The 63,556-nt window shown below is 44.3% G+C and overlaps 3 protein-coding genes across 5 annotated transcripts; 2 read left to right on the plus strand and 1 right to left on the minus strand.

Annotated features, from left to right (window-relative positions):
• Positions 1–3,253: 3,253 nt before the first annotated feature.
• Positions 3,254–31,415, minus strand: e4f1 (E4F transcription factor 1; the record flags this gene model as incomplete). The annotated part of the gene is made up of 16 exons (XM_079520928.1): positions 31,231–31,415; positions 28,555–28,763; positions 27,961–28,051; positions 26,326–26,463; positions 24,678–24,901; positions 23,642–23,762; positions 20,963–21,115; positions 18,646–18,777; positions 17,835–17,941; positions 16,902–17,204; positions 16,430–16,568; positions 15,339–15,556; positions 13,283–13,481; positions 10,119–10,306; positions 7,208–7,270; positions 3,254–3,697 (listed from the first exon to the last, which is right to left on the minus strand). The coding sequence occupies exons 1-16, from the start codon at positions 31,319–31,321 to the stop codon at positions 3,254–3,256; spliced, it is 2,820 nt and encodes a 939-aa protein (XP_079377054.1). The 5' UTR covers positions 31,322–31,415.
• Positions 31,416–33,480: 2,065 nt separating this feature from the next.
• LOC306936082 (uncharacterized protein) lies at positions 33,481–39,660 on the plus strand. The gene is made up of 4 exons (XM_079519517.1): positions 33,481–33,854; positions 35,622–36,035; positions 37,241–37,516; positions 37,900–39,660. The coding sequence occupies exons 1-4, from the start codon at positions 33,681–33,683 to the stop codon at positions 38,131–38,133; spliced, it is 1,098 nt and encodes a 365-aa protein (XP_079375643.1). The 5' UTR covers positions 33,481–33,680; the 3' UTR covers positions 38,134–39,660.
• A 1,520-nt stretch (positions 39,661–41,180) lies between these two features.
• Positions 41,181–59,551, plus strand: narfl (nuclear prelamin A recognition factor-like). Of its 3 annotated transcripts, none has more exons than XM_079519514.1 (12): positions 41,181–41,252; positions 41,926–42,018; positions 43,144–43,287; positions 45,416–45,551; positions 46,899–47,033; positions 47,751–47,869; positions 48,610–48,739; positions 49,846–49,918; positions 51,413–51,521; positions 51,572–51,600; positions 53,215–53,372; positions 55,805–59,551. In XM_079519514.1, the coding sequence occupies exons 1-12, from the start codon at positions 41,187–41,189 to the stop codon at positions 56,044–56,046; spliced, it is 1,434 nt and encodes a 477-aa protein (XP_079375640.1). In that variant the 5' UTR covers positions 41,181–41,186; the 3' UTR covers positions 56,047–59,551. The 3 variants fall into 3 exon arrangements, with proteins under 3 accessions (XP_079375640.1, XP_079375641.1, XP_079375639.1); XM_079519515.1 differs by lacking the exon at positions 51,572–51,600 and adding an exon at positions 51,831–51,859; XM_079519513.1 differs by lacking the exon at positions 51,572–51,600 and having other exon boundaries at positions 51,413–51,550.
• The last annotated feature ends 4,005 nt before the right edge of the window (positions 59,552–63,556 follow it).

Consider the following 63,556-nt stretch of genomic DNA (forward strand, 5'->3'; position numbering starts at 1 on the left):
GTTTTTCCACTTTTTACACACATTTCACACACAAGACCAGTGAAATCATTAGAAAATAGTATTTATTTGATGCAAAGGGTCATCAGGGTGAATTATAGACCACTGCATGAAGTGTATACTTCAACCTGTCAGGGTGAATTATAGACCACTGCATGAAGTGTATACTTCAACCTGTCAGGGTGAATTATAGACCACTGCATGAAGTGTACTTCAACCGAGAACCCCTGGAATAGACCACTGTATTAAGACAAGTGTACTTGTTGTGTTGGCCTACTTGTCACATGCTGCCTGGGAGACCCATGTTGGCTCAGAAGGACCACAAATCACCCAGGCAATATCTCACACACACACACACACACGCACACACACACACGCACGCACACGCACGTTTTTTTTTAGGTCGTTCTATAAAACGCATCATTATGTACACACTTTGGCCTTTTAAATTAAAATGCTGGATCACAAAACTTTGTAGAGAATCTACAGCTCATCTTCACACAGTAGTCATGTTCCTTCCATAAAGTCTCCACCACGGTGCACAACATTCCAGATAATCAAAGTCATTCCTCGTCTCGTGGAGGACGGGGCTGGGCAACATCCCGTCCATATGACACCGACGTCTTCATTTCCACTAGAGATAGCGTCGGAGTTTGTGGGTAAGTTGTGATATCAAAAAGGGAAACTTCAATATACTGTATCTGTATTGGGAAAGTATCGGATCGAACCCTTATTTGGTAATATCGGTATCGGTGAATATGCCAGTCTAACCACCGATCCGACACAGGGGTAAGGGGGTTGACACTATGCCAGTCTAAACACCGATCCGACACAGGGGTAAGGGGGTTGACACTATGCCAGTCTAAACACCGATCCGACACAGGGGTAAGGGGTTGACACTATGCCAGTCTAACCATCGATCCGACACAGGGGTAAGGGGGTTGACACTATGCCAGTCTAAACACCGATCCGACACAGGGGTAAGGGGTTGACACTATGCCAGTCTAACCATCGATCCGACACAGGGGTAAGGGGGTTGACACTATGCCAGTCTAAACACCGATCCGACACAGGGGTAAGGGGTTGACACTATGCCAGTCTAACCATCGATCCGACACAGGGGTAAGGGGGTTGACACTATGCCAGTCTAACCACCGATCCGACACAGGGGTAAGGGGGTTGACACTATGCCAGTCTAACCACCGATCCGACACAGGGGTAAGGGGGTTGACACTATGCCAGTCTAACCACCGATCCGACACAGGGGTAAGGGGGTTGACACTATGCCAGTCTAACCATCGATCCGACACAGGGGTAAGGGGGTTGACACTATGCCAGTCTAACCACCGATCCGACACAGCGGTAAGGGGGTTGACACTATGCCAGTCTAACCACCGATCCGACACAGGGGTAAGGGGTTGACACTATGCCAGTCTAACCACCGATCCGACACAGGGGTAAGGGGGTTGACACTATGCCAGTCTAACCACCGATCCGACACAGGGGTAAGGGGGTTGACACTATGCCAGTCTAACCACCGATCCGACACAGGGGTAAGGGGGTTGACACTATGCCAGTCTAACCACCGATCCGACACAGGGGTAAGGGGGTTGACACTATGCCAATCTAACCACCGATCCGACACAGGGGTAAGGGGGTTGACACTATGCCAGTCTAACCACCGATCCGACACAGGGGTAAGGGCCACTATGGCAGGTAAATAAAATGTTGATGAGTTTGCTTTGGAGTTGCCCAAACTGCAAGTGCACATTTGAATGAGGAGTCTGCTACAAACACAACACGAGATATATAGCTAGATAGCTATAAACACTGTTCCCGGTCGGTGGACTTCAAAATAAGATATTTTTTCTTTTTGTATCAATATAAATATTATTCTCTGGTATCGGTATCGGCTAACACAAAAATTGTGGTATCGGGATCGGATACGAAAAAGGACATCCCTATTAATGACGTTTAGAACATTTAGAACACTTTCCTGGGGGTCTTTGTGTGTGTAATATGTGGTGTTAGATATTTTAGATTTTTAGCAGTGAGCCCGGGCCCTTTTTGAAACTAGCTCCTCGACACTCGCCCTACACGCTTCCACTCGGTTTGAGCATAGATATATAAATAACCGAGATGCAATGCAAGTGGATGGGAGGGGGATTCCGGTGCCGTCTCTATTATTTATATATCTATGCTCAAACCTAGTGGAAGTGTGTAGGGCGAGTGGCGAGGAGCTAGTTTCAAAAAGGGGGCAACAGTGTGTCTGATGTCATGCACACTGGGCTCACTTACTTCCTGGACTACATATTGTTGTCTCAGTAAGACAGCCCCTCGCCCTATCCGAAAGGAGGAGCAGTGCACCAAAGCATTATGGGAATTGTAGTCCAGGAAGGAAGTGAGCCCAGTGTCCATGACATCAGAGACACTGGGCTCACTGCTAAAATCTAAAAAAATGTATCTAAAACCACATAAAGACCCCCAGGAAAGTGTCTTAAATCTTCTAAACGTCATTAACATTTTTTTTTTTTTTTGCAAAAAAGGGTGAAGTGTCCCTTTAACCCATTTTGGGTATAGGAACCCCCCAAAACACACCAAAAAGTGTAGAACATGGTAGACAAGTCGGTAAGAGGTCTCATGTAGCCTGGTGGGCACCATTCCATTTCGGGTTCATGAACCTGGTCAGGAGCGGATGATATCGCTATACGTCATGTTGTAGTAGTGTTTTGTATAGTCAGCAATCTTCCCGGAACTTCCTTTTTCCCTCAAAACCGATTTTTCTCAATAAAAGCTACAGGCTTATATGAGAGCTTTTATTGTTATTCTTCCGGTTTGAGGGGAAAAGGAAGTTCCATTTAAAACACATTGTGTGCCCTTTCAACATTTTCAAAATAGTGACGCTGGGCACCCAATGTTATTTTTGACATTTTATTTATTTTTTTATAAAAATCAAAAAAAAAAGAAAAAAATGTTTTTTTTTTTTGTTTTTTTTTCAAAGACGTCCACAGACGTCCTGGGCACCACATAGCGGTAATTCCCAGGACGTCTGTGGACGTCTTGGGCACACAAATTGTTAATCGTTCCTGGCCTGATGACTACTACAAAACAATACTACAACATGACGGAAAACGATATCATCCGCTCCCGACCGGATCACACAGCACTTTTGGAACAGAGACCGAGGCTGTCCTCCGCGAGGTGGAAAGCCTGGTGAGGCGAGGTTAAGGTCTCATGTGGTCCAACATGGCCTCCTTCATACGACCACAGTCTGAATATCAACCTCGTCGTCCGCAGAGGTCAGCGTCACATACTCCTCCTCCTCCTCCCCTCCCTCCTGCACCTCCTCCGCCCCCTCGACCACCCCCTCCCCCTCCTCCTCCTCCACCACCGTGGCTGTAACCACGGTAACCATCCCCTCCTCCACGGTCTCCAGGGTGGCGGTACCGCCACCGCGGGCGGTGGCGAGCAGCGTGCCGTCGCTGATGGCCGAGGCCAGCGTCATGGCCACCTGCTGCGTCAGGCTCTCGGGCGTGGCGATGGTGATGGTGTCGCCGCAGTCCGAGATGGAGGCCGACGACGCGCCCCCCGCCGCCTCGTCCAGCGACATGTTGCGCACGATGATCTGGGGGTGGGCCGAGACGCCGGCGCGCGACTGGCTGACCATCTGCTGCACCACCTTGATGATGTGGTCGCCCATCTGGGAGAGACGACAACGACAACAACGAGAGGTAAGTGTTGATTAACCCATTTTGACCCGAGACCAGATTCTAAAAATGTCTTCTACATCCAGACAGTTTTCTGAAAAAGCTATGTTTCTATGTCAGTTCGATTTTTCAAAAATAGCAGAACTACAAGCTCGCGCTATGAGCTTGTAGATCTGCTATTTTTCAATAGCTAAAGCATAACATAATGTTTAAAACACCAAAAGGGGTTCCCGCCCAAAATGACCATGACCATTTTAGACCAGAGGACGATTCTACAAAATGTCTTCTAAATCCTGACAGTTTTCTGAAAAACCTCATGTTTCTGTATCAGTGGTGCTCAGACTAATTTCATGTCAAGGACCCCCAGAATTATCTGTATTTGTCCGCCGACCCCATCTGAAAATATGTTGTTCCCAGTGACCCCCCCAGAAGCAATGATTTGAGTTGAAAACGTTCGCTCTGAAAGAATATATATTCAAAGACTTGCGCCCACATTTTCACGATTTTTCAAAAATAGCAGACCTACAAGCTCGTAGCGCAGCACTCGGTGGCGCGCTACGAGCTTGTAGATCTGCTATTTTTTCAACAGCTAAAGTGTAACATAATGCTTAAAACACCAAAAGGGGTTCTCGCCCAAAATGGGTTAAAACTATGCTGCACCACCTTCGTGATGTGGCCGCCCGTCTAGAGACACACAAAGGAGGAATTCTGAAGCCGCGTTCATTTCGTCGACTAAAACTATGACGAAAAACGTCCGTCGACTACCTTTCTTCACCGACGAAATCTAAATGGAAACTAAATGAAAACTTAAGCCATGATGACTAAAACTAAGACTAAATACATTGACAATTTCGTCAACAAATAAAAAACTAGATTAAAATGTTAGGAAGGGACTAGTGGACAAGAGATCCAGTATAAGTAAAAGACAAGTAATTTTACACTTGGTTAGCGTGCTGAAAATAGCAGATCTACAAGCAAGAAGTGTAAAAATCAGGCAACAAAGCCCGCCAAAATACATTTTAGTCTAAAACTTCAACTAGACTATTCAACCATTCAAGAAAACTATTCAAGAGACAAGGGGTCCTCAGAGTTACCACTGGGATTCAATTTGTTTTATTTAAAAAAAAAAAAAAATCAGCACACAAACCTGTTTCAAATCCTGGTATAAGGGGAACGTTACATAAATAGTCCTTTTTTTTTTTAAAGTATCGTCATTGGGGGTTGTGTCATCTACGTCAGGATGGAGGGAGGGAGTGCAGAATAAATGGACTTTAGGATTAAATTAAAAGGTCAACCATAGTTAGCGTGGTTTTAACCCCTTTTGGTGTTAGCATTATGTTATGCTTTAGCTATTGAAAAATAGCAGATCTACAAGCTCATAGCGTGCCACCGTGTGGCGCGCTACGAGCTTGTAGGTCTGCTGTTTTTGAAAAATCGAAGAACCACTGACATAGAAACATAGCTTTTTCAGAAAACTGTCAGGATGTAGAAGACATTTTTAGAATCTGATCTCAGGTCAAAATGGTTTCAAAGTGAAGAGTAAAAACTTCCAGTGCTGCTGCTGCCTATCATCACCACCATCATCCCTCATTTCCTGGACTTGGACCAGAACCAACTGTTGCATAACGTTCAGACTAAAACTAAGACTAAAAATGTTCGTCGACTACCTTTTTTCACTGACGAAAACTAAATGGAAACTACGTGAAAACTAACCTATGATGACTAAAACTAAGACTAAATATATTGACAATTTCGTCAACAAATAAAAAACTAGACTAAAACGTTAGGAAGGGACTAGTGGACAAGAGATCCACTATAAATAAAAGACAAGTCATTTTACACTCGGTTTTATGCTGAAAATAGCCGATCTACAAGCTCACAACGCGTTGCAGCGACTTTGTAGATCGGCTATTTTCAGCAAGTGTAAAATCAGTCATTGCGACGACATCGAGGCCCGACAAAACACATTTCAGTCGACTAAATCAACTGTAGATTTAAGTCGACTAAAATCGCATGATATTTAGTCGACTAAAACTAGACTGACATTAAAAACATTCCAGGTGACTAAAATGTGACTAAAACTAAATGAAGTTTCATTCCAAAGACTAGGACTAAAACAGAAATGTGCTGCCAAAAACGACACGGGTTCAGACACATCGATATGTCCGAACGTCTCATGGGGGTTCGCAACCCACTGCTAATGTCCTTACCGACCGCAAGCTCTCGACCCCCAACTGTCTACGCGGTGGATTTATGTTCTTATCTCATGCCTTGCCGTTGTTCGTGCAAGCGTGAGTGCGTGTGTGGTGTGTGCGCTTGTGTTACCAATACTGTATACTTGCTATATAGTAGAATATGATGAATAGATTGTTGAGGACCATTTTTGCCGGTTCGAACGAGAAAGAGGTTTTGTCTTAACCCATTTTGGGGCGGGAACCCCTTGTTTTAAGCATTACGTTATACTTTAGCTATTGAAAAATAGCAGATCTACAAGCTCATAGCAGACCTACAATAGCGCGCCTCCGAGTGGCGCGCTATTGTAGGTCTGCTATGAAAAATCGTGAAAATGTGGCGCAAATCTTTGAATATATATTCTTTCAGAGCGAACAACACATTTTCAGATTGGGGTCGGAGGCCAAATACATATAATTTTTGGGAGTCCTCAACATGAAATATAGGTTTTTCAAGAACCTATATTTCCGGACGGACCGGCGGAAGTTGTTGATATGTGTGTAGCAGCTAACAATAGCCACACCACTTTAGAGTCGATCGACAACAACGGGAGACAAGAATAAATCTATCGAGACTAGCGACTGGACCGCGGAGCGCCGTCTAACACAGGATCTTTTTTCAGAAAAAGACGGGATGATTTAGATCGCGATTTATGAACGTTTTAAGATTTTCGTTTTCATCAGCTGAACAGGGGAGGGAGTTTTTTGATGACGTCTCACTCTTGCGCGTCACCGAGGAGAGCCCAGCAGGCGCGCCTGGGCTATACAGCCAGGCGATCCGTTCTCGTATCAATAAACTTCGTCTTTTGGACAATACTTCGTCCTGAGCGTTACTAATAGAAAGGACAAAGTACTTCGTCCTGGGCGATGGGAGTGTTAAGATTAGACATTTAGAGGTTAGGCGTTTCCAATTTCATAACATAGTTTCCAATTTTATGACGTAGTCGTGCGGTGGTGTCACAAACCGCAAAATAGGCAATCTACGAGCAACGCGCGACACGTTGTGAGCTCGTAGATTGGCTATTTTTCGGCTTCAGGCTTACGGTTAGAAGTTGATCATGAAATGGGCATTCTTAAAATCGCTGTCCTAAAATGTTGATGTTCTCACAAGTATAGTAATAGACGCGTGCATGCGTGCGTGCGTGCGTGTGTGTGTGAGAGTGTGTGCGCGTGCGTGCACTGACCTGATTCTGACTGTCTTGGATGAGTGTAACCTCTCCTCCCTCCACAGCCTCATGTGTGTGTGTGTGTGTGTGTGCGCCGTGCACTGACCTGATTGTGAGTGTCTTGGATGAGTGTAACTTCCCCTGCCTCCACAGCCTCCTGTGTCGTAGTCTGGAGGAGACAGAAAGAGTCATTGCGAACGCCAGTGAGACAAAACAACGCACGCACGCACGTAGAATGTGTGCGTGCGCCCCCTGTGCCCCCCCACAAAATGACCAGAACTACTTAATATTTCACCAAAACCAGAGCAGAACTCCCACCACGGGACTCGGGCAATCAATGAATACAGTTGCAACCACTATATTAATGGCAAGTATTTCATACAGCTTAAAGGTCTCCACACACCGGGCGCGAATCGGATTTTTAGCGGTTTTCCGAAAAACGCGTCCAGTGTGCAACCACCTTAAAGGACCACTTGACCACTTTTCAACCTATCTTCATATAATAGGTCCTCACTAAAAATCATGATAAAATGGCACAATTTCTTTCTACTCAGTCTGTGTCTCATAGGAGGGCTGTGGGCAGTTCAGAAACCCGTCCACCAGTGACATCATCGTTAGGCAATTATTTTTTTAAACAATATTCTTTTACAAAAATGTTTAGATTTGTATTATCGTGAGAACGATGGCTTCCATTTTCACATTGCAACTTTTCAGGACTAGAAAGCCTGCAGTTTCTATTAGCTTGGATTCCCCATCGATGATGTCACTGGTGGACGGGTTTCTGAACTGCCCACAGCCCTCCTAAGAGACACAGACTGAGTAGAAGAAAATGGTGGTGTTTTATCATGAACATTAGTGAGGACCAATTATATGAAGAGATGTTGAAAAGTGGTCCTTTAAGTTAAAAAAATCTGAACTATCCCTTTAAGGGCGAGAAGCGACCGCAGCAAACTGCTGGGAAACAGGGTTTAAAAAATAGTCTAATATCATAATACGGATATAATGATAACTAGGGATGGAGCCCGAAAATCGGGTCCATTACAAACCCGATTCGGCATTTATCGAGACCCGAGTATCAATACGCTTTTGGCTTGTCGAGCCTGTTATCGGGTATAAGGGGGCTGGGCCGCGACGGGTGGTTGCGTGGTGCGTCATCGTTTTGCCGTGGAACTATGGTGGAACGGGTGAAAAAGTTTGGTAACATTAAAAAAAAAGACGAGGGGAGCTAAATGCAATAATGTAGCCTACCACAGTTTCGACAATGCATAGACATCTGTCCATTTTGGGCGGGAACCCCTTTTGGTGTTAGCATTATGTTATGCTTTAGCTATTGAAAAATAGCAGATCTACAAGCTCATAGCGCGGCACCGAGTGCCGCGCTATGAGCTTGTAGGTCTGCTATTTTTGAAAAATCGAAGAATGACTGACATAGAAACATAGCTTTTTCAGAAAACTGTCAGGATTTAGAAGACATTTTTAGAATCTGATCTCAGGTCAAAATGGGTTAAACCCAAATGCGATACCTTTGCATGCCGTCAGCTGCTAGCCTGGCGCGGCCAGACTCACATAGCGAGGATTCACTGACGCTTCCTCCACGCATATGATATATATTTGCGGGGAGGAAGCGTAGTTATAATATCTCCCGCGGATCGATTGAATAGTCTCACATAATACGTGACGTATTCCAATGTGCATCAGTGCATGCAACCTCAATATATCGTTGCTGAAAAAGCAGAGCTACAAGCTCACAACGCAGTGCAACCAGACGCGGTATGAGCTTGTAGACTGGCTATTTTTGGTGCGTGACACCGCCGTACGATGATGTATACATTACGCATTTAAAGTGACGGTACACAATTAAAGGGTTATTTCTCCCTAAACCTTTTTTTTTTACAAAAGTAAGTTGATAATTATGTATATTGACCAAAAAATATACTAAAAAAGAAATAACGATATAGGGGAGCTGGGGCTGGGGCTGCTGCTGGGGGGGGTCTAACGTCAGCTCACGTAGACCAGGAAGAGTGCAGTGTCAACAATGCATGGAGTGTTGCTGTCACATCATCTAGAACAGATGTGAACAAAAAACAAAAAACAATTGCGCGATTGAATAGGAGTTCTAGCGTTCCAGCTTTTTTAATAGTTTTTTTGGTCAATATACATAATTATCAACTTACTTTTGTAAAAAAAGGTTTAGGGAGAAATTCCCCTGTTAGAAAGGTACTGTATAAGGCCCTAGTAAAATGTAGTGCAAAGGGATGTCTTGGTTGGTTAAAATAAAGCGATTAATAAAATATGTGTGTGTGTGTGTGTGTGTGTACACCTTATAACTGTTTATTGGCATACAAACTATCACAACTGGCCAATAAAAATAAGGTTCTGTTCAGAATGAATTGTCTGCCGTCTTTCCACAAAGTAATAGCAAATGCTCGATAGTGGGCTCGATAAGGACCCGGCTCGATAAGCCTGCTCGATAAGGTGATCGTTATCAATAAAACCTTAACGAGCTTCATCCCTAATGATAACCCATTTCGACCCGAGGACGATTCTATGTCTTCTAAATCCTGACAGTTTTCTGAAAAACCTATGTTTCTATGTCAGTGGTGCTCAAACTATTTCATGTCAAGGACCCCCAGAATTATCTGTATTTGGCCGTCCGAGCCCCATCTGAAAATATGTTGTTCCAGGGACCCCAAACATTTGAGTTAAAAATGTTCGCTCTGAAAGAATATATATATATTCAAAGATCTGCGCCCACATTTTCACAATTTTTCAAAAATAACAGACCTACAAGCTCATAGCGCGGCACTCGGTGCCGCGCTATGAGCTTGTAGGTCTGCTATTTTTCAACGGCTAAAGTTTAAAATAATGGTTAAAACACCAAAAGGGGTTCCCGCCCAGAATGGGTTAATACTAGGCATGTCCCGATCAGGTTTTTTTTGTCACTACCGATCCGATTCCCGATCATTTTGAAAATGCCGTGATCGGCTGAAACCCCCTGTGCTAGGCTAGGCTCTCACCCCGATGATGTACTCCTGCGTGTCGGCCACCATGGAGGAGAACTCCACCAGCACCGTCTGGGGGTCCTCGGAGATGATGGTGGCCGTGGCCAGACTGTCCACCGACGTCTGCTCCTCCGTCACCTCCGTCAGCTCCACCACCGCCACGTCAGGCGGCTGTGGAGAGCCGTTGTCCTTATGGCAGCCCCCTAAGGACAGCAGCTTGTATATTGAAGTTTAGACTGCATACTTAGTTTAGACTATAGTCATTGGTTAGACATGGGTTAAGGTTCTTTTTTTACCCCTCTATCACACAGAACTATGTTTTTTGTGTCCATATCACTACGCCCAAAAAATTGTTCCATGTGATAGAGGGGTCAAAGTTGAACGAAAGTCGCGCTAATATTTTAGAAATAGGTCAACAATACAAATTACGTTCGTTTTGTGGATTCATTTACTTTTACTGCGTGGCCCCAGTGCCCCCCACAAAATGACCGGAACTACTTAATATTGACCAAAACCAGAGCAGAACTCCCACCATGGGACTCGGGCAATCAATTAATACAGTTGCAACCACTATATTAATGGCAAGTATCTATTATACAATTGAAAAGGTGTACCCAAAAAGCTGTACGCAACCCAGGAAAAAAAGGCACCAGCTACTACGTCACTGACACACTGCAACACACACTGCAACAACCCACTAAACACACTAACACGTCACAGACTTACCCTCCGCGTCGATCCACGGCTATCTCCTCATGTCGCGCCGCACGCCCACACTCAACACCACCCGCGTAAAAATTGTCATTGCACTGCCACTAAAGCCGGCTCCCGTCCAATCTCGCAAACAATATCAATATCAATAATAAACACAAACACGCCACAAGCACCGACACCCCCGCCTAATTTGTTGCCACGTCTATGAAAACAAGCACAGAAAAAATGCCATTCAACACGCTACTTACACACACTACCACTCGCTTACAATACGCGGACCTGGCAACACTACATTCCCTCTCCCATTTGCTCAAAGCCCACCACGTGACCCACACACACATACCAAAAGTAGAAGACGAAGACCAACTACACACCGCACACACTGATTCTAACTTGGACAGTTAAAATAATGCAAACACGACCGCGTCAACACCTGGCGTGGTACAAGCGGGACGAACCGAGGCGCATATATGGATAAGAACAACACCAACACTACACGCGCGCGCTGCAACAACAAACAGCTACGTACAGTGTGTGTGTGTGTGTGTGTGTGTGCGTGCGTGCGTGCGCGGGGGGGGATTTTGGATCGCCTCGCGATGCAGCGCAAATGGCACTACACTACACAGGGCTCGACAGTGCGACTAGGTACTCGCATTTGCGACTTAAAATATCACCGTGCGAGTTGTAACATTCACTTTGTAGCACCGGTGCGACTACAGAATCCGATCTTTAAAGCTAAAAGTTGCGCAGTTTACATCCAAAAGAATGTGTCACTCTCTCGGTTCTGCACCGCTGCTGGAGAAGTATAGCAATGTCGAAGGCAGCGCAACTAATCCCCCCCCCCCCCCCCCCACACACCCCAGAGAGGGAGGAGAGAGAAGAGAGCGAGAGAGAGAGAGAGCACACACGTCTTCACCCCAGAGAGAGAGAGAGAGCACACACGTCTTCACCCCAGCGAGGGAGGGAGACAGAGAGAAAGGGAGAGAGATAGAGAAAGAGAGAGCTTTCCAGTCCTTACATTTTTTCTCAAATTGACCAGCAGAAAAGTGAGCAAACTATAATCCACATTGTTAGACAAAGTAGTGTGCCCTGAAACTTTCTTGGAAATGTGCATGTTGCCTGCAGTGGCAGCCAGCCGCGATGTAAGATGAGCCTGTGCATTTCACGGTTTTCACCCTATATAACTTGAACGCATAGGCAATCAAGTCAAGACCATTAATTAATGACAGCTGTGTAGGGGTGACGATTGCGTGATGCTTCTATGTACAGGATTCTATAGGTCACCACTTTTGGTGTGACACACACACGGCTTCTGTTTACAATGCGTTGTCAACACGTGCTGAGTTGACAAAGATTGACAGATTTAGGAGAAGACTGAAGACTGAAGTTTATCCTTTAGTAATTAGGCTGTGGAAGTATTCACACTAGGCTACTTTTGGATTTATTGGGATTGGCAATTTGGGGAAAGGAGGAGGAGGAGGTGATCAAGCTCCACAAGACCACATTATTGGTAGGCTCAAGGCTGCATTTATTTTCCTTTTTTTTCCTCTCGAGGGTGCATGGGATGATGTCAGCCCCTCCAGCAGGCTAGGGAGCCCCGCTCAGGTTAGCGGAAAATGACCGCGGGGTGCGGGTTGCCAGGTTTTTTTATAAGTAAAATATATATATAAAAAAAAAGCTAAGCGTCGAGCCCTGACACTACACTAATAACAACAATAATATCAACGGTACAGAGAACAGTACAGTACACATGACTACAGTACAGTACAGAAAGAAAGCTCACATCAGAATATTAATCCATGTAATAATAATAATAAAAAATAAGAACACAACACTAATAACAACTATAATATCAACAGTACAGTTGATCAGAATATTAATCGATGTAATAATAATAATCATAATAAGAAAAAATAAGAACACAACACTAATAACAACAGTACAGAGAACAGTACAGTACAGTACACATGAGTACAGTACAGTACAAAGACTTACAGTACAGCACAGTACAGTATACTGTTCCTGCGCCTTGCCATGCTCGCTTTCATACACAAAACCAAACAAGGTCACTCAGCCAGCTTGGCAACTTTGCGCTTTCCAAGCAAATGCATAAATTAAAACATCATGGGTTGCCATTGCCTTCTTCCCATTTGCGTATCGCATGGCGCTAGGATGAGCGGGCCGAAGGCCCGCGAAATTCTAGTTTCATACAACTTAAGTTCAAAATATCTGAACTATCCCTTTAACCCATTCTGAACGGGAACCCCTTTTGGTGTTATACTTTAGCTGTTGAAAAATAGCAGATCTACAAGCAAATATAGAACTTTTGGGGTCTTTGACATGAAAACGACATAGAAACATAGGGTTTTTCTGAAAACTGATTTAGAAGGCATTTGTAGAATCGTCCTCAGGTCTAAATGGGTTAATAATGTGAAAGTAAATAATACAACTAAAATCCGACTGACCTTTGGCACGTAGATGGCGGTTGAGGGTGCCGTGCTCGGCGAAGCCGCGCTGACACTTGGGACACTTGAAGGGCTTCTCCCCGGTGTGGTGGCGGATGTGGCGCACCAGGGAGCCCTTCTCCCGGAAGCCTCGGCTACAGAACGGACACACGTAGGGCTTGTCCTGGCCGTGGGTCCTCTGGTGCACCTGCAGGGCGTTCTGGAGGAGGAGGGGGTAGAGAGGGTTAGGGCCGATTCATACTCCTATTTTAGAGCCGAATAAAAGTCGGTTCGGCTCTGTAGAGCCTACAATGTGACGTAATTTGAGGTTCGGCGGGGCGGGTACCGTCCTAAAGTCGGCTCTTCGGTGCTACTGAAAATTTCTGACGAGCCGAAATCATTTCGGCACTACAGCGCCGGAACAGCGGTAAAATAGGAGTATGAATCGACCCTTAGGGTCCTCTGGTGCACCTGGGCAGGGCAGTGTTGTTTTCGTCGACTAAAACCAAGGCGAAAAATGTTCGCCGACTACCTTTTTTCACTGACGAAAGCTAAATGGAAACTAAATGAAACCTAAGCTACGGTGACTAAAACTAAGACTAAATAAACTGACAATTTCGTTAACAAATAAAAACTAGACTAACATGTTAGGAAGGGACTAGTGAACAAGAGATCCAGTATAAGTCATTTTACAATTAGTTGCATGCTGAAAATAGACGATCTACAAGCTCACAACTCACAACTCAGCAAGTGAAAAAAAAAGTCATTACAACGACATCAAAGCCCGCCAAAATGCATTTTAGTCGACTAAATCAAGTGTAGATTTAGTCGACTAAAACGAAAATAGAAATTTACTGCCAAAAACAACACAGCTGCAGGGCGTTCTGGAGGAGGAGGGAGGAGGCACTCAGTGCCGCGCTACGAGCTTGTAGATCTGCTATTTTTCCAACAGCTAAAGTACAACATAATTGTTGCGAAGGCTTTCACTTAGAGTTCCATATATGGGATAACCCATAGTCCCATATATGGAGACAACAGCGTAATCCAGCGCTGACATCAGATTAATTTAGAAACTCCAAAGATGGATATACACAGTGGTGACATCATCGTAACACTAGACTTGCACAGCATAAAAGGCGGCTCCCATGGCTTCTAAACCTGAGATTCCAGGCAACGCACGCGGTATCTCCAACAGGTCAACATATACGAATCAAGGTATCTGGCTTTACAACCCATATACCTTGAATGGCTACCTTGAATGGGTACGAGTCTTCTAGATGAGACAGAATAACTGGCTAATGGCTAAGCAACTCGTAGAGCATTGAAGTAGAGGTTTCCACATCCCGGTTAAGTTCGTATCGAACACCACTGTAGTGGGTCCTAACGAAATAATCAGCACTGGTTCGAGCTATTTTACAATAATACTTCTACAAATGCCTTCTAAATCCTGACAGTTTTCTGAAAAACCCATGTTTCCATGTCAGTCGTTCTCAAACTATTTCATGTCAAGGACCCCCAGAATTATATGTATTTGGCCTCCGACCCCCCATCTGATAATATGTTGTTCCAGGGATCCTCCCAGAAGCAAAGACTTGAGTTAAAAACGTTCGCTCTGAAAGAATGTATATTCAAATATTTGTGCCGCATTTTCACGATTTTTCAAAAAATAGCAGACCTACAAGACCTACAAATAGCAGATCTACAAGCTCGTAGCGCGGCACCGAGTGCCGCGCTACGAGCTTGTAGATCTGCTATTTTTCAATGGCTAAAATATAACAATGCTTAAAAACACCAAAAGGGGTTCCCGCCCAAAAATGGGTTAAAACACCAAAAAGGGGTTCCCGCCCCGAGAATGGGGTTAAGCCGATACATGTTGTGATGTGCTGGTTGGTACCTTGCATGGCTTCCGCCGCAATCGGTGTATGAATGTGTGTGTGAATGTAATGCACAATCTATGTAAAGCGCCTTGGATAAAGGCGCTATATAAATGCACCATTTTATAAATGCACCATTTGTGACAGAGGTTCTCTCTCCTGATTGGATCAATCGTGGTATATCCCCCCAAACCTACTCTCACCTTGGTCTTGTAGGCCTTGTTGCAGTGGGCACAGTGGTAGGGCCGGTCGTCGGAGTGCGCCCGCATGTGCTCGCGCACGTGGCCGATGGTCTTGTACAGCTTGCCACACTCGCCGCACTTGTACCGCCTCTCGCTCACGTGGATCTCCATGTGCTTCTTCAGGAGGTAGCCCGTCACAAACTCCTTGTGGCACAGCGTGCACTTGAAGGGCTTGTAGCCTGGATGGAGAGTCAAAGTCAATTGTCAGATTTGTTCTCCGCATTTGACCCATCTCTTCGAGCGGTGAGCCGCAGCCAATGAGCGGTGAGCTGCAGCCGTGCCACGCTCGGGAATCATTTGATTAGTAGATTTGACCCCCCAATCCAACCCTTTGATGCTGAGTGTCAAGCAGGGAGGCATTGGGTCCCATTTTTACAGTCTTTGGTATGACCCGGCCGGGGATCGAACCCCGACCTCCCAGTTTCAGGGCAGACACTCTAACCACAAGGCCACTGAGCTGGTATAGAGATCACGACAACTTACACACGTGACGGACAGACGGCGGGGGATTCAATCGTTGTGCTACTGAATTGGGTTTGGTCGTGTATACAGCGGCATGTCATTTAGCATGTTTTTTGCGACAAGTTGTGAGCTTTGTAGATCAGCTACTTTGGGGTTTCTTTTAAGCCATTCTGGGCGGGAACCCCCTTTTGGTGTTTAAAGCATTACGTTATGATTTAGCTGTTGAAAAATAGCAGATCTACAAGCTCATAGCACGGCACCGAGTGCCGCGCTACGAGCTTGTAGGTCTGCTATTTTTGAAAAATCATAAAAATGTAGTGCAGATCTTTGAATATATATTCTTTCAGAGCCAACGTTTTAAACTCAAATCTTTGCTTCAGGAAGGTCCCTGGAACAACATATTTTCAGATGGGGGTCGGCGGCCAATTACATATAATTTTCGGGGTTCCTTGACATGAAAAAGGTTGAGCTCCACTGATATAGAAACATGAGGTTTTTCAGAAAACCGTCAGGATTTAGAAGACATTTTTAGAATCTGATCTCAAGGTCGAAATGGGTTAATAATTCATCCTCCAGAGATATGACCTCACCCAGGTGGCCTTTGACGTGGAAGCGCAGGTAGTTGAGGGCCTTGAAGGAGCGGTTGCAGTGAGGACATTTATGGAGGCGAGAGTGGAGCGTGTTGGGAGACAGAGGCTGCTCTTCTTGTCCGTCAGAGCCTGTGTCCTCCTGGGGAGACAATGAGGACGTTACTTTTTACTTTGAAATGTTTTATAGTTTGAGTTATTTAATTTAAACGCCAAATGCATTCTCAATGGCGAAAACACAAACTTTGGCACCACGTATTAAAAAAATAAAAAAAAATATATATATATATATATTTTTTTGTTTTCAAAGACGTCCACAGACGTCTTGGGCCACTTGGTGGCGCGCTATGAGCTTGTAGATCTGCTATTTTTCAATAGCTAAATTATAACATAACGTATGTAACCACCAAAAGGGGTTCCCGCTCAAAATGGGTTAAGAGAAGAAGTGGACGGACTCTCTCTCTCTCTCTCTCACCTCGGCCTCCATCTCCACGCACTCCTCCGTCACCTGGATGTCCGTCACGCGGCCCTCCTCCGCGTCGGGGCACTCGAACACCACCTTGCGGATCTCCTCCGCGGCCTGGGTGCTCTCCTCGTCCTCCTCTTCTTCGTCCTCCTGCTGCTGCCGCTGCACCACCACTAGGGGCGCTGTGGGCTCCTCCTCCTCCTCCTCGGTCTTCAGGGCGATGCCGGAGTTGATGATGGCCTGGCAGATGAGGCTGTCGCCCGCGGCCGCGGCCGCCGCCAGGGCCTCCGCCTGGGACTGCTCTACCACCACCTGGTGGCCACAGTGGGGGGGAGATACGGGTTAGAACATTATCCCGTTTTTAGACCCGAGGACGATTCTACAAAATGTCTTAACCTATGTTTCTGTGTCAGTGGTGCTCAAACATTTTCATGTCGAGGACCCCCACCAATATAGGTAATTGACCGCCGACCCCCATCTGAAAATATGTTGATCCAGGGACCTCCACCCAGAAGCAAAGATTTGAGTTAAAAAACGTTCACTCTGAAAGAATACAGTATATTCAAAGATTTGCGCCACATTTTCACGATTTTTAAAAAAAATAGCAGATCTACAAGCTCGTAGCGCGGCAACGAGCTTGTAGATCTGCTATTTTTCAATAGCTAAAGTATGACATAATACTTTGGCGGCGGCCAAATACATATATTTGTGTGGGTCCTTGACATGAAAATGTTTGAGAACGACTGACATAGAAACATAGCTTTTTCAGGATGTCAGGATGTAGAAGACATTTTTAGAATCTGATCTCAGGTCAAAATGGGATAATTACTATTATTAATAAAAAGAAAAAAGAAAGAAAGAAAGAAAGACTAGTTGACTAGGCAACTAGTAAAAATCCCTAGAAGTGAAAGCCCTTATGGTTGATTGATGATTGATCCACACCTGTTGCTCCTGCAGCGTCCCGTCCACCTCCACGGTGAAGTGAACCTGATGGATGACCTCCTGACCCCCGGCGGCCGCCTCCTCCACCACCACACTGATCACTCCGCCTTCATAGTAAGAGAAACCTATGAAAATCTGGGAACTAAATCATTACTAAGAAAGGTGTCTAATAACAAAAATATTGAAATTCAAAATGTCATCATTCTTTAACCCATTTTGACCTGGGAACGATTCTATAAATGTCTTCTAAATCCTGACAGTTTTCAACAAAAAAAAAGCTATGTTTCTTCGTTCTTCGAAGTCGTTCTTCGATTTTTCAAAAATAGCAAACCTACAAGCTTGTAGATCTGCTATTTTTCAATAGCTAAAGCATAATATAATGCTTACACCAAAAGGGGTTCCCGCCCAAAATAGGTTAAGTAGCATGTGACATATGAAACTAGGCGGTTTTCAATGATTCTGAATCCATTCCAAGAATTAGTTTTGCACAACAAAAAACACTCCTTGGGAAGAAAAACAGCCATAGTCGTCATCACAAATGTGATGAGGTCAGCACATTTGGATTTGGGCCAAGTGGATATGGCCGAATTTAGCCCACGGAGTGTTTTTTGTGCAAAACTAATGCTTGGAATGAATTCCAGAATCATTGAAAACCCCCTAGTTTCATTATGTCACATGATCAGGGTATGGTCACATATTATGCTAATAACCTCAAATTTCCCACGGGAGTTGAATTTCAATCTTTTAGCACATTTAGCACACCTTTAGAAACACATTAGTGAAGACATTTCTTCCCAGATTGGTCAAATACCTGATAAAATGCCCTTACTATCAGCATGCTCCTCCACCACCTCCACCTGATGCTGCTGCTGCTGCTGCCGATGCTCCACCAGCGCCTCCTGGTGCTCGGTCAGAGGAGTTGCTGCTGCTGCTGTGCCCACTCCTGCACGGACAATACAATAGGCCTCGTCAACAACAACAACTCCTCTTGGAGGGTTGGGGTGTTCCACCGGGGCAGTGTGAAAATAACCACTTCAGGACGCTCTACTCCTAACTAATGCTCATTATATAAGATGGTACCATTTCTAGTGTCTGTGTCTCGGAGGGTAAACTGGAAGGATCGCCTTAAAACCCATTCTGGGCAGAAACCCTTTTGGGTGTTTTAAGCACGATGTTATGCTTTAGTTATTGAAAAATAGCAGATCTACAAGCTCATAGTGCGGCACTCGGTGCCGCGCTATGAGCTTGTAGATCTGCTATTTTTTTTAAATCGTGAAAATGTGGCGCAAATCTTTGAATATATATTACATTACATTACATTACAGTCATTTAGCAGACGCTTTTATCCAAAGCGACTTACAATAAGTGTATTCAACATAGGTAGGGAACAAAAACTACTAATCACCAGAAGTCTTTAGTGCATTTTCTGCAAAAACAAGCAACCAAGAGTATACCTAGTGCTAAGGTAAAAGTGCAATATATCAGCTACCTATTTCCTTAAACAGATGAGACAAAATAGCTAAATCAAATGAGCATGAGCTAAAACAATTAAGTGTATCGACTAAACAAGATCCAATAAACAATACAACAATAGAAAACAAGCGTTCGTACAACTAGTTAACAACAAGTAGGTCAGGCAGAGAGGAAGGGTAGTGTTTCCTGAAGAGGTGGGTTTTCAACCTGCGGCGAAATATGGGCAGTGACTCTGCTGTCCTAACATCAGTGGGAAGTTCATTCCACCACTGTGGGGCCAGAACAGAAAAGAGTCGTGACCGTGTGGATCGGCCAGAAGGACCCTTGAGTGACGAGCCAATCAGTCGCCCCGAGGTGGCAGACCGAAGTGGTCGGGCAGGGGTGTAGGCATCGACCATAGCCCGGAGGTAGGAAGGAGCTGTTCCTTTCACTGCCCTATAGGCTAACACCAGGGTTTTGAACTGGATGCGAGCCGCTACGGGGAGCCAGTGTAGAGAACGGAGAAGGATGGTTGTGTGGGAGAACTTGGGGCGGTTGAACACCAGACGAGCCGCAGCTTTCTGAACAAGCTCCAGAGGTCTGATGGCAGATGCCGGAGCACCAGCAAGGAGGGAGTTGCAGTAGTCCAGGCGGGAGATGACGAGAGCCTGGATGAGCACCTGGGCTGCCTTCTCCGTGAGGAAGGGGCGAATCCTCCTGATGTTGTAGAGGAGGAATCTGCAGGACCTTGTCACTGATGCGATGTTTGCCGAGAACGTCAGTTGATCGTCCAGGGTCACACCCAGATTTTTCGCAGTCCGAGTTGAGGTCACCACAGCATTATCAATGGTGATGGCCATGTCTCGGTGCGGACAGCCCTTCCCCGGGAGGAACATCAGCTCGGTCTTGTCCAGGTTGAGCTTCAGGTGGTTTGTCGACATCCACGCCGAGATGTCAGCCAGACAAGCAGCAATGCGTGCCTCCACTTGGGTATCAGAGGGGGGGAAAGAGAGGATCAGCTGGGTGTCATCGGCATAGCAGTGGTAGGAAAAGCCATGGGAGTGGATGACAGCACCCAGAGATGTAGTGTAGAGAGAGAAAAGAAGAGGACCCAGAACCGAGCCTTGGGGAACCCCAGTTGTGAGCCTGTGTGGTTCTGACACAGACCCTCTCAGCATCACCTGGTAGGAGCGACCCGTCAGGTAGGATGCAAACAGGGAGAGTGCAGAGCCTGAGACACCCATCCCCTCGAGGGTGGAGAGGAGGATCTGATGGTTCACCGTGTCGAACGCTGCAGACAGGTCCAGGAGTATCAGGACGGAGGAGAGAGAGTTCGCTCTAGCGGCATGGAGCGACTCCGTCACTGCCAGCAGGGCAGTCTCTGTCGAGTGACCCACTTTGAACCCAGACTGGTTGGAGTCCAGGAGGTTGTTCTGGTGGATTCTTTCAGAGCGAACATTTTTAACTCAAATCTTTGTTTCTGGGGGGTCCCTGGAACAACATATTTTGAGATGGGGGTCGGCGGCCAAATACAGATAATTCTGGGGGTCCTTGACATGGAAAAAGGTTGAACACTGCTGACATAGATACATAGGTTTTTCTGAAAACTGAATTTAGAAGACATTTTGTAGAATCGTCCTCAGGTCTAAATGTAGTTAAAACCCAACATGGCTGACCTTTCTGCAGCCCGTCCCTGCTGACCAGGATCTCCTTGTACTGGTTGAAGCGGATCTTCTCCGTGCAGGGCGTGATGGACTTCAGGTGTCTGGTCAGAGCTCCCGACTCCCTGAAGGAGAGGCCACACAGGGTGCAGCGGTACGGTCGCTCATCTGTGGAGAGGATTTGATTCGATTTTTTTTTATTTTTATACGTGGTGCCAAAGTTTGTGTTTTCGCCATTGAGAATGCATTGGGCGTTTAAATGAAATAACTCAGAAACTATAAAACATTTCAAAGTAAAAAGTTCCAGCATGTGTCTCCACAGTCAGCTGAATTATAAAAAATGCGAATGGATTTTCTAGGTGAAAGTGATTTTTGGGCAGTTTTGCATGGGCTCTCAAAGTGTTTAAGGATCCCCATTAGCTGGTGCCATAGCAACCAGCTAGTCTTCCTGGGGTCCACATATAAGAATAAACATTCCAGTACACATACAATTACAAATACACATTTGTTAAAAAAGTCAGTATTCAACTCACATTAGTTCGAATTGCTAAGATTACAAGTGAGAGCGGGAAAAAAAAAACAAGAAAAGAAACAACACACAACACTTCACTGTATCAAATGGAATTTTAGATGCTTTTTAAACGTTAATTTACTGTAAATGCAACAGAGGTTTCGAGGCAGGTTATTCCAAAGTGACAATGATCTATAAATAAATGATCTCTTTAGAAAATTATAAATTATATTTTATTAGGAAGAGGGGGGGAGGACACACACACACACACACACACACACACACACACACACACACACACACACACACACACACACACACACACACACACACACACACACACACACACACACACACACACACACACACACACACACACACACACACACACACACACACACACACACACACACACACACACACACACACACACACACACACACACACACACACACACAACTAATTGTAAAATGACTTATACTGGATCTCTTGTCCACTAGTCCCTTCCTAACATTTTAGTCTAGTTTTTATTTGTCGACGAAATTGTCAGTATATTTAGTCTTAGTCGTCATAGCTTAGTTTTCATCTAGTTCCCATTTAGTTTTCATCAGTGGTAAAAAGGAAGACGACGAACATTTCTCGTCTTAGTTTTAGTCGACGAAAACAACACTGGTTACTAGAGCCCCACCCAAATATCAGTAAAGGGCTTTTTCAAACGCGAAGCGAGGAACGCACACGTTGTTGCCTGGATCAACGAGAGGTCTGCTACAAGTCGTCTCAAGAGGGGGCGCGACAACGCATGCTTAAAAAAAAAGAGAAGCTAAACCGAATCCAGGTCTGGTGGTGAGTCGCGGGCGGCGTGTGCACGTAACGAGCACGCGCGCAACAAATTCACGGGGACCGCGCTCACGTAAATACGCTTGCATTGTCGCACCGCGTTATATCGCTTCATGTTTGAAAGGGCCCTTAAAGGGACACTTCACCCTTTTTGCCAAAAAATATATGTTAATGACGTTTAGAAGCTTTAGAACACTTTCCTGGTGGTCTTAATGTGTGTAATATGTGGTTTTAGATATTTTAGATTTTAGCAGTGAGCCCAGTGTCTCTGATGTCATGGACACTGGACTCACTTACTTCCTGGACTACAATTCCCATAATACTTTGGTGCACTGCTCCTTGTGGATAGGGGGAGGGCTGTTTTACTGAGACAACATGTAGTCCAGGAAGTAAGTGAGCACAGTGTCCATGACATCAGAGACACTGGGCTCACTTCTACAATCTAAAATATCTAAAACCACATATTATACACACAAAAACCCCCAGGAAAGTGTTCTAAAGCTCCTAAACGTCATTAACATATATTTTTTTGCAAAAAGGGTGAAGTGTCCCTTTAACCCATTTTGGGGCGGGAACCCCTTTTGGTGTTTTAAGCATTATGTTATACTTTAGCTATTGAAAAATAGCAGATCTACAAGCTCATAGTGCGGCACCGAGTGCCGCACTATGAACTTGTAGGTCTGCTATTTTTGAAAAATCGTGAAAATGTGCCTCAAATCTTTGAATATACAGAGTGAACATTTTAACTCAAATCTTTGCTTCTGGGGAGGTCTTTGGAACAACATATTTTCAGATGGGGGGGCGGAGACATATTACATATCATTTTTTGGGGTCCTTGACATGAAATATCGAGCACCACTACTGATACAGAAACATAAGGTTTTTCAGAAAACTGTCAGGATTTAGAAGATTTTTTTTTTTTTGACGTGAGGCTTAAATTAAGGCAGACGTATCGGCCATTATTTGACTCTTTTTTACGACATCGGTATCTGCAATTATACACCCAATGTTTAAATGCTATGTCCCAGGGGGGTCCCTAGTAGGGCATTCACTTCTAGCATTTTTTAGAAGTTGACTAGTTGCCTAGTTTACTAGTCGACTAGTTGTTTAACTACCTATTATGTAAAAAATATATATATATATATATATGTTTAATTTAAAAACTGTGTACATTGGTGACTATAACTATAATCTACCTGATCTTGAGGCCTAGAAAATCGGGGGAAAAAATAATAATAACTTTTTTTTGTTTTCTTATCAACTAGTCTAGTCGACTAGTTGCTTAATGCCCTAGTCCGTGGGACATAGCATTTTCAGACGGGGGGTCCGTGGAACAAATACCGTACCTGTGTGACGACGGCTGTGTCGAATCAGGGAGCCTTTGGTCCGGAAGGAGGTCTTACACAGCTCACAGGAGTACTTCTTCTGTTCACTGTGGGTGTGCATGTGGGTTCTCAGGATGTTCGTCTGCGAGGAGAGACAATTAGTACTTGTTAAAACGTTTCGTTTAGTGCACGTTATATAGAGAATACTTAAGTACATATTAGATGAAGAACAGACATTAGTTACAGTGCAGGAATGGAAGGATTTTTCTAGGAATGGAAGGAAGCCGGAACACTTATTCAGAGTCCTCTCCATATTAAACTTAAACAAACTAATAAAACAATTAAAACACATTACATTTCAAGACTTTGTTTTTGGGTTCCCTTGCAAGGCTAATCATGTTAAGTACATAACCGTTATGTGTGATGGACATTGGACATGCACAGACCAAAAGTCAACAAATGTTTTCTGACAACAAGCTTAATGACATTCACATGTCATTAAGTCATGCGAATCCCTTGACTCCTTCAAAACCGCTCTCAAAGGGCACCTACGGACGGCTGCAATTCAAAACTGGCCCCCGTAAAATCTGAATCCCCCCCCACCGCCCCCCTCCCCTTTTTCCCCTAACTGTATATGTTTCTTTTCCCTTTTTACCTCCTTTATGATGAATTCCTGTTCTGTTCTTTGACTATATAGAAGTGTCTATTTGTACGTCTAAATGTTTTGATGAATTGAACATGGTGGACCCTCTTGTAAACAAGTGTAATGCTTAATTGGGTCATCCACTCACAGCCTTTGTATTGAGTTTGTGCTTGAAATGTACTGTACTTCTGCAAACTGTTAATAAATATTTCAATCAATCAATCAAACAACATAAACATCCCAAACAACAATGGTTCTCAAACGTATTAAGTTCAAGGACCCCCATAACTCTCTGAGAGTGTACAAGTGGAACCAAATGGACCCGTACTTTCTCAGCGTTCCATTTTGGAACCCCCCTCAAGGGCCACCTTGAGAAAACCACTCCGGGAAAAAAACACCATGTTGAAAACTCACAGTTTTGAAAGTCTTTTTGCACAATTGGCACATGTAGCGTCCATCTTTGATTTGGTAGGCGGTGTCTTTGGGCAGGCCAGCGGGTGTCTCTGCGGGTTCCTCCTCCTCCTCCTCCTCCTCCTCCTCCTCCTCCTCTAGAGGTGGTGAGACCACCGGGACCCTCGCCCCCGAGGCTGCTCTCTTCCTGCCCCCTCGGGCCTGACCCGGCACGACCCCAGCCTCGTCTGAGGAAGACAGCATGACATCATACTTCAATGACCTATCAATATGGCAATGTAGAAATACTCCTGTTACAAGTCTGTTATTCAACTTTTACTTGTAACAACAGCTTTTTAACTTAATCAATTTGTACTTTGTTGAGTGGGGTTCTTAACCCATTTTGGGCGGGAACCCCTTTTGGTGTTAGCATTATGTTATGCTTTAGCTATTGAAAAATAGCAGATCTACAAGCTCATAACGCGCCACTGAGTGACGCGCTACGAGCTTGTAGGTCTGCTATTTTTGAAAAATCGAACGACTGACATAGAAACATAGCTTTTTCAGAAAACTGTCAGGATGTAGAAGACATTTTTAGAATCTGATCTCAGGTCAAAATGGGTTAACATGGTCCCCCTACCCTTTTTCCCTCTACACCAAGGGCTCCATTTTCGTCACCGCTAAACCCCTTATCCCTAAACTTCTTTGCCTTTCTTTTTTTTTTACTATTTTGAAAAACACTAGCCAATCTACATTGATACGTTGTGAGCTTGTAGACTGGCCATTTTAACTTTAAAAAATGTTTTGCAAAATAGTAAAAAAGAAAAAAGGCAAAGAAGTTTAGGGATAAGGGGTTTAGCGGTGGCGAAAATGGAGCCCCAAATCTCTTCGCTGAAAGTAGCTGATCTACAGGCTTATAACGCACTACGTTGGGACGCGTTGTAAGCTTGCAGATGGGCTGTTTTCGGCCATACGTGCACCTACTAGACGCCGGATTGTCACCTATTAGGAGGACAATGGGGATACTATACGGTACAAAGGGAAATTCACTTGACAAGTTGGCACAACGACCAGCCACACCCCCTGGCCTTTGCGCATCGACGAGTCAGCCCCTTCTAAGAGTCGTCAAGCCGTACTGGACGGAATACGTTATCATGTGTTGTTTTTGGCGGCACATTTTGATTTTAGTCATACAAGTCTCTTGAATAGCTTTCGTTTAGTTTTAGTCACATTTTAGTCACCTGGAATGTCTAGTTTAAGTCGACCAAAATGTCATACGATTTTAGTCGACTAAATCTACAGTTGATACAATGTATTGGGGCAGGCCTTGATGCCGTCATAATGACCGATTTTACACTTTTACGCAAAACTATTTTCAGCATGCAACCAAGTGTAAAATGACTTTACTGGATCTCTTGTCCACTAGTCCCTTCCTAACATTTTAAGTCTAGTTTTTATTTGTTGACGAAATTGTCTATAGTATATTTAGTCTTAGTTTTCAGTCACCATAGCTTAGTTTTCATTTAGTTTCCATTTAGTTTTCCTCAGTGAAAAAAAGGTAGTCGACGAACATTTCCCTTACACAGACATGTCTCCAGATCTATCATCGCAGCCATGACGGGGGTGGGGGATTTGTACGACCACTGGCTTTTGGGGAAATGGTTTCACTTACTGGAATGAAGCGGGCCCGTCTCCGTGGGTTGGTCGGAGGCCTCTTGCTTCCCCTGCGACGAGGGGACAACCTTCACCACCTTGGCTGCTCTCTTCCTGCACCCTCGGCCCAGCCCCAGCACGTCCCCAGCAGCCACGTCTGAGGGACGACAGCACGACATCATGACACATCAATGACCTCCCTTACCAGTGGAGGAAGAAGTACTCTGTTAACCCATTCAGGCCTGACGTCGAAATAAAAAAAACGTTTGCTCTGAAAGAATATATATTCAAAGATTTGTGCCGCATTTTTACGATTTTCCAAAAATAGCAGACCTACAAGTTCATAGCGCGCCACTCGGTGGCGCGCTATGAGCTTGTAGATCTGCTATTTTTCAATAGCTAAAGTATAACATAATGCTTAGTTAAAACACCAAAAGGGGTTCCCGCTCAAAATGGGTTAAAAGCTATAATATGACACAGATGCGTCCTCAGGTCTAAATGGGTTAACACTTAGGCCGCTAGCATTTATTGAAAAAGTAGGATCTAATTTTTTTAATTTGAGCTCTTATTTTGAAAAGCCACCATTTCCGCTCCACAAACAGTAGTCCTAAGTTAGGAGTTTTCACACAGCTGGGCGGGCCTTGTTTACAATGTGAATCCAGGCCGGAGCTCCGGAGAGCTCTAGATCGTCAGCTCTGTGCCGTCAAAGAAACGCTGTTTTGACCAAAAATGCCATCTGGGACAAGGAATAGGAGATACAGGCGATTGAAAGAAATGGATGGAATGGATTCTTATGGCGACGACGATCTAAGATCGGCGATCCAGTGCTATGCTAACAACACAGCTAGCTAACCGGCTAACGTGAGTAGCATTTTGGCTCGAGCAATCGAACGCGCTATAAAAGCTCAATTGCCGAAGGCCGTCGGCAATGGCGTTAAGCGTCAGTATCAAAATTAGGCTTCAATTGACTTTAATCGTCGGCAATGGCGCGGAGGGTGTTAAAGTAAGTAAAAAGTCTGGCATTCAAAATGTACTTGAGTAAAAGTACAAAGGTATTCTATTGGTATCAAAATGTACTAAAAGTACCAAAAAGTAGTACTCATTATGGGGAATGTCCCGTTTAAACAAGTTTTCAAATTCAATTCTAAAATGGTTAGTCCCAATACTTGATTCTGATTGGCTGGTTACCATCACGTGACCGGTGTAAATTTCACCGATAACCCACACCTTCAATCACTTCGTTATCATTCGCAGCTGATTCCGCATCTCTGTAGCTGTACTGGGGAAGGGGAGCGCTTGATTGCCTTACAAACCCATCATGCCGTGCGGGCGTCTAAGCACCGCCCGGCTCATATGACTGTGAATGTGTGGCTCCAGGCAGCCCCGTAAAGACTAAAGACATCAAGCGCTATTCTCCCGTCACATAGCCTACTTGCGGAGCACAACAAGGAAGTGATGTGGCTCGCTCTGGTGGCGCAAAGCGTAGCTACTTTTGTGAATTCAATAGTTTTATTAGGTTAATATTGCTATATGTTTGTAACCGTTTTAGAAAAGCAATAAGCCACTCGAGGCCCCAGCTTACCGGGTATTTTACAATGGCTGGGGGGTAGAAGACCCTCAGGACGCGTCGCATACAGGAATGAAGTAGACTCACCGTTAGTGGCAGGTTTCTTTGACTCGCCCGGCTGCGACGCCGCCTCCTCTTTCTTCACGGAGGAGGCAGAGTTTCCATCGGCCGCAGAAGTCTGTTAAAAAGGTGCAAACATTGGCAGGTCACTCACACCGTTGGATGCTGGACCCCATATCCCAAAGGAGACTGTGTCTCCAGAGTGGAACCACTGCTGAACATCAGATCATTGGCTTAGGAATGTGACAAAAACTAAATATACTATAAAGGTCATTTTGGGGGTGACGTATCCCTTTAAATTGCTTTATATTCTCATAGTACTCTTTTGCTAGAGTCTTTGTTCAGCAACAGTCCCTCCAGCTCAGATTAAACAGTACTCACAAACTCAATGCTGATACTTGTGTTGTTTTTCAGCTACTACAACAAGACAGTGGCAAAACCTTTGTGTGTTTGATTTCCGTGTGCATGCGTGCGTGCGTCTCAAAGAATACGTTTGATTATGTTCTTTGTCCTTTTTCATTGTACGCATCTTTTTGTTCAGCGACTGTGGAGAATGTTTTTGAGATGTGTGCGTGGCGTGCTTCTTCCCCTTGGACTTCTTTCTCAAAAGAATATGTTTACCTGGGTGCCATGATGGTCCTCCTGGACGGCGGCGAGGGTGGCATCGTGTGGTTCGGTGGCCCCCTGCGATGGCCCAGGGCCCCCGGGCCCCCCACTGGCCACCACTGGTCTGGGTGGTCTGCTGCTGGTGCAGCCCAGCTTGTGCTGGATGAAGCTGTCCAGGGTGAAGAACTCCGCCTGGCAGCGGCCGCACTTATGCACGTCCTCATCTGGAAAACACAACGAACAGCGTTCGTTAAATAACATAATTAGCACTTATGCACGTCCTCATCTGGAAAACACAACGAACAACGTTCGTTAAATAACATAATTAGCACTTATGCACGTCCTCATCTGGAAAACACAACGGACAACGTTCGTTAAATAACATAATTAGCACTTATGCACGTCCTCATCTGGAAAACAACGACAATGTTCGTTAACCCATTTTAGACCTGAGGTCGATTCTACAAATGTCTTCTAAATTATGACAGTTTTCTGAAAAACCCTACGTTTCTATAATGTCAGTCATTCTCAGTCATTTCATGTCAAGGAGCACCGGAATTATCAGGTATTTGGCCGCCGAGCCCCATCTGAAAACATGTTGTTCCAACCCAGGCACCCCCCAGAAGCAAAGACTTGAGTTAAAAACGTTCGCTCTGAAAGAATATAATATTCGAAGATTTGCACTACATGTTCACGATTTTTCAAAAATAGCAGACCTACAAGCTCGTAGCGCGGCACTCGGTGCCGTGCTATGAGCTTGTAGATCTGCTATTTTTCAATAGCTAAAGTATAACATAATGCTTAAAACACCAAAAGGGGTTCCCGCCCAAAATGGGTTAAATAACATTGACATTGACACTAAAGGTCTCAGAGGCACGTGCCAATCGGGCAAGTGCCTCGATTGGCACGAAAAGTAAATCGGCCATTATAAAAATGATAGGTACATTTTGTATTACCGTTAAATGGGACACTTTTATTATTTTAAGCGTTATTCATAGTCTGGATTTTCGGTGGCGAGGTGACCACCGAACTACAACATGACGTCCTGAGTCACAGACCTGGTGGAAAGGCCTATTGAATTCATACTCCAGGTTTTTTTAGGTGATACGCTGACCACCACGACATCACAAAGCAAAGCGTTGTGAACTTTGTGAGCTTGCAGATCTGCCATTTTCAAAAGATTGATTTAGGAAAAAATCACACTTGTGTGAAGTGAGCGGTGCCTTTCACAATCATGACGACGTCTGATGATGTCAACAACATGACATCACGGACATTCTGTGCACAGACAGACAGACACACACACACACACGTTCGAGCTGGAACCCTTTGAGCTGGAACTATAAAGCATTGGTTCTCAAAGTGGACCCCTAGGGGTACATGAGGGAGTTATAGGGGGTCCCTAGCTAAATTAGAGATAGTTAGGAACCAAATGGACCCTTGAACAGAATGGATGGTCTGTAACGCAGACTCAAGAGTGTACGAATGGAACCAAATGTACTCTTATGAGTCTGCAACTCAAGAGTGTATTGATTGATTGAAATATTTATTAACAGTTTGCAGAATTACAGTACATTTCAAGCACAAACTCAATACAAAGGCTGTTAACTGTGAGTGGACGACCCAATTAAGCATTGCACTTGTTTACAAGAGGGTCCACCATGTTCAATTCATCAAAACATTTAGAGACGTACAAATAGACACTTCTATATAGACAAAGAACAGAACAGGGGGGGGGGGGGCAGTTTCGAATTGCAGCCATCCGTAGGTGCCCTTTGAGAGCGGTTTTGAAGGAGTCAAGGGATTTGCATGTCTTAATGACTGTTGGTAGGGCGTTCCACATTTTGGTGGCATAGGAGCGAAAATAATTTAGTCCCTTGTTTGTGCCGAATCTGGGTTGTACATGGTTCGTTGCACTCCCTCTGGTGTTGTGGGTGTGGACTTCGTTAACATTAAGGAAGTATCTAGACAGGTACATGGGTATCTTGGTGGTGTATCGAATCTTGTGGACCAGACCCATTGCAAGATGCTGTACTCTGTCGTCGACCCTAAGCCATTCCAGCCTGTCGAAGTGGGCAGGGGTGAGGTGGGTTCGGGGGGCGAGGCCAAGTAGGAGCCTGACCAGTTTGTTTTGGGAAGTGTACAAATGGAACCAAACTTTTGTTCCATTTGTACACTCCGAGTTAAGTTAACAGTGACTTCACTATATGAATTGGGGGCCCCGAGAAATAGAAATGCCATTAAATGGGGGTCCGTGGGCCTAATGCATGTCAAACTGGGGGTCCTAATTGACATGCAAATGGTTGAGAATCACTGCTAGAGCCTTAAAAAGAACCTTCCCTTATGGGGGTCCCTGGGTGCCATATCTTTTCCTAAATAAGTGTCTATTTGAGGCCCCTTGACATGAAAAGGTTTTGAGAAAACCTGCTATAATAAAAATGACTACAAATTAGGCTGCAAATTAAAAGTCACTAAAACTACAGTTGCTAACTGTTAGCCAGCGGGGCTAATAACAACGTCGTCAGCCAACACACACACACACACACACACACACACACACACACACATGATGGAGGGAGGAGGGGGACGTTAGGGTTTTTTAGGCCCCGAAAAGAAAACGCAGCAAAACTTCCACCACAAAAACCAAACAGTGAAACATTGAACGACCATTGGGGCTAAAAAGAAAGAAACCTTCGTCTCCTATGGTCGTGTGGATGTTGCTGATGGTGATGCTGCTGCCGTGCTCCGCTTCTGCCGTATGATTATTTTCTTCTACATTCATGTCGTTTGGAGTTCTCCGTCTCTGTCGCAACGACACGAACCAACCTCCTCCAACGTCTCGAGCGCGAGGAGGAAAACATGGCGGATTTACGACCCGGTCGTCATAACAACAACAAAAAAGCCAGCACAGGCTGGCTTCACAGCGAGAAGAACCATAGAGGGGGTGTTGTTGCTATAGTTATCCAGCAGATGGCGCTGTTGAATCAATTTCATTCATTTTTTTTGGAACCAATGGACTTGATGTGGCATCAATAAAAAATACATGTTTAAATTAAAAGTCACAATGAATAAATAAATAAACACGATGAAATAAACAATTGTTAATTTTTAATAGGATTGTATTTTTTGGGGGGCATTATGCAGAATGTCCAATTTAAAATAAATGAAATTATAATTAAAAAACATAGATCGTTGGAGTTATACCATTAGGAGAGGCAGACATTGACAATTCTTCTATACATTCTGTAATTGTGCAGTCGTCTTGTAAAAAAAAAGTAACGCAGACGTTGAACAATCATTTTACTCTTGAGAGCATATTCATTTAAGAGATTTTGATTGATTTTGATTGAAATATTTATTAGCAGCTAGAATTACAGTACATGTCAAGCATGTCAACTCAATACAAAGACTGTTAACTGTGAGAAGAGTCCATTCCATTTGGTTACCAACTCTCCATCATTTAGGACAGTGATTCCCAAACTTTTTCATGTCAAGTACCCCCAAATTAACGCTAATTAGCCCGCGGACCCCCATTTGAAAATGCCAGGGACCCCCTCCCATAAGAGAAGATTTGTACGGCTCTAGCAGTGATTCTCAACCCGTTTAATTTCAAGGACCCCACCCCAAGTTTGACATGCATTTGGCTACGGACCCCCATTTAATGGCATTTCTATCTCTGAGACAGTGAGACCCCAATTGATATTGTAAAATCAATGTTAATTTAACTCTGAGAGTGTACAAATGGAACCAAATGAACCCGTACGGGTCCATTTGGTTCCATTTGTACACTCTCTGAGTTACAGACCCATAAGGGTCCATTTGGTTCCAAACTGTCATTTAGCTGGGGACCCCCTGGAACTCCCTCAAGGACCCCTAGGGGTCCCCGGACCCCACTTTAAAACTAGGCTCCAGACCTCCCAAAACAAACTGGTCAGGCTCCTACTTGGCCTCACCCCCCGAACCCACCTCACCCCTGCCCACTTTGACAGACTGGCATGGCTTAGGGTCGGCGACAGAGTACAGCATCTTGCAATGGGTCTGGTCCACAAGATTCGATACTCCACCAAGATACCCATGTACCTGTGTAGATACTTCCTTAATGTTAACGAAGTCCACACCCACAACACCAGAGGGAGTGCAACGAATCATGTTCAACCCAGATTCGGCACAAACAAGGGACTAAATTATTTTCGCTCCTATGCCACCAAAATGTGGAACGCCCTACCAACAGTCATTAAGACATGCAAATCCCTTGACTCCTTCAAAACCGCTCTCAAAGGGCACCTACGGATGGCTGCAATTCGAAACTGGCCCCCGTAAAATCTGAATCCCCCCCCACCGCCCCCCCTTTTTTCCCCTCACTGTATATGTTTCTTTTCCCTTTTTACCTCCATTATGATGAATTCCTGTACTGTTCTTTGTCTATATAGAAGTGTCTATTTGTACGTCTCTAAATGTTTTGATGAATTGAACATGGTGGACCCTGTTGTAAACAAGTGTAATGCTTAATTGGGTCGTCCACTCACAGTTAACAGCCTTTGTATTGAGTTTGTGCTTGAAATGTACTGTAATTCTGTTAATAAAATTTTCAATCAATCAATCAAAAACTTTGGGAACCACTGATTTAGGACCCCCTGGAACTCCCTCAAGGACCCCTAGGGGTCCCCGGACCCCACTTTGGGAACCACTGATTTAGGACCACCTGGAACCCCCTCAAGGACGCTGGTGGTCTCCGGACCACTGGTTGAGAAACCACTGATCGTGATACTTCCTATTTGCTGTTCACTTCTCAGGTCCGCTCTTGAACCCGCCTACTGTATCCGGTCATTTCATGATACACATAAATCTAAGCACACAGACTGTTTCCGTATCCGCTCAAGACCGGATATAATTGTTAGGAACCCTCAGTTCAGTCCAATAAGGAAAGAGGCGGAAGTCTCTCCAAGCCAATCACATTTGTAGTAGCAATACTCTCTCATCGGAGAGAGAACGAAGCTAATGTTTTCAAGTAAAATAAATGTCGTTCGGTGAATGAGCGACGCTCCGCAACGCTGCAGTTCTAATTAGTTTCTTTCTCTGTCCCTACAGATTACAGTCAGAAACGCATTGTTTTATAAATCAACGAAAGCAAACAGAACGGTATGCCGATGCATCTCCACCTGAAAGCGCCGCCGAGGCTAAGGCTAACGGGCGACGTGGAGAGCAACTGGCTGAGCTTCAAGCAGCATTTCTTGCTCTACCTGCGGGCCTGGGGCCGAGATAAGTCCGGGGAGCCATGGAAGGTCTCTAAACTGCTCAGCGTCGCAGGACCACAGGTACAAAATAATAATAATAATAAATAATTTACTGAACTAAAATGGACATTTGGTCCAAATAGTGGGCACCAATTCTGGCCCACTAAGGGAAAACTGGGCATCTATGAAGAGATGGCCACTATAGTATAGTGCACTAGTAAAGTATAGTGCCCAGCCCACTCTTCCTACTTGACCACATTTCCCTTGTGGCCCACCAGGCCTCTATAAGGAGTGGGCACTAGGACAATCTGGGCACCAGGTTTCGAAGGAGTGGGCACTAGGAAAATCTGGGCACCAAAACAGCGTGGGCACCAGGTTTCGAAGGAGTGGACACTAGGAAAATCTGGGCACCAAAGCAGAGTGGGCACCAGGTTTCGAAGGAGTGGGCACTGGGAAAATCTGGGCACCAAAACAGAGTGGGCACCAGGTTTCGAAGGATTGGGCACTGGGAAAATCTGGGCACCAAAACAGAGTGGGCACCAGGTTTCGAAGGAGTGGGCACTGGGAAAATCTGGGCACCAAAACAGAGTGGGCACCAGGTTTCGAAGGATTGGGCACTGGGAAAATCTGGGCATCAAAGCAGAGTGGGCACCAGGTTTCGAAGGAGTGGGCACTAGGAAAATCTGGGCACCAAAGCAGAGTGGGCACCAGGTTTCGAAGGAGTGGGCACTGCCGCACTAGTACTATGGAAATGTGGGCACCAAAACGGAGTGGGCACCAGACCTCGATTTTATTTGCATTTTCTTTTATTGATTTACTTGAATACTTTATTAGTCAGAAATGTGAAAAGCATACCGTCAGCAAGACATTCAGGCTTAAAAGAATAACTGGGGACTTGTATTCAATTTATCAACATAGTATATTATGAACACATTTAATCATGCATGTCATGAATACAAACATGTACAAACAGTGGAGGAAAATTTGAAAGCAACTCTAAATTTTAAAGCAAGAATGACGCCTCCTTTCGATGGGAATTAAAATCTACGTCCCCTGGTGGTCTCCTGATGTTTTTTATCAGGTCCGTTTTGAAGGAAACCACCAGTGATACAGAGCTTATAATCACACTGTGGCGATGAGCATATTTTTGTTCTGGGTTTGTTGTGTTGTGGCTGTGCGTGGGGGCCACTCACTTTGGAGAAGACGACATGGGCACTGTCCTCCTGACTGATTCTACGAAATGTCTTCTAAATTGTGACATTTTCTGAAAAACGTAGCGGTGGTCAAACCTGTGTGTGTGTGTGTGTGTGTGTGTATACATACATACATACATGCATACAATATACATACATACATACATACATGCATACATACATATGCTCTGCCTTGCATAGTCCCCAGTGAATAGGCATGTTGCCCTTCACTGGTAACCTTACTTTGGATTTTAAATATATGAAGGTATTGTACAATTTACAATTTAGGCATTTAGCAGACGCTCTTAATCCAGAGCGACTGTAGGCTGTGATTTTACAAAAAAGCCACCCTTTTAAATACATACATACATACATACATACATACTTATAAGGTATGCCATCTGGTGGCTAATGAACCAAACACTCTCAGAAGTTGAAGCAGTTTTAAAGGACCCACTTTTAGGCCAGTGCAACAGAGCATGCTTTTGCCTTTTTTTAAAACCTTACCCATTTTAACCAAATACATACATACATACATACAAAATTTGCACACATTTTCACGATTAAAATAAATAGCAGATCTACAAGCTCGTAGCTATGAGCTAGTATATATTTTTCAATAGCTAAACTAAAGTATAAGACACTTAACCTGCAGGCCCAGGTGGTGTACAACACCTTCAACTTCGAGCGTCCAGAAGACCGGATAACGCTGGACGTGGTGCTGGAGAAGTTTGACTTCCACTGCTCCCAGGAGAGGAACCAGGCGTACTGGAGGTACGTGTTCCGCTCTCGGACGCAGCAGCCGGGCGAGCCCTTCGAGAGCTTCCTGGCCGACCTGCGGCTGAAGGCGCAGACGTGCAACTTCGGCGCCTTGAACCTCAAGGACTCCATGGTGCGCGACCAGATCCTGTTCGGCGTGGAGAACCAGGCCGTCCGAGCGACGCTGCTGAAGGTGGAGGGGCTGACGCTGGACGGAGCCGTCAGGATCTGCCGCGCCGCGGGGGACCGGCCGGCGCCGCCACAGCCGCCGCAGACGCCGCAACCACTGCAGCTGCCGGCCCCAACGAAGGTGAGCATTGGCGGTAACCCATTTTGACCTGACGTCGAAGGGGGAAAAAAGTCTTCTAAATGCTGACAGTTTTCTGAAATACCTGTGTTTCTTTATCAGTGGTGGTCAATATTTCATGTCAAGGACGCCGAAAATTATATGCATTTGGCCACCGACCCCCATCTGAAAATATGTTGTTCCAGGAACCCCTCAGAAGCAAACATTTGAGTTAAAAAAGTTCGCTCTGTAAGAATATATATTCAAAGATCTGTGCCGCTTTTTCACGATTTTTCAAAAATGGAAGACCTACAAGTTCATAGCGCGGCACCGAGTGCCGCACTATGAGCTTGTAGATTTGCTATTTTTCAACAGCTAAAGCATGACATAAATGCTTAAAACACCAAAAGGGGTTCCCGCCCAAAATGGGTTAAAGATTTTAAAAGTTCTCAGACCAATGATTGATTTCAGTCATTTGGATTCCATAGGAGAGCCAGCATGTCTTATCTTGTGGAAGCATGTGCAGCGAAAATAGCCTATCTGGCTTGTACATTATTTTGAGCATTTGTAGTGGTCAAAGTAGCATTTATGTTCAGAAGCATTTTCCATAAAGCCCTAATGGTCTCGGAATAAAGGCAAAGTTTAAAGCCTTTATCTGGTTTGCAGAACTATAAATGTCTCTGTACGTCTGTCTGTACATGTAATGCACGTAACTCGAGAACCGCTCGCCCCACCGACTTCAAATTTGACACGCACACGTTCCACACCCCCACAGGGAGTGCACTGCAGTGCCCGGTGTCGAGTCGGTCGGACCCACGGTTGTCCAGAACCGCCACAAGAGGCCTCTGCCCGGGCTCCGCACCTGATCACCCATATATCGCCATAGCTGGCCTGTTCTGACATCTTTCTGACATCTGCATAGACTCTAGATTTGGGCATGCCTGACAAAGAACTCCATATATGGGCATAAAGGGACACAGACATAATAACTGGGTGGGGCATGCATTTCCAACTTGCATCGGTCCAAGTAGGCCAGTGCCTACAATTTAATAACAAGTTTTACACTAACCACAATTAACCCTGGCATCACTATTTTGGGCAACCTTTTAAATGTCCCCCCACCATCTACAGTCTCACACTGTTTTCGCGACTTGTCGCTCACAGCAAAGTTTATCCTATTACATACAGATGGTTATGAAAATGTCCCGGCCTTTTTTTCTTTCTCCTAGTCCTTTAGAAAACAAAACCTGCAGGAGGTGAATACGACAACCAGAGAGATTGCCATGGAGGCGGTGGGGGGCTTGTCCGCGGCGGACATTCCGCTCACAAAAGGGCAAAGGAAGCGACTGCGCGACCGCGAGAAGAGGAAGGTGCAGAAGGCAGCGGTGACCGGCTACCACCAGTCGTGGGCGGCGTCGCTACGCGACTGTCCCACCTCCAGCGAGCCCGAGCTGTGCACCAAATGCCTCGAGTACCACCACCCTGACGAACGCTGCTTCTCCTCGGTAAGGCCCCCCTCGTCGTCATTTACATAATCGCAGTTGTTTGCGATGATCACAAATATTTTGCCATAATCGTCACTCGTAACCGTTTTGAGAAATATTCATACATTTGCAAATATTTTCAAAACAATTGTGGAAGCAACCGATGTACAAGCTCACAGCATGACGCGTTGCGAGCGTGTGCATCAGGTATTTCCATTATTAGATGTTTTTTTTGTAGTAAGTATAAAGAAGTTGCTAAATATCATTTAGTCATATATGCACTGTAATATTTCGGCAAAGTAATTTTAATTCATGCGTTGACATCGACAGTCGGAAACACAATTAAATCGTTTGTGTGTGTGTGATTATTAATCGTCATGTTAAAATGTTCTAATCCGTGACAGCCCTGCTCGTCGGAGAAGAACGCCAAGAGACGGAAGACGCAGGAATCTGCGACCAGGAAGGCGGAGGGCGCCGATGACGGCGATGACCAGGGTGACGACGGAATGATGGTGGCCCGCGACAGCTCTCCTCTTCCCGGGGACGCCTGGAGCCAAAACTATCTGGACGGGAACGTCGCGCGAGACGACAAACACAGCGAAGCCTGGTACCTCGATACCATCCCAGATAACTTATGACGAACACAGCGACGCCTGGTACCTCGATACCATCCCAAATAACTTCCAGCACTGTGTTAAAGCTGCTATAAGCAATATGTCCACATCTTTATGTTGTTTTTTATTTATGTTTCGGTATTCAGACAGCCAGCAATGAGTAAAACAACTCCCAAAAAGAATGTAGTCTCTGTGACACATCTAGGGGCCACAATCTGCATTCAAAGATGTTCCTAGAAGCTTTGTCATTGGTCGAAATGACTAACCAGTCAGGAAGTAGACAGGCAAATCGACCTTTGACAAAGCTTCTAGGAAAACCTTTGAATGCAGATTGTGGCCCCTAGATGTGTCACAGAGACTAATCTTTTTGTGGGAGCGTTTTACCCATTGCTGGCTGTCTGAATACCAAAAAAATAAAAAGGCCATTAACATTTTGACGTATTATTGCTTATAGCAGCTTTAATATAATGTTGTTGTTGTTTTCTTTTGACCCCTTTGTTTCCCCTCCCTGATTTATATTCGTTATGCGTGATTCTTCCCCACATACGTTTGTGTTGTTGTTGTCACCACTGCTGTGGGCACACAAATTGTGTTCGTACGGGCGCTCGACAAAGCCAGATGCACCACGGTGGATTATACCGTACAACAGGTCGTTTCGAGGAAGCCATCTGATTGGTTTGAAGTAGCCATCGAGCCGCGCTTCAAACGAACATGATGGAACACCTAATCAAAACATAAAACGCAGCTGCGCTGTTCTCCCAGAGCTATGCTAGCGGGTTTCTTGGAACACTTTTTTTGGTCTAGTCAGTGGCTACATCTGTCATTAAAAAGATTAGGCAGATTTTGATTTCGTCTTTTGAATAAAATTTCACTTTAGTTTTAGTAATTTTTGCCAACTGAATCTACAGTTGATTTTTGTAACTAACTATGATGGCATCTTAATGCCATTTTTTTTATTTAGATGCATGCTGAAAATAGCTGAACTACAAGCTCACAATGTGTTGCAAGCTTGTTGATCAGCTATTTTTAGAGCGTGACACCCGTACTAAAAGTGTCTCTTCTCCCTAACATTTTCATTGTTTGTCGACGTCAATACATTGAGTTATAGTTTGTCATCATAGCTTAGTTTCTAGTTGGTTTTATCTGGTTTTCATGAGTGAAAAAAGGCAGTTGATGAACATTTTCATCATAGTTTTGATATCCAGGTTGATGTTTCTTACATACATGGGTTGAGGTAAAGGTGTATTTCTTTTTATGTTTTTATTTTAAGTTAATGCTGACTACTATGATACTGAATGATGTCCTTGATATGCTTTAGAGAGAGAGAGCAACATTGTTTAGATACTCAAGACCTATATTTTGTTTTTCTAACTTTACAGTATCTGGGGAGATTGATGGCATTACCTTTTGGCCACAAGGTGGCAGTAATTGTGCATCTTTAAAGAGGGGTAACGTGTCTAAACAGCAACAGAAGTCAATCTCAGATGTATGTGATTTATGCTAAGGTGTGAATCATTGCTTAATAAAAACCTGGATTTGAAGAACACAGTTCATCATTTTGTTGGGTATTGATTGATTACTGTATTTCAGTTTCCAGAAAAAGCACAAAGGTACAATACAATACAAGGTCTGCTAAGAGGAGTTAAACCCAAGAACACATTGGCTTTTTTCCATTGGGGTAACAGAACTGGGTGTCAAGTGTATGGCTAAACTGGTGTGTAACATGTTCTAAAATATGAGAAATCTGGTAAAATAAACATGGGGCTAGATATCCACACTTTCGGAGCGAGATATCCACGCTTGTGGGGTGAGTTATCCACGGCTTTGGGACGAGTTTCACTTTATGAAAATCCAGGGTGACCGTTCTTCACTTTTCGTGGGGGCGAGATGGAAAAGGGGCGACCGTACCACTTACCAACTTCCCACTATATTCTGAGTCTTTACTAGCTCTGGTCCATAGCTCTAATGCCAAATGCAACGGCAATAGAGCTATGGACCAGAGCTAACTCTTTACTAACCCTTAGTGATAAGTGTTAGGGTTAGGGTTCAGAAATACATTTACCACACTGTATTTCTATCAGAAATGCATTCATCAGATCGTAATTCTGTCAGAAAGGCAGTTACCAGTAATTCTGTCAGAAAGACAGACTGCTATTTCTGTCAGAAATACATTTATCACACTGTATTTCTATCAGAAATGCATTCATCAGGTGGTAATTCTGTCAGAAAGGCAGTTACCAGACTAGACTTTTCTACCAGAGTGGTAATTCTGTCTTCACGTCTGATGAATTGAAAAAGGTGGACCCTAGCTGTTGTAACTTGTATTAAAGGACCACTGTTCAACCTATCTTCATATAATAGGTCCCCACTAATAATCATGATAAAATGGCAAAAGAAAATCCTACTCAGTCTGTGTCTCATAGGAGGGCTGTGGGCAGTTCAGAAACCTGTCCACCAGTGACATCATTAGGCAGATTTTTTTTTAACCAAAAATGTTTAGATTTGTATTATCGTTAGAACGATGGCTTCCATTTTCGCATTGCAACTTTTCAGGGCTGGAAAGCCTGCAGTTTCGCTTGGATTCCCCATCGATGATGTCACTGGTGGACGGGATTCTGAACTGCCCACAGCCCTTCTATGAGACAGACTGAGCAGAAAAGAAATTGGTGGTATTTTATCATGATTATTAGTGAGGACTTAGGCCTATATGAAGTTCGGTTGAAAAGTGGTGAAGTGGTCCTTTAACAAGTGTAATGCTTTATCAGTGTGTTGTCCAAATGTCCACAGTAACAGTCTTTGTATTGAGTTGTGCTTTCATGTGAAATGTACCCATTCTAGTAGGATATGGATGGAGCCCGCACACCATGGGTATAAGCAAGACGTTCTTTATTGAAAATGACAACGTTTCGATCTATCCGATCTTCATCAGGTCATGTACCCATTCTGCAAACTGTTAAATAAATACCTCAATCAATCAAACGAACGTGTTTTGCAGCATGGTTTGCGGCTGTGGTTTCACGACACAAGAGTAAACAAAACAGGGCGTGACACTTTGCGGCAGTGCTGTGCTGCTGAACATGGCGTCGCGCTTCAGCAGTGTGTTGCAACTGACTGACCTGGATGATTTCATCACCCCCTCTCAGGTCATCACAGAACAATTATAATCTGTTATTACATTGAATCATGTTTATTAACACGTCGGTCTTCTTCAGAGACAACTGTCATCTTAATTCAGTAACGTTACAGTAAAATGTCGCTAAAATATCTAGTCTAGAGATTGCCAGATTGCGTTAGCTTTTATGTTGAGTAACTTTTATATAAAGAGCTGTGGTACTTAAACATTTTCATGTCAAGGACTCCCATTCATTGTTACTTTATGTATTAGGCCAAGGACCCCAATAATAGGCTAAAGAGATGCGCCTACATTTTAAGAAAATGGCAGAAAAAAACTCTTAATGAAGCGATCCTCATTTGGATGCCCCCACAAGACCCCCTCCCCCCAGAACCCCGTCTAGGATAACTGTGTTTGTTACCGTCATTTATTTTGTATTGTAAAGTTTAACTTATCAACTTATGTTGCTTGTGAGAGGAACCACAAGCAACCACAAGGATCTACGAACTGATGTAACGTTGTGGCTTCATTGCATGTCAAATAAACCAAATCAACATGATGAAACGTTAGGTCTTAAAGCTCTAACGTCAGTATCATAACATATTATGTCATCAATGTCATGATCAGTGAAACATCTGTAAAACCATGAATCTGTGGTCAAACCTAAATGTCGTGTGCGTGCGTGATGTGTGTTTTCATTGTAGGAATGTGTTAAACCTGTTAAACTAGAGAAGAAAGCTGGAAAATCTGTGGCCAAGATTCAGATAGAAGATGGAAGCTATTTCCAAGTCGAACAGGTGGGTGCGAGCAGCCATGGTCTTTAACATGTACCTAAAGAATCATTGATTTCACCCAAGACATTTTATTTTAACAATGTTTAGGCAACATAGTCTTATCACACCTGATAGGCTCTGATACAAGTGCGTAGGCAAGGCTCAATGTATCCAGAACGTGCACAGACACCTGAGTATTAGGTGCCTTCTACACGAGGTCATTTCGGGCTGTTCCCCGTGCAAGTTTGTGAACGATATAAAACTTTCCTGCGTCTACATTGCGGTTATGTTAATTATAAGCGGAGCAGTTTACCGGTCTCGTGTATACAGCATAATGCTGTATACACGAGACCGGTAAACTGCTCCGCTTTCAAGAAAACGCTGTAGTACACATGTAGATGGCCACCAAAAAAAATAAAAAGCTTATTCTGGTATTTCACACAGGTGTTGCCAAATAACTAATTATCTTGCCAGTCAGATGCGCATATGACATATCTAGGTCATATCAATTTAATCAGCAGAGCAGTGCTGCTTCTCTCTCGGAGTCTGCACACACTGACTGACCAGCTAAAGTTTATGCCTACTTTAAACCATAATATGACAAACCTTGGATTAATTCTTCTGAAAACGAGCAGCAAGCACAAAGTAAGTGATTCACACAGGCGGGCATTATTGGAAATGGATGCAACGCGCGAACGAGTAGCCTATTTATTTTTTAACACGCAGCACCCCTCTCTCTCTCTCTCTCTCTCTCTCTCTCTCTCTCTCTCTCTCTCTCTCTCTCTCTCTCTCTCTCTCTCTCTCTCTCTCTCTCTCTCTCTCTCTCTCTCTCTCTCCTGCGCACTGCTGCTTTGACTGTGAGACTGACACAGACGCGGTCAATAATATATAGCATAAATAATAGGCCAAATATAACACTTTCCCTCTATCTGTGATCAGCTCCTCACACACATAACTCCTCTCTCGTGCATGCACGCCTGCTCAATCTCAGCAACTGTTTGTGTAAATATGTATACATTTTTCCCGATCGGGGGTGTTGTTTCTGTTCTCCAAAAATAGCTCCTCTACAAGCTCATGCATGCGGGCTGCAGATCGGCTATTTTTGTGTATAAGTGTGACTCATCGTGTTGCTGTGTGTACTCCGTATAGGACGGCACCAAGCAGAAGCTGGAGAAAGCAAAGATCACGCTGAACGACTGCCTGGCCTGCAGCGGCTGCGTCACCTCGGCAGAGAGCGTCCTCATCGCCCAGCAGAGCCACGAGGAGATCCTCAAAGTGCTGCTCAACAACAAGGTAGGAGATCCTCAAAGTGCTGCTCAACAACAAGGTAGGAGATCCTCAAAGTGCTGCTCAACAACAAGGTAGGAGATCCTCAAAGTGCTGCTCAACAACAAGGTAGGAGATCCTCAAAGTGCTGCTCAACAACAAGGTAGGAGATCCTCAAAGTGCTGCTCAGCAACACGGTAGGAGGTCCTCAAAGTGCTGCTCAGCAACACGGTAGGAGGTCCTCAAAGTGCTGCTCAACAACACGGTAGGAGATCCTCAAAGTGCTGCTCAACAACACGGTAGGAGATCCTCAAAGTGCTGCTCAACAACAAGGTAGGAGATCCTCAAAGTGCTGCTCAACAACAAGGTAGGAGATCCTCAAAGTGCTGCTCAACAACAAGGTAGGAGATCCTCAAAGTGCTGCTCAACAACAAGGTAGGAGATCCTCAAAGTGCTGCTCAACAACAAGGTAGGAGATCCTCAAAGTGCTGCTCAACAACAAGGTAGGAGGTCCTCAAAGTGCTGCTCAACAACACGGTAGGAGGTCCTCAAAGTGCTGCTCAGCAACACGGTAGAAGGTCCTCAAAGTGCTGCTCAGCAACACGGTAGGAGATCCTCAAAGTGCTGCTCAGCAACACGGTAGAAGGTCCTCAAAGTGCTGCTCAGCAACACGGTAGGAGGTCCTCAAAGTGCTGCTCAACAACACGGTAGGAGGTCCTCAAAGTGCTGCTCAACACGGTAGGAGGTCCTCAAAGTGCTGCTCAACAACACGGTAGGAGGTCCTCAAAGTGCTGCTCAACACGGTAGGAGGTCCTCAAAGTGCTGCTCAACAACACGGTAGGAGGTCCTCAAAGTGCTGCTCAACACGGTAGGAGGTCCTCAAAGTGCTGCTCAACAACACGGTAGGAGGTCCTCAAAGTGCTGCTCAACAACACGGTAGTCACAATACAGTAAATACACATCATCTACAGCAGTGGTTCCAAAAGTGGGGTCCTTGATGGAGTTCCAGGGGGGTCCCCAGCTAAATGATAGTGTTGGAATCAAATGGACCCTTATAATAATAATAATAATAATAATAATAATGGATTGCATTTTTATAGCGCTTTTCTATGAACTACGTGCTTACTCAAAGCGCTTTACAATTAAATGGTTCATTCATTCAAACATTGGGAGGTGAAGTGGCGAACAGTCGACGCCAGCGTCCTCACTTCCCACATTCACACACCGATGGTGGTAACCACTGGTGTGTAACTGAGTGTACAGATGGAACCGAATGGACCCCATTTGGTTCCATTTGTACACTCTCGGAGTTAAATTAACTTTGATTTTACAATATGAATTGGGGGTCCCAGAGATAGAAATGCCATTAAATGGGGGGTCCGTAGACTGATGCATGTCAAACTGGGGGGGTCCTTGAAATTAAATGGGTTGAGAGTCACTGCTAGAGGCGTACAAATATTCTCTTATGGGGGGGGGGGGGGGGGGGGGGGGGGGGGGGGGGGGGGGGGGGGGGGGGGGGGGGGGGGGGGGGGTCCCTGGCATATCTTTTCAGATGGGGGTCCTAGACGTGAAAAAGTTATATATATATATAGAGGCCATTGTTTTACTTCTAATCTTTGACATTGGTTTAGGCGGTGTTATGCAGCCTAACGTGTCCTGATTAGTAACCACTTACAACCTGGCATCTCTATTTTGGGCACGTCGCTTTAACTTTTTAAAGAATGCTCAAAAATAGCTGCTCTGAGCGTGACACTGGGTTACAAACATTGTGGGATAAAAAAAAAAGAAAAGAACAATAGCTGATCCACAACGCATTTCTTTTGAGGTTGAAGTTGCATGGATGCAGTGTTGTTTTTGACATGGGTTAAGCTTACAGTAGGTTTAGGTGTGCTGCCCCGTGGGAGGTTAGGTTTAGGGTGAGGGTTTGAGATAGGTTGTAGTTGTAGGACTAATGACTGGTCTAACCAATGACTAGTCTAAATCAAAAACTGTCTAAACTAAGTACTGCACCCGTGCTGCCCTGTGGGAGGCTAGGGTTAGGGTGAGGGTTTGAGATAGGTTGTAGTTGTAGGAATAATGACTGGTCTAACCAATGACTAGTCTAAACCAAAAACTGTCTAAACTAAAACAACACTGGTTTATTTTTTTTGTGCAGCTGGCCGTGGCCTTGGAGCAGAAGAAGGTGGTGGTGGTGTCTCTGTCTCCACAGTCCAGAGCCTCGCTGGCCGCTCACTACGGCCTGAGCAGCAGTGAGACGGCCCGGAGGCTGGCCTCTTTCCTCAAAGGCCTGGGTGGGTATAGTAATAATGAATTGCATTTTTATAGCGCTTTTCCAAGTGCTCAAAGCGTTCATTCATTCATACATAGGGAGGTGAAGCGGCGAACAGTCGACGCCAGCGTCCTCACTTCCCACATTCACACACCAACGGTGGCGAGCTCACGCCGACTGACTCATTGGAGGCAGTGTAGGGCAGGGGTTCTCAACCTTTTTGGCCGGGGCCCCCCGGAAATGCTTTGGCAATGTCTCGGGACCCCCGCCCCGCCCCCTCCCGACCCCCAATATAAATTGACTGCTACAATAACCTTAACCCATTTTGGGCGGGAACCCCTTTTGGTGTTTTAAGCATTATGTTATAATTTAGCTATTGAAAAATAGCAGATCTACAAGCTCATAGCGCGCCACCGAGTGGCGCGCTATGAGCTTGTAGGTCTGCTATTTTTGAAAAATCTTGAAGAAAAAAAATGTTTTTAAAAATAATTTGGGGACCCCCCAAACTAATTTGGCGACCCCCCAAGGGGTCGCGACCCACGGGTTGAGAACCCCTGGTGTAGGGTTCAGTGTCTTGCCCACGGACACTTCGACATGTGGACAGGAGGAGCCGGGATTCGAACCTCCGACCTGCTCTACCGCCTGAGCCACAGCCGCCCCCAGTTAGGGCATTCACTTCTAGTCATTTTTACTAGTTGACTAGTTGCCTAGTTGTTAAACCACCTTTTATGTTTGGAAAAAAAAACTATTTTTTTTTTGGAAATAAATATTTGTACATTTAAAAACTGTGTACATTGGTGACTATAACTATAATCTACCTGATATTGAGGCCTACAAAACCGAAAAAAAAAAAAAAACCTTTTTTTTTGTCGACTAGTGGATTTACTAGTCGACTAGTAAACTAGTCGACTAGTTGCTTAATGCCCTACCCCCAGTACATGTACCCTCTTTACCCGACTACAGTACATCATTTTAGCTTATGTTCGAAATAAAACGGCATAACGGCAAAATACGTATCGCTTTCTATTCAATAACATTTGTGCTAGTCAAGTTTTTTTTTAATTTAATTTGGTTTTAAGACAACACTACAGATCCGCAGATTCAGACGTTTGACGTTTTTGTCATTCTTTTCATAATTAAACATGGCTAACACAATGAATATTTCCCATTTCTTTTCACGCTGATAAAAGACGTGTAGCCGACACATTTTGTAATGGTTTCGAAACGTCACACAAACGCTTTGATGCTTTTGCTGTATAAAGGCATAACGATGGCGGTTGGTTTAACGAGACACTCCTGTTCTAGGGGTTCACTAACGAGACACTCCTGTGTTCAAGGGGTTCACTAACGACACACTCCTGTGTTCCAGGGGTTCACCACGTGTTTGACACGGGTTTCAGTCGCACCTTCAGCCTGCTGGAGAGCCAGAGGGAGTTCGTCCAGCGCTTCCAGCGCAAGGAGCAGGACAAGAAGGCCCTGCCCATGTTGACGTCCGCCTGCCCAGGTACTTACCACATCAACCGGGTAAACTAGTTAGATACAGGACTATCACACATGGGGGGCAAGGTGGCACAGTTGGTAGTGCTGTCGCCTCACAGCTAGAAGGTCCTGGGTTCGATTCCCGCTGGGGACGCTGTGGGTGCTGTGCGGCGTGTTCCCTCCTCCGCGTCATCAGTACCCATACCCGAGGCGGGGTTGGCGAAAGGGCCTTTCTGTGTGTAGTTTGCATGTTCTCCCCGTGTCCCCTATAGGGTAGGTACCCACACAAAAAACATGCAGTAATCCTGGTCTCTAAACTGCCTCCCCCTGGCCAGCCGGGTGCCTGATGGAGGGGAAAGGAACTGGTTGGAATAACGTGTTCCTTCCACGCGCTATACGTCCAACCAGGGAAACTTCCCCCCTGTCGGGTGAAAAGAAGCAGCTTGGACTCCTCATGCATAGAAGGAAGCATGAGGTCAGTCCGCTGCCCCACCCAGGTTGGCGGAGGGTGTGTATAGAGCCCAGGATCACATTAGATAATTGACACAGGGGTGAAAAATGGGTTACAAAATTGTGGGATAAAAAAAAAGATAAAAGGACATCACAGATAAAGGACATCATCACAACAAGACAGAAGAAGTCAGAAATGTGTTTGAGGTATAACAATTTATATAACTGTAGCGCACGTTTTTTTTATGAACCGTGTTTGCGTGTGTGTGCACGTAACCGTTGTGTTTTCAAGGTTGGATCTGCTACGCCGAGAAGACCCATGGTGACCTCATCCTTCCTTATATCAGCTCCACCCGCTCCCCTCAGCAGATGATGGGCTCGCTGGTCAAAGACTACTTCGCTACGCAGCAGGTATAGGAACGCAGGTGTGAAAGATGTCGACGCGAGATGTCAGGGGACCCCATTATGCCACAGTTTAAAACCCATTTAGACCTGAGGACGATTCTACAAATGCCTTCTAAATCCTGACAGTTTTCTGAAAAACCCCTATGTCAGTCGTTCTCAAAGTTTTTCATGTCCATGCAGGACCCGCAAAATGTATTTGGCCGCCGACCCCCATCTGAAAATATGTTGTTCCAGGGACGGGACCCCCCCCCCCCCCCCCCCCCCCCGAGCAGCAGACCTGCTCTGCTTGTAGCAGCACCTAGTGCCACGCTACAAGCTTGTAGATCTGCTATTTTTCAACAGCTAAAGTACAACACAATGCTTAAAAACACCAAAAGGGGTTCCCGCCCCCAAAATGGGTTAAACTTAAATACCTAGTGTGACCCTGAGTGTGTTTGAAAGGTGGATGGTGAGCTTGTAAACCTTGTGTTTGTGTTGTGGTCCCAGGGGTTGAATCCAGAGCAGATCATTATGATGAGCTTGTAAACCTTGTGTTTGTGTTGTGGTCCAAGGGGTTGAATCCAGAGCAGATCATTATGATGAGCTTGTAAACCTTGTGTTTGTGTTGTGGTCCCAGGGGTTGAATCCAGAGCAGATCATTATGATGAGCTTGTAAACCTTGTGTTTGTGTTGTGGTCCCAGGGGTTGAATCCAGAGCAGGTCATTACGATGAGCTTGTAAACCTTGTGTTTGTGTTGTGGTCCAAGGGGTTGAATCCAGAGCAGATCTACCACGTGACGGTGATGCCCTGCTACGACAAGAAGCTGGAAGCCTCCAGGCCAGACTTCTACCTGGAGGAAGAGGAGACGCGCGAGGTGGACTGTGTCATCACCTCAGGTAAAGGGAAGGGGAAGGTCTCCCAGCGGGGGGTCATCCCTATGTTCCCCAGGTTCTATGTTCCCCAGGTTCTATGTTCCCCACTTACCTTAGGGTTAGCGTTAGGTACCCATTTAGGCCTGACGTCGAAATAAAAAAAAACGTTCGCTCTGAAAGAATATATATTCAAAGATTTGTGCTGCATTTTTACAATTTTTCAAAAATAACAGACTCATAGCGCGCCACTCGGTGGCGCGCTATGAGCTTGTAGATCTGCTATTTTTCAATAGCTAAAGCATAACATAATGCTAACACCAAAAGGGGTTCCCGCACAAAATGGGTTAAGGACTTCAGTGTTTTGTACTACAATTGTACAGAACAAAGAATGTCTGAGCAATGAGCCTGAGTCTGAGCAATTATGTTTTAGTTTATTTTATGCCAGTGTTCATTTTTAGTTTATAGTTTATAGTTTAAGTAGCCTATAGGCAGGCCTAAAGTTCAATGGATTGTTCAAAGAGTAAGACTAAGTTGCTAAAATACTTGCTAGTCTAGAATTACTCAAATTACTAGGTTGGGTTTCTGGTTTAGGTTTAGGTTTATTCTAAGTGGGGAACAAAGAACCTTTTTTGCATGGTGGGGAACATAGAACTTGGGGAACATAGAACCTGGGGAACATAGAACCTGGGGAACATAGAACCTGGGGACCATAGAACCCGGGGGACATATAACCTGGAGAACATAGAACCTGGGGAACATAGAACCCGGGGGACATAGAACCTGGGGAACATAGAACCTGGGGAACATAGAACATGGGGAACATAGAACCTGGGGAACATAGAACATGGGGAACATAGAACCTAGGGAACATAGAACCCGGGGACCATAGAACCCGGGGGACATATAACCTGGAGAACATAGAACCTGGGGAACATAGAACTTGGGGAACATAGAACCTGGGGAACATAGAACCTGGGGAACATAGAACCTGGGGAACATAGGTAAGCTCCCGACCAGCGTCGCCGCCAGGCGCTGAAAACATTGTGCAAGAGAGAACTCCTAAAAATTACCCATATTTCATCCCAAAACGTTCCAAAAATCCAAATCTTTCTTGCGTCGGCCTTTTCAAGGTGAGATTCTGACGTTACTGGAGGAGAAGACGACATCTCTTATGGACGTGGAGCCGGTGCCGCTCGACGAGATGTAAGTTTATGTGTCCCAACCTTTTTGTTTGGCATTCATTTAAGCCCATTTTGACCCAAGGACGATTCTACAAATGACTTCTAAATCCTATTCTTGAAAAAACCCATGTTTCTATGTCAGTGGTGCTCAAACATTTTCATGTCAAGGACCCCCAGAATTATATGTAATTGGCCGCCGACCCCCATCTGAAAATATGTTGTTCCAGGGGCAAAAACTTGAGTTTAAAACGCTCTGAAAGAATATATATATTCAAAGATTTGCGCCACATTTTCACGATTTTTCAAAAATAGCAGATTCTACAAGCAGTGTTATTCTATGACAAAAAATGTTCGTCGACTACCTTTTTCCCCTGGCAAACTGAATAAAAACTAATATGAAGACTAAAACTAAATATATTGACAATTTCGTCAACAAATAAAAACTAGACTATGTTAGGAAGGGAGTGGACTAGTGGACAAGAGATCCAGTATTAGTCATTTTACACTTGGTTGCATGCTGAAAATAGCCGATCTACAAGCTTGTGGGCTTGTAGATCTCCTATTTTCAGCATGTGAAAAAAACAGTCATCAAGGACCACCAAAATACATTTGGTTTGACTAAATCAACTAAAACTAGACTAACACTAAAACATTCCAGGTGACTAAAAACACAAAGCCAACTCGAGTCGTGACAAATCATGACAACAAACACAAATATTTTGGACCAAACAAATAATTACAAAGAAGAAAAACAACAAAAAAGTGTTGTAAGCTGCCGTTTTCTTCTTCTTTCTAATTATTTGTTTGGCCCGGAAAATTGTGTTTGTTATGATTTGTCACGACAAGAGTTGGCTTTGTACGACGCTTAAAAGGTCTTTAAATAAATACTTTTTGAAATGTCTATGGGGAAAATGAACGGGGAATCATTTCCTGGGCCCTGGTAGGGGGCGGGACTGCGACGCTCTATACAAAGCAAAAAAGCTTGGGTCTCTTGAGGGGGAGAGGTCACAGGTGGGGTACAGACATGGGGCTAACATCATGTAAACATGACTGCTGTTCAGTGTTGTTTTCCTCGACTAAGACGAAAAATGTCCGCCGACTACCTTTATCCACTGACAAAAACTAAATGGAAACTAAATAAAAACTAAGCTGTGATGACTAAAACTAAATATACTGACAGTTTCGTCAACAAATAAAAACTAGCCTAAAATGTTAGGACTGTGGACAAGAGATCCACTATAATACATTTTACAATTAGTTGCATGCTGAAAATAGCCGATCTACAAGCCCACAACGTGTCGCAGCGCGTCAACTGCAGATTTAGTCGACTAAAATCTTATGACATGTAGTCGACTAAAACTAGACTAACACATTCCGGGTGACTAAAATGTAACTAGAACTAAATGAAAACTGTTCAAGAGATTATGACTAAAACCAAAATTTGCTGCCAAAAACAACACTGGTACAGACGACGGCTAAACATCATGGCTGCTGTTCTTCTCCAATGTTCCCCCAGCTTCAGCAACATGTGTGGTGACGAGCTGCTGAGCCACGCGGGCAGCAGCTCGGGGGGCTACCTCCACCACGTCTTCACCCACGCTGCCAAGGAGCTGTTTGGACTGGAGGTCCGGGAGCTCACCTACAAGACCGTCAAGTAAGTGTGTTTGGACTGGAGGTCCGGGAGCTGACCTACAAGACCGTCAAGTTAGGGCCGATTCATACTCCTATTTTACCGCTGTTTCGGCGCTGTAGTGCCGAAATGATTTCGGCTCGTCAGAAAATTTCATTAGCACCGAAGAGCCGACTTTAGGACGGTACCCGCCCCCCCGAACCTCAAATGACGTCACATTGTAGGCTCTACAGAGCCGAACCGACTTTTATTCGGCTCTAAAATAGGAGTATGAATCGGCCCTAAGTCTGTGTTTGGACTGGAGGTCCAGGAGCTGACCTACAAGACCGCCAAGTATAAGTTTGTCAGAAAGTGCGCTTCGTTTGGCAGGTGTGAAGGCTCATTCGAATCCTAAATGCGCATCAAAGAACCGCATTCTACTCCGACCAAAGAATGGGGGTTTCGCTTCGCTTCCAATCGCAAAACTTGCTGTCACTGTGTGGGGAGGGAGTGGGAACGTTCTTCATGGCGATAAACTTGTATGTAAACGGGGGTCGGATTAATTTTGTGCTGCTGTCTGCGCTGTGCCTCCACATGCCCAGAAGAGCAGTGTGTGCACACACACACGCGCATGTGCACACAAGAGTGAGTGAGAGAGAGAGACGTCTAGTCCCCGACACATGTTACCCTAATGTTACGTCCTAGTAACAGTATTATTTTAACATTATAGATTTCACTGTGTAGTTTATGAATGGATTATGGAACACATTGATGAAGTTCCCTTCTGCGTTTCCAATTGCTGCGGATGATGTGTGAAGGCAAAACCGCAGCAAATATGCAAGAATCCCAACTTCTCCGCCCATTCGCATTGAGTCTACCGAAGTATTAGGTATGAATGCGACCTAAGTCTGCCCAGTTTGTAAAGGCCATGGTCGCCAGGGTTACAGGTATTTAACCCTGGCTGTCATCAAGCACAGGTGTTGCTGACAAGGAAAGGCAAACAGTTGTTTTTATCCTGTGTTCAGGATGGGCTGTTTTATTTGTATTAACTTGATCAAGTTCATAAACTTTGGCCTAGAGACGAACCAACGAGAAACACATTCTGGCGGTCGGTTAACCACCATTTAGGCCTGACGTCGAAATAAATAAAAAAAATCTTCTAAATCCTGACCGTTTTCTGAAATACCTGTGTTTCTGTATCAGTGGTGCTCAATATTTCATGTCAAGGACCCTCAAAAATGCCGACCCTCATCTGAAAATATGTTGTTCCAGGGACCAGCAGAAGCAAAGGTTTGAGTTAACAAGTTAGCTGTGAAAGAATATATATTCAAAGATTTGTGCCACATTTTCACGATTTTTCAAAAATAGCAGACCTACAAGCTCGTAGCGCGACACTCGGTGGCGCGCTACGAGCAGTAGTAGATCTGCTATTTTTCAATAGCTCAGGTCAGCATTTTTCAATAGCTTCAATGCTTAAAACACAAAGGGGTTCCCGCCCAAAATGGGTTAAACCTGATATACTTAGCTGATGAGGGAAGGGGTCGAGACTAGAGACTTCCCTGTGCACCAAAGCTCACAATGTGTCGGCCGTCGCACCCCGTTGTGAGCTTGTAGATCGGCTATTTCTGCCGAATTACGCGTAGGTTACGCATATGAGTAACGAGAGAGATTTGCTTTTGGCATTTCTGCTTTTCTTCCTCCTCCCGCAGGAACAAAGACTTCCAGGAAGTGACCCTGGAGCGAGACGGAGAGGTGCTGCTGCGCTTTGCGGCGGCGTACGGCTTCCGTAACATCCAGAACCTGGTGCTCAAGCTGAAGAGGGGCAAGTCGCCCTACCACTTTGTAGAGGTCATGGCCTGTCCCTCAGGTGAGGACAACAATACCTTTTTCATGTGAAGGACCCCCAGAATTATCTGTATTTGGCCGCCGACCCCCATCTGAAAATATGTTGTTCCAGGGACACTCCAGAAACAAAGTTTTGAGTTAAAAACATTCGCTCTGAAAGAATATATATTCAAAGATTTGCGCCACATTCTCACGATTTTTTCAAAAATAGCTAAAGTATAACATAAATGCTTCAAACACCAAAAGGGGTTCCCGCCAAGAATGGGTTAATCCATAACTCATAATACAAATACGGCCTTATTGGGATCTAACACACTGATTCACACTGATCATTGCATGTCATCGGATCAGAATCTTTGACTTAATCTGCATTTGTTGCTGTGGTAGTGACGTGAAAACATAGATTATAGATCGGATATTTTCAGAGCGACAATGTTGTACGACTAAATACGTATAAATCAAGTTTCCAGATCTCAAATCAAACCACCTAAGTCAGTGCTTCAAAAATAATTCACAAAATTCTGCTTCCATGTGGTTTTATTTCGCCGTTCAAAACTTGTTCTGATCGGCTATTTTTGGCGAAGAGATTTGGTGTGAAAGATTTGAGTGGAAAAAGGCCAATGTACAGGAATAGAGCGTCGCAGTCCCGCCTCCTACCATGGACCAGGAAATGAAACCCAATGCATTTTCCTCATAGACATTTCTTAAAGTATTTATTTAAAGACGGTTACGCCGCGGACAAAGCCAACTCGAGTCGTGACAACTCATGACAACACAAACAATATTTTGGACCAAACAAATAATTACAAAGAAGAAAAACAACAAAAAAAGTGTTGTAACCTGCCGTTTTTTTCTTCTTTCTAATTATTTGTTTGGTCCAAAATATTGTTTGTGTTGTCACGACTCGAGTTGGCTTTGTCCGCAGCGTAACCCGTCTTTAAATAAATACTTTAAGAAATGTCTATGAGGAAAATGCATTGGGTTTCATTTCCTGGTCCAGGGTAGGAGGCGGGACTGCGACGCTCAATTCACCCTTTGTCAGCCTTCTGATTGGTCCCTGACTGACTAACCAGCAGGCTCTTTCTGCCTTGTTCCGCCCTCGTTCCACCTTTTTTATGTTGAATTTGCTAAAACATCATTTTTGGAAAAAACTAAAAACAAACATGATACCGTGCTGCACCTGTGATGTTCCTTTTTACTGACACCAAGTTTAAAATAACAATTATACGACAGGTCGTTTCGAGGAAGCAATCTGATTGGTTGAAACAGCCTTCTAGCCGTGGATTAAACCAGCACCATTCACCACCTAATAAAAACAAATAATTCAGCTGCTCTGTTCTCCCAGAGCGCTAGCAAACTCGGTGGCTAGGCTAGCTAGTTTCTTGGGACATTTGTGGTCGTAGTGACTACATCTGTCATTAAAAGAAAAATACTTTTTTCAGCAATTTTCTTAGTTTTAAGGGTAACTGTTGTATAATTGAAATATTACACTCGAGGGTGTGGTTTAAACGTAATTATTGCCACTTCATCGTCTCGTTCCTCACCGCATCACTGTCATGGCAATAATCACGTTAAACCACACCCTCGAGTGTAATATTGCTTAATTGAATGCACAGAATATCAATACGAAGCAACATGTTATTTCAATGGTAGTGGATTGAGAGAGGATTTTTGTCCAACCACGAAACGGCAACCAATCGGTGCGAAGAGGGGAACAACCACGGGCGGGACTTGACAAAGGGTGAATTGATGGCATTCAAATATATGTGTGGAGCCATCAGACATATTTTTTTGCCATGAATACCAGGCATGCAAAACGACACGAGTAATCAAAGGTCCACCATACATATACCTATGCATGATTGTGAACGCAATGAGCGATTACTATGTAACCCAGGCAGAACTGTCTGTGTCACGCTGTGACACCACCCGCCCGCCACCAGACAGGGCTGGACTGGGACAAAAATTCAGCCACAACCAGCGTGCAGATGGCAGAAACTATACCGCCCGCTCTACTAAACTATACTACACAACCCTTTGTTGCTCTCACAAGAATGATGCTGGCAAAAGGATTGAAGATAGAAGAGGGTTTATTTGTCACTCACTGATACAGGTACAGTGAAATGGTCATGATGGCAGAATGGCAGCATGCCCGGACATTTCCCGGTGGCCTGCCGCCTATACACTGACACCACGCTAGACAGTAACCTGCTAAAAAACACAAAAAAAAAACACACACGCACAAAAAGAAACGTACTTAAAGGGAAAAAAAAGAACTTTAAAAAAAAAAGTACGTAATTTATTCTAATTGTTGCAATTTACGAGCTGCGTTCGCCTCCCACGTTCGCGCGTCTTACTTAACGTGTACCTATGCACACAAAGGCTTTACAGCACTAGTATGTGAAACAAGTGCCCACCACCTCAACCCTTTTTGCTTTATAAATCCCCCATCAGGCATGGTGAACGGCGGCGGACAGGTGAAGCCGTCGGCCGATCAGAACGGCAAGGACCTGATCCAGGAAGTGGAGCGGCTGTACCGGGCCGAGCGGCCCCTGGCGCCCGAGGAGGACGAGCGCGTGGCGGAGCTGTACGGCTCGTGGCTCCGCGGCGTGGGCGAGGACAAGGCCAGGCATCTGCTGCACACGCGCTACCACGCCGTGGAGAAGATGACCAACGGGCTCACCGCCAAGTGGTAGTCGTCTAGAGAAGGGTCCCTGTCGATCACTGTCTTCAGTGGTAGAGGAGGACCGGGGTTTGGGGTCCCGACTAACCTCGCCTCACCAGGCTCACCCCATTCGACTGTTTCAGTACATAGAATATGCGAAATCAACCGTCATCAGGACCATGCAATGGGCCCAGTATGGACATTTTCCACATACTCACTGTTTCAGTATGTCATTATCACCTATTGTGACGGGTGATAATGGTATTTTTGTGTCACTGATGTCAATGACGGAGGCGCGCCGTGTGTGGTGGCCTTGAGCCACGTGAGGCACCGCCGAGCGAGGCGCTAGCCGAGCGAGTCGCCGTGCCGAGGGTTGCGAAGGCCACCAGACCCGACTCAGCGCCGTCCGAGTTACGTCCCGATAGGCAGAGAATACTATATATTAGTAGCCCCTAGTTTCCATGCGCCGACAATAGAGTTGGAAATGACACGTGACACCACAATGTCTAGTATGCCAGTATGGCCATAGTGGCCGTATTCCAACGTCCTGATAACGGTTGATTTTGTCTATTTAATACAGTGATAACGGGTGAATCCGCTGCTGCCAGGCTTTCCACCTCGGAGGAAAGCCTGGTCTCTGTTCCAAAAGTGCCGTATGATCCGGTCGGGAGCGGATGATATCGTTTTACGTCATGTTGTAGTGTTGTTTTGTAGTCAACAGGCAGGAACAATCAAACGGAACTTCCTTTTCCTCTAAAAACCGGAAGAATAACAATAAAAGCTCTCGTTATAGCCTGTAGCTTTTATTGAGAAAAATCGGTTTGAGGGAAAAAGGAAGTTCCGGGAAGATTGTATGACTACAAAACAATACTACAACATGACGTATAGCGATATCATCCGCTCCCGACCGGGTTCATGAACCCGAAATTGAATGGTGCCCCCAGGCTTGGTCCGGACATTGATGGGGACCTGGAATCGGTTTCCATTATCACATTTTTAATAGTTTTTTTTACCCATTTAGGCCTGAGGTCGAAAATTAAAAAAAAGTCTTCTGAAAGAATATATATATTCAAAGATTTGTGCCGCATTTTCACAATTTTTCTAAAATAGCAGACCTGTAGATCTGCTATTTTTAAGTAGCTAAAGTATAACATAATGCGGGAACCCCCGGGAACCCCTTTTGGTGTTAGCATTATGTTATGCTTTAGCTATTGAAAAATAGCAGATCTACAAGCTCATAGCGCGCCACCGAGTGGCGCGCTACGAGCTTGTAGGTCTGCTATTTTTGAAAAATCGTGAAAATGCGGCACAAATCTTTGAATATATATTCTTTCAGAAGACTTTTTATTTTATTTCGACGTCAGGCCTAAATGGGTTAAAACACCAAAAGGGGTTCCCACCCGAAATGGGTTAAATCACACCGACACACCGTCAGAGCCATGTGCATACAGTGGACTTCTCGTCAAGCTATACAATTACAACACCGGGTGGTTCTCGAACGTTTTTTGATTTATTTTAATTTCAAGGATCACCGTGACTCTGAGATATACACTCTTGAGTTACAGACCCGTAAGAGGCCATTTGGAACAACCCCCCCCCCCCCCCCCCCCCCCAAGTAACAGCAGAGAGCAATGCACCACCCTGAACCTCGCTTTGAGAACCAGTGAGGTACAGTATACAGGAATAGGCCTATCTCACAGCCCCCTTTCCACGCCCACTTCCGGTAGATAGTGGTGTCATTTAACATTAGGCATTTACACTTTTTTTCTCTGGAGAATCTAAGTACATTTCCTAATGTTAAAATGTCAAAGACCGATAATAATATGAAGAAAACACAATGGTATAACAACTCAAATAAGTAGAATAAACCTTACCTTTACAAAACGTTAGTTTGTGGCTTGTGATAATACCTCTTTTAACATGGAAGCCTATGGACCGCAAAAAAAATAACACCACTAGCCCCAAAAGGGGCCGGGGAAATGCTGTGAGATAGGCCTATACTTTAGGAATCGTTAAAGGGAATCGGAATCGTTCAAATCCTAAAGGATCCCAACCCTAGGAGAGAAGGAGAGAAGGAGAGGAGAGCTTTCTCACAGCCTTCATTACAGTGCTGTCTATCAAACTGGACCTCCCCAGTTTGGTATGCAACATTATACCAATTACCGGTCCATTTGATTGCATTAGTTACAGACATGCAAGTGTCCAAATCAATAATTTCTAGCTGGAGCCTAGAGGTCCACGGACGCCACTTTGAGAACCACTGCTTCGCTCAACCGAGAGCGTTTTATGTTCAAAACACTGAAGAATATATGCGGTATATATGCGATATATTTTTGTTACTACAAAACCGTCCAAATTGTTTCTCTCTCTGACGAGATGTTTTGAGAGAAAGTGACCGTGAGAGTTGTTTATTTTCAAAAAAGGTGAGGTGGTCTCTTGTTGGGTCACAGATTTTGTGTGATTGTCTCTCAAGACCAGACTGTTGACTCCCACAATGTCCTGCAAACACTTCCGCCTAACGGTCTATATTTTAGACGCTCTGAAAATGAGTAGAAAATAAAACGGGATGCCACATAATTTCCCTACTTCTGTTTAAGCTTTGCAGTCAAGTTAATAAGTCCTACTAAATTAGTCTTAACCCTGTAACACCCAGATTAATTTCTACTTGCAAAAAATAGATTTCAACCTTACTACTTTTTACTACTAGGACTTATCAGAGGAAATTATGTAAAAAGAAAAAAAAGTTTTTTGCAAGTTTTATGCACATTTATAATAATTATTAAAATAATAATAAATGAATAATTTACATTTGGGCGATATTTTTCACAATATAATAAATAAAACATGTTCTAGACATTCTAATGATCACAAAAACCATGTTATTTTACTTACTTTTATCAGGGTCATAGGTTAAAAATTGTTGAAGAAAAAGTCCAGAGATTTTTAATTTGTGTGAATTTCAGCCTCTGTGGGGGGTATTTATATGCAAATATCATGACCAATGGCATTGCAATGAACATCAATGACGACGTTTAGGTGAAAAAAGAACATAAAGAAATAATTCATTAAAATATGTTTTATTATTGCAACGCTGGGTGTTACAGGGTTAAGACTAGCAGAAACTTCAATTTAAAAATATATAAATACATTTTCGTGTTTGTTGTCTGACAGACTCTCTGTAGTATTCAGAGATTGTGAAAGAAACAGTTTGTCTTGAGAGACCATGTGTGACAACAGCCTTTTCCACGGACCTTGACAGTTGCCAAAAAAATTTATATACTATATTCTTTATCATTTATATCAGTTTTACATGCTAAATACGCACAATGTAAACCATACTAAACTATGGTTGATTATTATTATGCTTTTCAATTATGAATAGAATGCCGTAGCGGATTTATGAAAAATGCAATGACATGTTAATAGAATCCATTTGTACAATTTTTCACCTGGATTTGTTTTTAACAGTACACCGCTGAATATATAATATGATCATTCCAGTGTTATTTATGAATAAATTATTCAATGTATTTTCCATGTTACTAAACTGTGGACAGTTTTTTTTTTTTGTGTAATCAACCTGTGATGTCACGTGAGGTTGCAGAGCGAGACTTTTTTTATTGTTGGATATTCACTTGCGTTATGCAATTAACGCAGGATTTATGCTCGGACATAATTTCAATGTACCTTTCCTCACATTCACATGAAGCTACTGTCAGTCGACACTAGTCTTCAGATAGCTTTATTGTACATTTACAGAACATGCAGTAGGCCTATATCAGGTCACACTGCATTGCAAATGTCATCTGTATTGCAAAAGTACATCAAAACAGCAGCTTTAATTAGTGGCAGTAAGTGAGCAAACAATCGGGAAAACTATAAATGTGCCCAAATGTTAACTTTTTGTTTTGTAAAAAAAATCATACACACTCTGTGATCGGCCATATCGGCCAATATTCACTCCGATCGGTAATCGGCATTTACCCTATCTGGAGAAACTGATCTTACACCATTTAAGTGGTATAAATGTCAATCAGATATATAGTATAACATCATTTTGCATTTTTGTGACAGGCCTAAACATTCTCCCCTTCCTCCCCCCACACACACACAGGAACAGTTTTGACGTGGGTTTTGACATAATTTGCAACATTTCACAAGATCAGTATCGGTACTGGACCTATCGGTATCGGACCCAAAAAAACTAGCATCAAATAGCAGATCTACAAACTCAACGCATTGTGAGCTTGTTCTGTACTTGTAGATCTGCCATCTACAGACCATATTTCATAAACAGGCAAAAGAGCATTCAAGACATCCAATAACTAATTATAACCTGACTCTGCCAGATGGGGGCGGTATTGGTTCACAAGTTGAAACAAATGTGATCGTGAAGCAAGCTTCTGTTCCATCTGGCAGAGTCAGGTTATCCAATAACAGGCTGTTCGGAAAAAATACATAATCTTAATCTAGTTTTAGTTCAAATAAATAAATAAATAAAACAACTCAGACATTACATACAGAGTTCCAGCAGTGAATTGTGCAACTCCATGGCATTAGTAGTAGTAGTAGTAGGCTGGTGTGGAATAGTCACCAATGAGTTTCTAAAGGTGTCTAATAACAGTTATTGTGACCATACCATTCACATCCTATATAAGGCCAAAAAAAAATCCAAGTCCAAATGTCATCATTCTTTAAGTAGCATGTGACATATGAAACTAGGGGGTTTTCATGATTCTGAATCCATTCCAAGCATTAGTTTTGCACAAAAAAAACACTCCTTGGGAAGGAAAACAGCCATAGTCGTCATCACAAAATGTGATGAGGTGATGAAGTGGATATGGCCGAATTTAGCCCAATGGGTGTTTTTGTCACATATTATGGTGAAGAAATGTCTTGGTAACGATTTAGTTCCCAGATTGGTCAAATACATGATAAAATGCCCTTACTAGAACATGTAATAGAGGAAACATTGCACTATAGCGTGTTGGTTTTTGCACAGTGTCATGCCATCACTCTGGGTCAATGAGAGCAGACGAAACTAGAAAGGTCGCAATTTTAAAAAATTGCGGTTGCCGCAGTGGCTTACATATGCCCCTCCCACTAATATTGCCAGCCAATTACAATGTCGCGTCACCCCTGCGATCATCACCCTGGCCAAGACCTACGCTGAAAAGACTATCAGCGGAAGTGGCGGAAGTGTTGCGTGTAAGATAACTACGTCACGCGGTGCTGCTGTGTTTACTAGTCCCCACCCAATGATCATTTCAGCGGGAATACATTTTCGGGAACACAACGCTGCGATTGGTCAGAAAACGTTAACTTCCGGGGGGGGGGGGGGGTTACACGGCGGAAGTCCTGCCTTAGATAGCTTATTTGTCCTAGGTTGTGACCAGGCTCTTCTTTTTCGCAGTTAAGTGAGCCTGGGACCGAGGCTATGCGATCATGCGTAAGTAATTTTATCCCCCAAAAATGTTTTTGCACCATACGGTTACATTTTTGGCATTTGCGGCACCCTCTATGGATGAAAATGGAATTGCTTTTGGAACTTGGTTGATTGAACCACCCGCGAAATATGATTCAAATTTGGGATGGATTGGACATTCCGTTCGTGATTTATGGCATATTTTGTAAAATAGGCCCCTCCTACTATCTTCGGACGACAATTACGGCCGGACGATACGCACTAGTAAAATTCTGCAGTTGGTGTTTTAATCGGATAGGTCCGGAGATCATGTGTGCCGATTTTTGTGAGATTTGGACAAAATCTGTATAGGAGGAGGAGCCAAAAGTGTGTTTTGGAGAAAATTCAAATTTGCAGGAGTTTTTTCCCTGGCGAAAATGGGCGTGGCCTATATGTGGAAATGCATCATGACCCAAGGAATCCATGGAAAAATAAAATTTGATTTTACGACTTACGGTTCAAGAGTTATAGGGAAAAACGCAAAGTGGGATGTTATAACGCCACCATGAGGCCGACTGATGTAATTATTTTTCAATTAATTTTCATAATTATTATGAACCTCCCCCCAAGTCTTGTAAATATGGCGCTTACGGTCTCCAAGGATTTTTTTTTTTTTTTTAATGTAGTCTTCGATTTCCCCATTATAAGTCTATGGAGAACTAATTAATTAATATCAATTAAACTATACAACGGATCTCTTAGCAATGAGCAAGCACACGATTCCCGATGAAGCCAGTCGATTTGACATATTATGGCTCGAGTGTGCGGCAAAAACTGTGGGAGGAGTAGTATGCGGCAAAATATCCAAATTTACAATAACAATAGTCTGGTTGCCCTAAAAAGCCTGGGTATCGAGGCTAATGAGGAGTGGACAAAGTGCTTTCAGGACAGAGCAGCTTATAAAGGGTCCTGTATGTAGTTTGTTGTCCAGCTGAGGAGCAGGGTCAAATGATGGCAGGATAAATAAGACTGAGCTTGGCACGACGGCGCTTGTAGGTCTGCTATTCTCGGACGTTCTTCTCGGCGCACTGACGCAACACCCAGGGCTCTGTGACACACCTGAATCTAACGACACCCATTATTCATCCGATTAGCTGCAGCTGTGTCGCTTAGACGCTTAAGGCCTCATTCACACGTACCAAACACCAATCAAGCAAATGTGTGGTCGTTTCTTTGTTTTTTTTGGGCCACCACAATGCTTTTCCAATGGGAGTCACGTGGTTTGACCAAACATTTTTTGTTTGATGAGGGGGGAGGGGCAGAACACCACCAGCAATCAAACACAAATGTTTGATCAAACCATGTGACTCCCATTGGAAAAGCATTGTGGTGGCCCAAAAAAACGACCAAACATTTGCTTGATTGGTGTTTGGTACGTGTGAATGAGGCCTAAGACTCATTCATAGGTTCATTGTTTTGGTAGACCTGGTTGCTTATTTCTCTCTCGCTCAGGGTCAAGTTCAGAGACAAGAGACAAGTTCAAGGTGGTGTGAGTGGCGTTTCTTTGTTCACCCATTTAGCTCTGACGTCGAAATTAAACAAAATGTCTTCGAAATCATGACAGTTTTCTGGAAAACCTCATGTTTCTATATCAGTGGTTCTCAATATTTCATGTCAAGGACGCCCAGAATTATCTATATTTGTCAAAAATGTCAAACTTTCCAAACTTTGACGGCCATAGGCGTCATGACAAATGTGACGAGGTCAGCACAAAATGTGATGAGGTCAGGACATTTGCGCAAGTGGCTATGGCTTGTTTTTAGCCCAAGGAGTGTATTTTGTGCAAAACTAATGCTTGGAATGGATTCAGAATCATGAATCCCCCTAGTTTGACATGTCACATGCTACTTAAAGCAAAAGGAAAGTTTGACATTTTTGTCTGCCATAGGATGTTAATGGTAGGGTCACCAAGAAACCCCTATAAAGAAAATTCCCAATACCGAAAGCGGGTCAGCAACGCACGCACGCATGCAAATTTCTCACCCGTCAACCTCGACTGCCGGACTACAAGGAACTTTACAGAAAAACAAGCCCAAAGACGTCACACATGCACGCATGCGCGCGACTATGAATGACG

The sequence above is a fragment of the Electrona antarctica genome (assembly GCF_951216825.1).
Source record: "Electrona antarctica genome assembly, chromosome: 14".
Lineage (NCBI taxonomy): Eukaryota > Metazoa > Chordata > Actinopteri > Myctophiformes > Myctophidae > Electrona > Electrona antarctica.

Excerpts from the sequence above, each read along its gene's own strand:
- LOC306936082 (XM_079519517.1), top strand. The coding sequence starts at position 33,681 with ATGCCGATGCATCTCCACCTGAAAGCGCCGCCGAGGCTAAGGCTAACG. Across the intron at positions 33,855-35,621 it reads TCAGCGTCGCAGGACCACAG|GCCCAGGTGGTGTACAACAC; the intron begins GTACAAAATAAT and ends CTTAACCTGCAG. Across the intron at positions 36,036-37,240 it reads AGCTGCCGGCCCCAACGAAG|TCCTTTAGAAAACAAAACCT; the intron begins GTGAGCATTGGC and ends TCTTTCTCCTAG.
- narfl (XM_079519513.1), top strand. The coding sequence starts at position 41,187 with ATGGCGTCGCGCTTCAGCAGTGTGTTGCAACTGACTGACCTGGATGAT. Across the intron at positions 48,740-49,845 it reads GGACTGTGTCATCACCTCAG|GTGAGATTCTGACGTTACTG; the intron begins GTAAAGGGAAGG and ends GGCCTTTTCAAG. Across the intron at positions 53,373-55,804 it reads GGTCATGGCCTGTCCCTCAG|GCATGGTGAACGGCGGCGGA; the intron begins GTGAGGACAACA and ends ATCCCCCATCAG.